The 62384-nt window shown below is 41.1% G+C and overlaps 1 pseudogene; it reads left to right on the top strand.

Annotated features, from left to right (window-relative positions):
- Window positions 1–47767: 47767 nt before the first annotated feature.
- Window positions 47768–60664, top strand: LOC114302117 (polyubiquitin-like; annotated as a pseudogene).
- The last annotated feature ends 1720 nt before the right edge of the window (window positions 60665–62384 follow it).

The raw sequence follows: 62384 nt of genomic DNA on the forward strand, positions 1-62384 counted from the left end.
GAAGAGGAAGGAATTCCTCGGATTTTACAAAATTTGACCAATTGAGAGAAAGAGAGGCATGCTAAGCCATTAATGAATGAGATCATGTTTATTAACGTGAGTACTGAGAAGGATCTTGGCTTGATCCAGATTGGCTCCACATTGTCTTCCGCGCGAGCGATTTGTCGCTTTCTTAAAAGTTTTCAAAAAAAAATGTTTTGCGCAGTCCTGCGAAGACCTGTGTGGGATCGCTCTTGAGATCGTGCGACCTAGGATTGCTCTCAACCTCGAGACTCGACCCCTCACTTTCAAACCTTGGACTTAAATTCAGAATGTTCAATGGTCAACCATCAAAGGAGGCCTGTGTGGCCAGATTCGAGGCAGCCCTCGAACAAGAGGCACCAAAGTCAGATCAAGAAGATTAGATGTCGTCAAATGAAGCTTGCAAAGCTAGATCAAAAGCGCCCCTCGAACTAGGGGCAAAAATGTCAAAAGTGCTCGAAGGGCCTAAGATGGATCGTTCTGCAAATCAACAAAGAGTGGCAAGAATGCCAGATCCTGGAACGGAAGAAAATGGATTCAGATGACTTCGAGATCTCAAAAACCATCTGGCATGGACAAAGCTACACTTTTACCCTTAAGAGGCTCACTGGGCCGAAAACCCGGAAGGACGACCTAGGCAAAAGTTAGAGCAAAGAGAAAAATGTAAAAGAAAAGGACAAAAAAGAAGCAAAAAATGAAGAAAATGGAAAGAAAAGATGAAAAAGAAAAGAAATGAAAAGAATTGAAAAGAACAAAGCTCGCAAGGTTGAAAACCCAGAAGGGCGGCCTTGGCAAAAGTTAGAGCACAAAAGGAGAGGTTGATACCCAAGTGTACCTTAATCGGAACTACGTAAGGCTTGATTCTCAGGTTTGGGATACGGAGGCAACTTCATCCTGAAGTCCAGCCACCAACACTTTCAAAGTGACTGTGTCCATATATTGGTTTTGGCCATCTTCGTCTTCTCTTTATCCGAAATTTTGGCTGCTATCACCACTAATGAGGACTGTTTATAGTATGCTGCGGCGTTATCCAGACAATAGGCAACTTTCTGTTGCCATGAGTCGCCATTCAAACAAGGGGCAACTTTCCGTTGCCATGCAACTCTCTTCGGGCAAGGGGCAATTTCCCTTCGGATCCAAGGTTGGGCATCTCGAGAGTAAGTTTCATGCTCGTTGAGCACTGGCTGTTTGCCAAAACGGTTTTTGAGAATTTTTACCGAAATTGACTATTTTCTCGAAAATTATTCCATCTTTTCCAAAACTGGACCATTTTCTTGGACCCAAAAAAGGAAAATTTTCAGTGCTCATAGCCTGACTTACATGATTTTCAAATCAAAAATCGAACAAGTATGTTAATCTAACTCTCATTTTGGTCAAAATTGTTTTAATAGAAAACCAAAGCAAAAAATAGTCAAAATAATGAACTAATGGGCACAGTTGAGTCAAACTTCCTGTCTTTCCCCCATCGCTAGCATACTCTCCAGAAAGGGCACAATTGGAGCTGTCTGTAAAGGGCTGAAAGCTCTCTCACCCTCCGAGCAACGAGGTATCAAGCCAAGTGCGAAGCACGACTCGGAATGGATTAAGATACTCCATTCCCTCATCCGGAGCATCGACTAGACGTCGCCGGAAGAAGTAGCTGCGAGCTAACAGTGTTGGGCATGAACCCACAAGCTCTTGTTTATCCATCAAAGCACCCAGGGGAAGGATAAAAAAAAATGAGAGATTGAAGAACAGAGAGATGTCTGTTGAGAGAAAAAGTGAGAAAATGGCTCTTTTAGAAAAACAGAGCCTGAGGGCCGAGCGACGTGAGAATCACAAATAAGAAAATGTGGGAATAATACCCGGAGAAACTGGCTCCTCGCGAACTGAGAGGTCTCTGGTCTTTGTAACACGTCTGTCTGTCGTGTCTTTTGTCTTGTTTACTTCAACTTTTGTTTTGAGTCTTTTTTCGAGTGTTACCTAATGTGTTTAGGTCGTGTACCTTTTGTTGAGTCGTAGTATGCTGTGTTCAGTTGTAGACTAAATACCCGGTTGAGAACCCTTTTCTCATTTTCAAAACATCATTTTGTGCTCAGAGTGCTGTACCATTCTCCACATTTGTGCAAAGCAAGACTAGTTCTTTCAACGACCGTAGGGTTTTGGCCCAGGTCATGTCAGAATAATAAAACTTGGACCTATCTGAAGCTTTTTTTGGGGTTCTGGGCCACGAAGCAAAAGAAGAAAAGGAAAATTTAGAGCATCTGAGTGTGTTTCAATTTCTGCCAATTCCACCTTTGTATTCCGTCTTTTCAGATTGGACTGTTTGTTCAGGATTCGCTGTGTGCAGAATGAACCAAGCGCTGTGTTATGGGCTATATGTTCAGAACGAGCAGCATTGTTGTATGAGTTGTTTTGTCGTTGGCCGGTTCATTACCTGGTTATTATGATGCAAGCGTTCCAATTTTCAAACAACAGATCAATCTCACTTACATTGTTATGCAATGTGATGCAATGCGATGCGATATGATATACAAATGTAACACTTTTCAGACAAAAACTTATTTCATTTCATCTTCTTTTCAAGTACATAGCTTTGAAGAAAATAAAACCTGTCTGCGGCAGTACAGTATGCTCAAGCTACCAACAAAAAGAAAAGTAAAACAAAAAGAAGAAAGGCAACAAAAGTCTGGATCAATGTCAACTAGTCTCAGGCCTAAGGGTTGTAGACACCCCATTTTTGACCGACCTTAAGACTCAGACGTCACCAATTGAGCGCTTGGTGATGTTGCATAATGTGCTCGTTCAGAAGCTTCAGAGTCACGGCCGTGAGCCCTGCCTCCGGACTTCCGAACCCTCTTCTGTGCCTTGTCTCGGTTTGCGAACCAGACTCGGTTTTCTTTGTTTCTTTTCCTGAGGGGAGGGAGAGGTCCAGTAGACCATCTCTCAATGTCCGTAGGCTACATTTTGTGGTCGTAGGCCATTTTGCCCATTTCGGAGTCCGGTTTCCGGTTTTCGGAGCCGTCAGGCCGTGTGCCTCGGTTCGGGACCGCTTAACCATCTCCTATTGCTCCGATTTTTGGCACACTTCTTATTTTCTTCCTTTTGAGGGACACTGGGGTCTGAGAAACCCACTTCGTGGCCGAATGCCACTTTCGGTGCTTAACAGCCCATTTTCGGGACCTCGAACTGCGCGTTTTGGTCCCCGAGCATTCGTTTTGCAACGGTTTTCGTTCATTTTTGGCAGGTACATCTGTTTTATCACCGGGGAGGTCACTGAAGAGTGGGAGGCCAGCAATTGTTGCAGCAGCCAGTTATACATCCTCCGACGCCCTCCGGCGCCCGTTTTTCGCACTTCCGGGCTAATGTTGAATACCTTGGGCCCATTTTCTCCAACTTTCAACCACATATCTGTGATCTACACATCTGGGAGGCCCCTAAAAGTTGGTGGCCGGCCATTAAGGTCACCTGACCCTTTTAACCCCTCTTTCCGGGCTAATGTTGAACCCCTTGGACCCACTTTCTCGGAATTTTAACCACATGGTTGTGTTGTACACACATAGGGGTACCTCTCCAGTAGCTGGCCGGCCAGAAAATCACATTGACCCTTTTGACCCCTAGCCGGCCGGCTAGGTGGTGTGGCCGGCCGGCCACCTCCAGCAAAAGTGATAGGCCGGCCTGCTTCCTTGCACTGTGCACTTTACAGCTGTGGGGCAATATCCCCCAGATATTTTCTGTATCCGGGGGATATTTTGTGGGGGAGTTTTACTCTCCTTTTCCCCCACCTTTACACCCCTCCTTTGGCCTATTTAGCAAGCAAACCTTGTTCTTTGTTGGGGTTAGAAAATTTACTCTTCAAGCTTCCATAGCCAACTCCATCTTCTTCCTTCTCAATTCTTCAAAAAACCCTAAGTCACTAACCATCATTCCTTCTACACCACCAAGCTCTACCACCACCATCTCATTTCCAGCAACAAGGAAGGATTCTTGAAGGCTAAAGAAGCTGCAAATCCATCCAAGAAGCAACAAAAGTTTGAATCTTCAAGGGTAAGTAACACTTTTACCCTTTTGAACCTTTTTCTTGATCTATTTCTAAGCCCCACTTCTTTTGGGTTTCAAGCTCCGGCCCTAACTGAAAAGGGCCATCTTTTGAGCTCATCTTCACTTTTCATTAAGGGCTCAACCCTGTTTGAGCCCTCCATCACACACTTGCTTCATTGATCCTCTTGTATGTCATAGTTTTGCATGCTATTTTTGGCCCATGAGAAATTTATTTTCGAGCATGTTGTAAACTGATATTAGGCTTATTTTGAGCCCCTCTTCAACATTGAAGAAGGGCTCAACACCATTTGGGACTTCCATGATATACCTACCTTTATACTCCTCTTTTCTTCCCCATTCTTGCATGCAATGGAAGCCTACCATGCTTTCGGTTTTGGCCATTTTACAGTTCTGAAAAAGTGTTTATTTTAGTCCATTCTTCATGTTTTGTTTAGGGTCTTTCATGGTTTGAGACCTCCATAAACCACTTCATGTTATATCTCACTTTCGGTTCGTTTTCTTTCATGTTTAGTTAGCCTACCATGCTTTTGTTTTCAGCCATTTTACAGGCCTAGAGATAGTCTTATTTTGGCCTATACTTCATGTTTAATTCACACTTTTTTTCTGTTTGGTGATTATTTGGTATACTTCATGTTTTAGCACCTTTTGAGCCTCATTTTGCATCACATTTTTAGCATATTTGTATACTGATTTTGAGGCTTCCATATACTGTAAATGTTCATATTTTTGGTCCATCTTCAGTGTTGTAGAAGGAAATTTTTTGTTTTGGGTTTTGCTTATGCCACTTGCTTCATTACCCCTCTTTTGGCCCCTTTTCTTGCATGCCATTTTTACCATACCTATGCTTGCTGTTTGGCCATGTTTATAACTGTGAAAGTGCATATTTTGGGACTGTCTAGCTTCTGTCTTTGCATTGCATGTCCATATTGTGCATGTTTAGCATAGCTATAGGCCATTTCGGGTGCCTAATGTTGCATTTCGGGACGTTTCCTTGCATTTCATGTCATTTCGTTTCATTTCGGGACTGTTTTCCCCCATATTTTGTTTCTGAAATTCCATTAGCATGCTTGCATATCATTTCCATGTCATTTCATGGCATTTTATCATTGCCTCGGTTTGCGTGCCCGTGTGCACGCATTTCAAGGCATTCCATTTTCATCCATCGGCATCCTATGTGAGTGTGGCTGAGGCTCACTCATGTTGGTATAAGCCCATTTGTCATTTCCATGTCATTTCATCGCATTTTATCATTGCCTCGGTTTGCGTGCCCGTGTGCACGCATTTCGAGGCACTCCATTTTCATCCATCGGCATCCTATGTGAGTGCGGCTGAGGCTCACTCATGTTGGTATAAGCCCATTTGTCATTTCCTTATCATTTCATCATATCATATCATCGCCTCGGTTTGCGTGCCCGCGTGCACGCATTTCGAGACACATATCATCGCCTCGGTTTGCGTGCCCGCGTGCACGCATTTCGAGACACATATCATCGCCTCGGTTTGCGTGCCCGCATGCACGCATTTCGAGACGCATATCATCGCCTCGGTTTGCGTGCCCGCGTGCACGCATTTCGAGACACATATCACCGCCTCGGTTTGCGTGCCCGTGTGCACGCATTTCGAGGCACCTCATTTTTAGCATTCTGTCATTTTCTCGGTTCGCGTGCCCGCGTGCACGCATTTCGAGGCATGTCATTCTACAGCATTCTGTATGTTAGGATTGTATCATTAGTTGCATTTCATGCATATCATGCATGTTGCATCGTGTTCGGAATAGGAGTTAGTCCGGGCACGGGAAACGAGGTACATTTCGTACTCCGAGTGACGGAATGTGTCTCAATTCCCCAGTCGCCGACACTCCGGATTATCCATGATGGAGTTAGGTTTTAGCTGTAGTTTCATCTGCATTCATCCTATATTGAGTTGTGCATTTCGATTCCTCGGCCATCATGCCTCGATATGCGTGATTGGTGGCACGAGGATCGAGACATGCATATATCTGTGCAAATACATTGCTATGCCCCTTTTCTGCTCTCTGTTGCAGCAAAACGAGGAATCAGCAACTTTCTGGAACTTAGCGCGCATTTCAAGAACAGGTGTAAGCAGAGGCTAATTGGGGCATTCCGGTGGATTTCCGCGCAAGACAATCCGAACATGCATCATCCATCAGAAGCAAGGCAGTCCCTGGCTTGTACGCCAGTTTTATTTGCTTTCTTAGTTAATTTGTTAATTAATTAGAAATCTGTAATATTTCGGAACTGTAATATTCTTTTATTCGGGACTGTAATACTTGGACTGTATATTTATTTGGACCCTCCGAGTGAGGGCATAACTGTAATAAGTGTGGGTGAGTGTGATGTATGTCTTCCAACCCCACGTCTTTCTTCCCTTTTATTTATCCGCTTATGATGGTTAGATTAGGGCATATTTCAATTAGCATACAGTATGACAGCATGTTTGCATCATTCATCTGTACTGCATGCACTGGGCTCGGCACATCATACTAACTGCATTGTACTTTCAATTACAAAGTTGAATACATGATAGTTGTAACATTTCATATGTCATCTTAGAATAGCCGAGCCTGCTATAGTTGCATTTTGTATGTGTTGCATTAGGCATTTCTGTATACTTAGGATTCATGCATGATTTCTAACAAGTGTCTATTTTGGCTTGGAGTACTCGGTAAGCTTTATGCTTTAGCATCCTTGCATGCGTGTGAGTGCTACCATGAATAGCATGCTTACCATGAGGCTAATTGCTTATATGATATATCTGTCTGAATGTCTGTGGGTGGAGGTTGGGTTATCTGAATTGGAATAATTCATGAAATGTTTTGTTCCAATTCCGACGATCCAGTCTATACTTATTTGCTGTACTCATCACATAGTAACCTAGGCTAAAAAACCGGAATAAGAACTCACAATGTTTTCAAAAATTGATATCATGGTTAGTAGAGGCCGGTCTATGACCGGGCGAGCGGGGGTGCTCACGAAGTGACCTTCCCCAATCGTACCCAAGTTCCCGAGCCGAGGCAACTTTGGTGATGACGGACACGTGGCCTTTTGGCACCGAGTCAGGGTTTCCTAAATTTCCCAAAATAAAATATTTAGGTGGCGACTCTGTATCTGGCAAAGCAGTCCATGTTTGGCACTTCTTTCAAAAATCAGTTTTCTCAAAAACGATTTGCCGGATTTGGACTCTTTGGTTCAAGATTAAGAACCGTGACAACAAATCGAGTCCGAACTGTATCGAGGTCCCCCGCGGGCTTGTTACAAGGGTCTGTCCTCATCCTCTTCTTGGACGAAGGTCTAGGAGCGTCATCGCCAGCTCCACCATCTGAGCTCGAGCCCGAGTCATCTCTGGTCTCCTCCTCAGACGACTCTGCCTCTGCCACTGACTTTGCCTCAGACTCATCAGCGTCAGGGATCGGTGCCCGAGAGCTGCTCCTGACATGAGTGCGTCCCGCTTTGGTGCGGGGATATACTATGCCTCCTCGCCCTCCTCCTCAAGAAGGAACAGAAGGTCCTGCTGGAGCACCTCCTGCAATCAGAATCTGGAATGGGGCCTGAAAAGCACAAATGACAAACGCATCAGTAGGCTAAGTAAAGCATATTATGAATGCTGTGAGAAGTGTATCAGTACAGAATGTAGTGTGTGAGTACAGTGTAAGAATACTGTGAGCAGTATATGAATACAGAATGCAGTGACTGAGTGCAGTGTATGAATGCCGTGAGTAATGCTGTGAACAGTCTGTGGGTTACAGTGTATCGAATGCCGTGAGGGCCGTATATCAAGTACTGTGTTGATGGTGCGATGCATCAGATTGTGCAAAGTTTGAGATGATGGTCGAAAGAACGTACTGGGATATTGTAAATGGCCGGCAAGTCGAGGCTCCGCTACAACATCCCCATCATGGAGGCGGTCAACTCCAGGGACTGGCGAGTATACTCGGATGAAGCCTGCAAAAGTGTTAGAAGTATCATTATTCTGCAGAATGTCAAGAGAAATTAAATGAAATGACTGTACAAAATGCAGTAGTACATATCGGGGACAAGTCGTAGAACCCGACTAACTCGTGATCAGCCGGAGGGGGAGCGATGGGGATCTGATAAGTCTCCCCACCCTCCCCTCTGCATGTCATCATCGTAGGCAACGTTGGCCACCCAGCTCCCCGCCCTCTCCGGGACCCACTCCTACCACGGGCCCGAGCCATCCTCGGTGCTCCTGCTCCTGCTCTTCCTGCCGGCGCTGCTGGCCTCTCCCTCTCAGCTTGGCGAGCACTACCCAGAGGCCGCATGATATAGGTCTGGACGTACTCTACATAGTCGCCCTCACCTCTAAAACCCCCCGAGTCCCAACCGATCATGTAAATGGACATCTCCCATAGGGTGTATCTCTCTGTCTGCCTCATAGTCATAGAAGGCAGCTCCGAAACTGTCTGCTCTGGCACGCCTAAGGTCTACCGCAAGAAGCGCTCGCCCAAGTACCAGGCTCGACAAACAAGGCCCTCTAGCAAAATCCTGAATCGGGAGGTCTCCTGATCGCCCTCATACCGCTCCCGTACTGCAATGGGCAATGAGGCCCATGGCTGCTAGGTGATCTGCAAACAAAATACAATTTGTTATCTACTGCTATTGAAAACGCAATGCAAAGCGAAGCTTAAATGAATTGTAATGTTTGACATACCTCTACCGCGGTGATGGTATCAAAATAACAGCAGAAGAATCTGAAAGACTCTTGTGGTCTCCGCTCACACCTCACGTCGAAGCGGTGGGAGAATGGGATCATGGGAGGCATCTCCTCCTCTGGCACTGGGGCAAGCCTCGGGAAGTAGGCATAGACCTATAACTGCAGAGCAAATATTAGTATGCTTATCAGATAAAGCAGAATGTAGAATAAAGCAGAAATCGCAGAACCGTGTATTGTGCAGAATGCACAGTGTGCGCAGTGTACAGTCAGTAAGTAAGGCAGATTGCATGTTCACAGTGTGTACAGTTTACAGTCAATTGGCAGCAGATTGTGCAGTATATGAAGTGTGTTGTGCAATGTGTGCAGTGTGTAAAGCAATTGTATGTGTGCCGTGGGTGCAGTATATGACCAGTGTGACGAAGACCGCAGCGTGTACAGTACACAGAGTATAAAGAATGTAAAGTAGAAATGTAAAACAGAAGAAGAAGACGTACCTCCCAAGCCTGCCAGTAGCCTCCGAGCAGTTGTCCGCTAAGGCGAGAGGATCAACTCATATAGCCGTAGAGTGTGGCCAAGCCTGTGCCACCCCAGTCATAGCCACGGATCTTGGTCATGTCAACCAGTGCACTCAACAGGCAAAGGGGCACAGTGTTCGCTCGGTCGGCGAAGAGAGTAGTCCCCAGCAGGAACATGAGGAAGCCGCGTGCATACTACTCCACCTCCTCCTGAGCCATAGGTGCTTGGATCCTGAAGTGGTCCTCGAACCACGAGTATCGTACAAATCCCGGACGAGCAAGAGGCGGTAGGTCGCCGACCAAGTACATCTGAGCGGCCTTCCACTCGTCCATATCTATATCGAAGGGGATCGGATCACCCCCTACTCCAATGCCTATGAGCATGGAGAAGTCGAAGGGAGTCATTGCCATGTCTCCCGTGGCCAAAAGATGGAAAGAGTAGGTGGTGTCCCACCACCTCTCCACCAGAGCAGCAAGGAGAGGCCTACTCGCAGTCAGGCGTGAGAGCCCCATGCAGAAAGTGCCGAAGCTAGCCTGGTCAACGATACGACGAACTGCCTCAGGAAGCTCCATGTACCACCCCCGGGCCATGACATTCCCATACCCTCGGAAGGCATGGGAATCCCCCTGTGGTCAAAATAAACATTTGCGAAGCAGTGTTACAAATACAGCATTGAAAGCACTCAGAATTGATGAAAATACAGCGTGTGTGCGCATGTTCAGATTCAAACAGATATCGGGTACAGGTGTGCTCACAGTGATCTACGGCATGGGATGTATCAGTGTGTCTGAGTGGTTCAGTGGAAAATATAGTGTGTGTGCACGATTTTAGATTCAAGCAAATACCGAGTATAGGTGTGCTCGCAGTAGACTACAACATGTGGTATATCGGTATATCCGGGCTAAGCAATTAAAGAACAAGATCGACTATTGCAGTTGTGTTTTACATTGCGGAAAATGAAACGGGGAAGAGTATACCTCGGAAGCACCATAAGACAGATGTGACTTTGGCTCATGCAGTAGAACCTCTGGTGGTACGCCCCTGGCAAAACTCCTGAACTGGCGAAGTCCGTCAGGAGGCAACACGTGAATCGCCGGCCTATAGGTCGCCGGGTCGAACGGTCAAACGCTTAAAGGCAAGAGCTCGGCCTTGGGGTCCATCTCCTGCTCCGAAGGAGTCTCGCCCTGTGGAAGATCGTCTGCCATGCCGAGAACGGTGTGAAAATGGCCAGAAGTGTAAAAATCGGGCAAAAATGTGAAGAGTCAACCGAAAAGTCAACCTCGGGAGGGTGAAAAATGGACGGAAAGCTCGGAGTGCGGAAAAAGCACGAGAATCAAGGTAAACTCGAGAGAAACATACCCCGAGTGGTGGAAATCGAGAAAGAGACACCGAAAACAAGTTTTGTTTGGTTCAAAATGTCCAAAACGTGAAGGTATTCGCGAATCGAACGACGAAACGGGCTCAAAAATCGAGAAAAATGGTGGATCGAAGGTTGGAAAATAATCCACAGAGAGAGGGAATAGATTTTTGACCAAGTGGCAAGTGAGAAAATAGGGCTAGAAGCCCTATATTTAAAGACCCGTGCCGAATTGACAAAACTGCCCCGACACAGGCATTTTTGGCCAGTCGGCTACATTGTTGGCCGGTCTGCCAAATATTTGGCCGATGACCTTGTTTTTAGGCCGGTGGATGGCCGGTGACCTCCCCCGATGGCCGGTGAATCTCCTACACCCTTGTTTGGGTCAGATATGTGATTTGGGACATTCTTTGCTCAAGACAATGCAAGGAACTGCATTTTGAAGCTTAACCGGTCTCTGTGCTGTGTCTTCTGTGCGTAGCACTCGAATACGTGCAAGGTGTATCCTTTTCGTATCCTTTTTGTATCTTGCAAAGGTTCGGAAACTACTTCAAATACGTTGCATTGTTATGCATGTCTGCATGCGTTGTAGCTCATACCATCCCTTGCATTGTTATGCATGTCTACATGCGTTGTAACGCGCACAACTTGCATTGATATGCACTTCTCATTTGCATTGTCATGCATTTCAAAAGACGCACGTTGTCGCGCATTCAAGTTCATTTGCATTGTCATGCATTTCAAAAGACGCGCGTTGCCGCACATTCAAGTTCATTTGCATTGTCATGCATATTTCATCCACATTTCAGTACATGCATTGTCATGCATTTCAATCCATGCATTGTCATGCGTGTCTCATTTCGCATTGTTATGCATTTCAATTACACGCATTGTCATGCATATTTCCTACCACGCACTATCATGTGCACCTCATTTGCATTGTCGTGCATCCCAATAGTATGCTTTGTCATGCATTTCAATTACATGCATTGTCATGCGTGTCTCATTTTGCATTATCGTGCATTTCAATTCCATGCATTGTCATGCGTGTCTCATTTTGCATTGTCATGCATTTCCTTACTTTGCATTGTCATGCATTTCTCTCATCGTGCATTGTTATGTACACGCATTTGCATTGTCATGCATTTCCTTATCATGCATTGTCACGCATCTCCTTACTTTGCATTGTTATGCATTTCAGTACATGCATTGTCATGCATTCCTTTATCACGCCTTGTCATGCATTTCCTTATCATGCATTGTCATGCATCTCCTTACTTTGCATTGTTATGCATTTTAGTATATGCATTGTCATGCATTTTCCTACCTCGCATTGTCATACACGTTTCATTTGCATTGTTCCTCTTATACACATTGCATTCGTTGTCGCATATTGCTTTACTTATATGTGTTCAAGTTTCTTTTGTGCACATTGCATGCGTTGTCGCGTATTGCTTTACGTATATGTGTTCAAGTTCCTCATTATACACATTGCTCACATTGTCGCGTGTGCTTTACTTATATGTGTTCAAGCTACTTTTTTTTCACACATTGTACATGTTGTCGAATGTGCTTTACTTACATGTGTACATTTCAGCCTTGCTATATACATTGCATGCGTTTCTGCGTGTGCTTTACTTATATGTGTTTATGCATCCCCCCAGGTGGTTACACATTGTACACGTTCTCGTGTGTACTTTACTTATATGTGTTCATACCTTGCTTGTTTTGCACATTGCATACGTTTCCGCGTGTGCTTTACTTACATGTGTTCAGCCATATTTTCAGGAGGTTACGCACTGCTTACGATAGCGCGCATGCTTTACTTACATGTGTTCATTCCTGCCATACACATTGCATGTGTTGTCGTGTATTGCTTTACTTATATGTGTTCAAGTCCCTCATTATACACATTGCATGTATTGTCGCGTATTGCTTTACTTATATATGTTCAAGTTTCTTTTATACACATTGCATGCATTGTCGCGTATTGCTTTACTTATATGTGTTCAAGTTCCTTTATTTTCACACATTGTACATGTCATCGCATGTGCTTTACTTACATGTGTACATTTCATCCTTGCTATACACATTGCATGCGTTTCCGCGCGTGTTTTACTTACATGTGTACATTTTATTCCTTACTTTACACATTGCATGCGTTGTCGCGCATGCTTTACTTACATGTGTTCATGCTTATCTTCACAATTGCCTCACACATTGTACATGTTGTCGCATGTGCTTTACTTATATATGTATACTCTTCCTCACCTCCACACATTGTACACGTTGTCACGTGTACTTTACTTATATGTGTTTGTGCCTTCATAGCATTGTTATGCTTGTTTCAAATTGCATTGTCATGCACACACTTGGGTTGCATTGTTATGCACCCCTCTCACCCGCATTGTCATGCACCCCTTCGCTTGCATTGTCATGCACCTTTCAATTGCATTGTTATGCATGTTTCTAACAATATTGTACCTGTTAAGTTCTCTTTCTTTTTCAGGCACAATATTGTATGTACGGTTCATTTGAGGCTGGCACGACCAGATGAACCGGACAGGAACGATATTGTATGTAGGGTTCATTCAAAGCTGGCACGACCAGACGAACCACACAGGTATTGTATTCTCCGCGTCAAACGTAGCGAGAATTACATAATTCTCTTACATCCTTTCTGCATTGTAATGTAGTTTGGTTTTTGGCTTGCATAAAACTGTTGCATTTATTGTATGTATTTGCTTCGTTACAGCTCTCTTTGCATGATCATAAGTTATGCTCGGCTTTGTGCATTGTCGTGCATTTTGCCCTTGCCTTCGAGCACATATCTTTGTTTGCAGCTTGTATGCTTTGTCTAAGTCTTCGGCCTTGTCAAAAATGGGTCGTCTCTGGGCTTTGACACTCACTCCCGTCATTGTTAGGACTTTCGAGTTCTTTCAAAGAGGGGCAACTGTAGACACTCCATTTTTGACCGTCCTCAAGACATGGACGTCATCGTTTGAACACTCGATGTTTATCCATGTTTGTGTTCGTCCTGAGTTCTCGGAGGTCTCGGCCACGCGCCTTGCCTCAAGACCTCTCGACTTGCCTGTTTTGTGTTTGGTTTTACACTAAACACTTTATGGCCGATCGGCACTCTTTATGGTCTGCCGACCATTGTTTTGGTCAATTTGTCATTTTTGGCTGGCCGATCATTGTTCATCTACTTTTGGCAGATATTTTACGCCAGCTGTGATAGCTGGCATCCACTTTGCACCCTCTCCATACACGTGTATGGGGGATTTCACTCTTGCTTAGCTTGTTTTGTAAGCTTTGCAAGAGTGAATCTCTATAAAGGGAGGGCTTCTCCTCCCTCCTCAAGGGTTCCAAAATGTTCCAGAGAGGGTCTGAGATTAGGGTTTAGGATTCGTATCTCTCTATCTCTATATCTCCCTCTATTTCACTCATGTGTGTATATGGTGTTTTTGTTCATAGTTTTGCATACAAACACCTAGTGCTACACTTTCCTTTAGCTACTGAGGTTCTAAGGAGTTATTTTCAGAGTTCTTGAGTTGATCTAAGCATGGAGAGGCTGCTGGAGCATTGTTCTTGAAAGAGGTCATCAAGGGTAAGAACTTCACCCTTTTATTTCCCATTTTTACATAGGCTTTTAGCCATCCTTGCATCTGTTTTTAGGCATAGTGTATAACTAGTAAAAGTTCTATTTTTACTTGCTTTTGATAGTTGTTTAATGTCTCTTTGCGGTTTGGGGTTATTTGACCCCTTTTAGGCCTTGTTTGGCCTCATTTTTGTGCACTTTTGGTGAGCTCCGGGACCAACTTGTGTTGGCCTCCTCACCACTGAAATCCAGAGGGATTTCAGTGGTGGGGATGGTGCTTTGACGTCCTAAGAAGGAGAGGGCCATCCCCTCTCCTTGTTGTCTTCAATACTTGCCATTTTAGCCTCATGTGTGAGCATCTTTCTTGAGTTCATGTTGGCCATGTCATAAGTAGTATTTGTACTTATTTTTCCATGATACAGCACTGTTTTTAGTTGGTTTAGACACACTATGCATGCTTTGCATACTTGTCTTGTGATGTCATGAAATTGCCTTAACATGCTTTGTGCTTTGAGCCTTGTTTTTAGCATGATTTTGGCTTAGCTTTGTGAAGCTTTTATGCATGTTTTGATGTGCTTGAGGTCTGATTTTGGTCATTTGGGTCATCCATGACTTGCTTTGTATAGCTACCATGCAATCCCCCTTTGTAGGCCTTGAGTATTGGATCCTCTAGCATGCTTTACTTGCACCATTTCAGTGGTTTGGAACCACTTATCATGTCATTTCAGTCCATATAGCATGCTTGTATACTTGTATTTATGGGTCCTTTGATGCTTGAAAAGGTTTATGTTTTATGCTCCATGTTTGGACCATTATGTATGCTTCCATGTGTAGGCCATTTAGATGCCATCTAAGTGTGTTTTGGGCTTTGTCTCGACCTACATTGGGACTGTTTTGAGTCCCCTCGACCGTTTGGGACTCGCCTTGCATAGCCATGGTTTGATCCCTTAGGATAGCTTTGAGCTTTGGACCTTGGTTGCATGCTTTGATTGCTTTGTTTAGTTGGTTTGGCACCATCCGTAACATGATTTCCAGAGTTTGCCATGCTTGTCATTGGTCCATGATCATCTCCTTTTAAGTGTGCTTAAAAGTCCCCTCTTTGTGCTTAAGTGTTGGACCATGTTCGCATGCATGTTTGTATGTAAATTTGCCTTCATTTCCATAGCGTTTTGGCTACTTATTTAGACATGGCTGAGGCTTGTCCATATTAGTTTAAGTCCACCACTTGCATGTTGTTCAAATGTTGTTACATTGCTTCATGCTTGCATGTTTTGTTGCATAGTGTTTTCCATGCTCATTGCTTGCATTATTGATACATGCTTATCTATATTGCATTTTGTTGCATCGCTTGAGCTATATGGCATGTTGTTGCATGCTTAGGCTGTAATGCATTTGGCATGCATTCTCTCTTTTAGTTGCCTAACATGTTGTTGCATGTTTTGCCATTGATATGTTGTTAAATGCTTGCATGTGTGCATGTTTGCCCTCATGTTCATATTGCATGCTTAGCTTGAATGCTTAGGTTGCATTTTGCATGCATGCCTTGCCTCTTGAATTGATTGTGATAGAGGTTGGGCCTATTGTTCGTTTTGGTTTGTATTTCATTTGACACCAAAATGCACAACTTGACTTCTTGGGCCATTAGGCATCGAAATGCTTGATTGGTGGCCCGAGGGTCGAGGGCCATCCTCCTTTGAGTCATGAACATGATAAGGAGTGTTGTGGTGCAAACATTTGCTTTGAAATGCATTGCCATACCTTGTTTTCCCTCTGCTGCTGTCAAAACAGGATTCTGCAGGAAGATATGGTCGACTGACCATATTTAGTGCCGGCCGACTAAAAATATTTGGCCGAGAGCCATACCAATGGTCGATGACCAGTTTCCCCTGGCCGGTGGTGTTTCCTCTTGGTCGGTGACCTTCCACAGTGATCAGGAAGTGATTCTGGAGCATCATTGAGACTTGCACAATTTTCAGAGGCATAAAACAGTGAAAACAGAGGCAGCTTGTGCATGGTGGTGGATTTCCGAGCGAGGCCGAGCACGCATGCATTGGACCCTCTTCCCAAGGCTATTTTGCCGCTTTATTAGCTTAGTTAATTGGATTAACTATTTAAGTGGTCTGTAATTAATTAATTAGCATGTTAGTTAGTTAATTTGTATTATTCTTTCGGTACCTCCGACAGAGGGCAAATTGTGTAATAAGTGTGGGTGCATGTGTGCATGTCTTCCAACCCTCACTTCTTTCTCCCTTTTACTTGCCTGCTTTTGATAGTTAGTATTAGGGCATATTTCAATTAGCATCCTTATGCTATGCATGTGTGCATTCATTCATTTGTATTGCATGCACTGGGCTCGGTGCATCATGCTAACTGCATTGTATTTCAATTCCAATTTGAATACATGTTATCTGTTACATTTCACATGCCATCCATATATTAGCCAAGCCTATTCTAGCTGCATTTTGCTTGCGATGCGTTAGCCATCTTAACATGGACTTGGATCATACATTTGATTACTAACATGTTCTTTGTTTTGGCTTGGAGTACACTGTGAGTGTTTTATGCTTTAGCATCTCGCATGTATGTGAACGTTAACATGAAAGCATGCTTGCCATGAGGCTAACTGCTTAGTTGATTTACTGCCTGAATGCCTGTGGGTGAAGGTTGGATTGTTTGAATTGTAATAATTCATTGAAATTCGTATTTTAGCCTACTTACAAGTAGCAAACCTCAAATCATTTCCAAACAACGGATATACGATGCATTGTTCCAAAATAGGCGATCTAGTCTATACATTTGTGTTGTGCGCATCACATAGTAAGACTAGCTAATTAATCGGAATAAGAACGCATAATGTTTTCAAAACTAGATATCATGGTTAGTAGAGGTCGATCTTTGATTGGGCGAACGGGGGTGCTCATTGCTAACCTTCCCCAATCGTACCCAAGTTCCTGAGCCGAGGCAACTTTGGTGATGACGGACACGTGGCCCTAGGCAAACGAGTCAGGGTTTCCTAAATCCCCCCATAAAAAAAATTAAGGTGGCGACTCTGTATTTAGCAAAGCAGTCCATGTTTGGCACTTCTTTCTCAAAAATCTATTTTCCAAAACGATTCGTCGGATTTGAACACTTTGGTGATTTATCAATCTTGTATTGCACATTGCAAGATCAGATTAAGAACCGACACAAAACGAGTCCAAACTGTGGAAGAGCACAGGACCCGAGGGCGGGTCCACAGTTTCTGGCGACTCTGCTGAGGACTTTAGAGAGCTTGACTTGGACTCATGTTATCTTGTTTTGATTACACTTATGTGTTTCTTTGCATTGCATTTGCATTGGTGCGCCTAGGACGCCGTGTTTGCTATCTGCTATTCCTGAACGGTTTGCCAGAGGCTTGCTTTGTTAAAGCGTGCCATAAGGCGGACCGGTTACGGGCTCTGCCATGATGGGAACACAAACCCCGGTTGTTACCAGGGCACCATTTTGACCATTCGACCTAGTGCATGTTCGGGATCCAAAGTGACCATTCCAAAGCTAGGATAGGTTGCTACCCGATTATAGGTTGTTTGAAACCGCTGCGTGCGTAGTGAAACCCTAGCTCCTGACAAAATAGGACAGGGAAACCCTACCCTAATATAGGGGTGTTTTGGCTCCCTTTTACTTGCTATATGCTTTTAGAGTGTATCTCTACTGGGAATGCGCAAATCAGTTTGTAAATCTGAGTACCAGGCCTGTGGACACCAGTATTGGTATTCTGAGAATCAGTTATATCCGCAGGTATCAGATTCAGTTTTGGGGCAGTGATTTTGGGGAACAGTGATCAGTAGTAGAGTACGGTTATTCTACTACGCTTGTGTCTGTTCTGATTAGGGCTGAAATGTTGTGTGTTTTCTCTTTCAGTTCAGAGATTTAGTACAAAATAGCCAGTGTTCTCCTTTGCTGAGGCATGATAGATATCTGATCCATCAATCAACCGGTTGCGTCAGTCACCGTTCAAGTTTAGCAGACTTATGATGACACAAAATGCAGAGGAGATTGTGGTTATGGCAGCCGTGTTGGACAGAGGAACCATCTTGCGAGATGAGACCAATGTCGAAATACCACATCCGCCCAGGTCGCCTGCTGCACGCCCGATCTGGGAACCCCAGATGTTTCAAGCTCGTGAACCCACCACATTTGAGTTAATGGAAATGATCGACGACCTCCAGAGATCTGTGGCCGATCTGGCCTATAGGATGTTGGCTCCACCACCAGCCACGTCATACGCCAGAAACTTCATGCTGCAGGAGCCCCTGCTACTAGGGCGAATTGTGATCGAGCTCAGCCAACCTGAGCTTGTTTCAAGCTATAGTAATGACGTGTCAACGAAAATCGGGTTTCGCTCAGATATAGCAACCCAAGCCCTCGATCAAGCTAAGGCTAGAGGCAAGAATAAGATGAAGGCAGATGCTGATCCCATTGAATAACTACTGTGGGCAGTAGAGGCTTTGAAAGCCGGGGGGTTCAGTAAACAGCAAGTATTCGCAGTTATGACTAAGACTGTGGATAATGCTTTCCCCACTCCAACCGAGGGCAATTCAAGCCAGGCAAAAAATCGGGATAGGCCCCGTCATGCCAGAACAGTTCTTTCCGCTCCTAACTCTGCACCCACAAAAGATCAGAAAGCCAAGGCAGTGCCTGCCGACCCTTTCGCTAGTGCATCTAGCAAGAATCCTCAGACTTCAAAGTACTTACCCCGAGGGCACAGAGTTTTTCATGCTCTCTACATGCCTTTGTCTAAGGCACTTCAAATCATGGTGAAAATGGGTCATCTCAAACCTCTTGAGCCTCGGCCTCTCTCCAGTCATCTTCCAGCCGACCGTGATGCTACTCAATACTGCGCGTATCATCAGCAGACCGGTCACAGCATAGACAACTATTTTCGTCTCTGCTACGAAGTGCAAGATTTGATGGATTTCAGTAAACAGCAACTATTTTCGTCTCTGCCACTAAGCTCAGCAAAGTCTGTCACCGCCGGGTTGTTGGATTTCGAGGATAGCGCGAGTATGTGATCAGGGGTTGGACCACCTGCAGGCGGCGCTCGGTGTATTTTAGATGTGGCGTTTGGCACACACTATGTTGAGCATTTGCGAATGCATTTTTTGTAATTTTTGGCTTGGGTGTCGAGTCAATTCTCTGTTTTTGTTTTGAGTCTGTCTCCTTGTCTTGAGTTAGTATTTTTTCTTAAGGGTCTGTCTTGTTGTATCGAGTCAGTCCCATTGTATAGAATGTCTGGTGATTCCGGGGTTTTACCTCGAACACCATTTTTTTGTTTTGTAATTATCCTTTTTGCTTTCTTTTGAGTCTGTCTCTGCTGTGAAGCCAGTTGCAACCAAGAAATCCGAATGAAACAGCTGTGGCTGTCATGTTTTTTATGCTTATTGCTACTTCAAGCCTGTTGTGCCAGCAAGTTTAGAATGAAACGGCGGAGCATCTCACTTACTCTTCTGCACCTCGAACTCATTGCATTGTCCTAAGTTTTTCAAAAACTTTTTTCAACACTGTGGTGATGAACACGAAGAGAAAGGAATTCCTCGGGTTTTCCAAAATTTGACCAATTGAGAGAAAGAGAGGCATGCTAAGCCATTAATGAATGAGATCATGTTTGTTAACGTGAGTACTGAGAAGGATCCTGGCTTGATCAAGATTGGCTCCACATTGTCTTCCGCGCGAGCGATTTGTCGCTTTCTTAAAAGCTTTCAAAAAAAATGTTTGGCGTAGCCCTGCGAAGCCCTGTGTGGGATCGCTCTTAAGATCGTGCAGCCTAGGATTGCTCTCAACCTCAAGACTCGACCCCACATTTTCAAACCTTGGATTTAAATTTAGAATGTTCAATGGTCAACCATCAAAGGAGGCCTGTGTGGCCAGATTCGAGGCAGCCCTCGAACAAGAGGCACCAAAGTCAGATCAAGAAGATCAGATGTCGTCAAATGAAGCTTGCGAAGCTAGATCAAAAGCGCCCCTCGAACTAGGGGCAAAAATGTCAAAAGTGCTCGAAGGGCCGAAGATGGATCGTTTTGCAAATCAACAAAGAGTGACAAGAATGCCAATTCCCAGAACGGAAGAAAATGGATTCAGATGACTTCGAGATCTCAAAAACCATCTGGCATGGACAAAGCTACACTTTTACCCTTAAGAGGCTCACTGGGCCGAAAACCCGGAAGGACGACCCAGGCAAAAGTTAGAGCAAAGAGAAAAATGTAAAAGAAAAGGACAAAAAAGAAGCAAAAAATGAAGAAAATGAAAAGAAAAGATGAAAAAGAAAAGAAATGAAAAGAATTGAAAAGAAGAAAAGAACAAAGCTCGCAAGGTTGAAAACCCAGAAGGGCGGCCTTGGCAAAAGTTAGAGCACAAAAGGAGAGGTTAATACCCGAGTGTACCTTAATCGGAACTATGTACGGCTTGATTCCCATGTTTGGGATACGTAGGCAACTTCATCCTGAAGTCCAGCCACCAACACTTTCAAAGTGACTGTGTCCATATATTGGTTTTGGCCATCTTCGTCTTCTCTTTATCCGAAAGTTTGGTTGCTATCACCACTAATGAGGACTGTTTATAGTATGCTGCGGCGTTATCCAGACAATAGGTAACTTTCTGTTGCCATGAGTCGCCATTCAAACAAGGGACAACTTTCCGTTGCCATGCAACTCTCTTCGGGCAAGGGGCAATTTCCCTTCGGATCCAAGGTTGGGCATCTCGAGAGTAAGTTTCATGCTTGTTTTTTTGAGAATTTTTATCGAAGTTGACTATTTTCTCGAAAATTATTCCATCTTTTCCAAAACTGGACCATTTTCTTGGACCCCAAAAAAGAAAATTTTCAGTGCTCATAGCCTGACTTACATGATTTTCAAATCAAAAATCGAACAAGTATGTTAATCTAACTCTCATTTTGGTCAAATTCTTTTAGTAGAAAACCAAAACAAAAAATGGTCAAAATAATGAACTAAGAGCATAGTTGAGTCAAGCTTCCTGTCTTTCCCCCATCGCCAGCATACTTGCCAGAAAGGGCACAACTGGAGCTGTCTGCAAAGGGCTAAAAGCTCTCTCACCCTCCGAGCAACGAGGTATCAAGCCAAGTGCGAAGCACGACTCGGAATGGATTAAGATACTCCATTCCCTCATCCGGAGCATCGACCAGACGTCGCCGGAAGAAACCCACAACCTCTTGTTTATCCATCAAACCACCCAGGAGAGGGATAAAAAAAAAGAGAGATTGAAGAATAGAGAGATGTGTGTTGAGAGAAAAAGTGAGAAAAGGGCTTTTTTAGAATAACAAAGCCTGAGGATCGAGCAATATGAGAATCACAAATTAGAAAGGGTGGGAATAATACCCGGAGAAACTGGCTCCTCGCGAACTGAGAGGTCTCTTGTGTTTGTAACACGTCTGTGTGTCGTGTCTTTTGTTTTGTTTACTTCAACTTTTGTTTTGAGTCTTTTTTCGAGTGTTACTCGATGTGTTTAGGTCATGTACCTTTTGTTGAGTCGTAGTATGCTGTGTTCAGTTGTAGACTCAATACTCGGTTGAGAACCCTTTCTCATTTTCAAAACATCGTTTTGTGCTCAGAGTGCTGTGCCATTCTCCACATTTGTGCAAAGCAAGACTAGTTCTTTCAACGATCGCAGGGTTTTGACCCAGGTCATGTCAGAATAGCAAAACCTGGACCTATCTGAAGCTTTTTTTTTGGGTTCTGGGCCACGAAGCAAAAGAAGAAAAGGAAAATTTGGAGCATCTGAGTGTGTTTCAATTTCTGCCAATTCCACTTTTGTATTCCGTCTTTTCAGATTGGACTGTTTGTTCAGGATTCGCCGTGTGCAGAATGAACCAAGCGCTGTGTTATGGGCTATATGTTCAGAACGAGCAGTATTGTTGTATGAGTTATTTTGTCGTTGGCCGGTTCATTACCTGGTTATTATGATGCAAGTGTTCCAATTTTCAAACAACAGATCAATCTCACTTACATTATTATGCAATGTGATGCAACGCGATCCGATATGATGTACAAATGCAACACTTTTCAGACAAAAAGCTTGTTTCATTTCATCATCTTTTCAAGTACATAGCTTTGAAGAAAATAAAACCTACCTACGGCAGTACAGTGTGCTCAAGCTACCAGCAAAAAGAAAAGTAAAACAAAAAGAAGAAAGGCAACAAAAGCCTGGATCATTGTCAACTGGTCTCAGGCCTGAGAGTCTGTCCTCGTCCTCTTCCTGGACGAAGGTCCAAGAGCGTCATCGCCAGCTCCACCATCTGAGCCCGAGCCCGAGTCATCTCCGGTCTCCTCCTCGGACGACTCTGCCTCCGCCGCCGACTTTGCCTCAGACTCATCATCGTCAGGGATCAGTGCCCGAGAGCTGCTCCTGACATGAATGCGTCCCGCTTTGGTACGGGGATATACTGTGCCTCCTCGCCCTCCTCCTCGAGCAGGAACAGAAGGACCTGCTGGAGCACCTCCTGCAATCAGAATCTGGAATGGGGCCTGAAAAGCACAAATGACAAACGCATCAGTAGGCTAAGTAAAGCAGATTATGAATGCTTTGAGCAGTGTATCAGTACAGAATGCAATGTGTGAGTACAGTGTAAGAATACTGTGAGCAGTATATGAATACAGAATGCAGTGACTGAGTGCAGTGTATGAATACCGTGAGTAATGCTGTGAACAGTCTGTGGGTTACAGTGTATCGAATACCGTGAGGGCCGTATATCAAGTACTGTGTTGATGGTGCGATGCATCAGATTGTGCAAAGTTTGAGATGATGGTCGAAAGAACGTACTGGGATGCTGTAAATGGCCAGCAGGTCGAGGCTCCGCTGCAGCATACCCATCGTGGAGGCGGTCAACTCCAGGGATTGGCGAGTATACTCGGATGAAGCCTGCAAAAGTGTTAGAAGTATCATTATTCTGCAGAATATCAAGAGAAATGAAATGAAATGACTGTACAAAATGCAGTAGTACATACCGGGGGCAAGTCGTAGAACCCGACTAACTTATGATCAGCCGGAGGGGGAGCGATGGGGATCTGATACGTCTCCCCACCCTGCCATCTGCATGTCATCATTGTAGGCAGTGCTGGCCACCCAGCTCCCCGCCTCTTCGGGACCTACTCCTACCACGGGCCCAAGCCATCCTCGGTGCTCCTGCTCCTGCTCTAGCTGCCAGCGCTGCTGGCCTCTCCCTCTCAACTCGGCGAGCACTACCCAGAGGCCGCATGATATAGGTCTAGACGTACTCTACATAGTTGCCCTCACCTCTAAAGCCCCCCGAGTCCCAACAGATCGTATAAATGGCCATCTCCCGTGCGGTGTATCTCTCTGTCTGCCTCATAGTCATAGGAGGCAGCTCCGAAATTGTCTGCTCTGGCACGCCTAAGGTCTACCGCAAGAAGTGCTCACCCAGGTACCAGGCCCGATAGACCTGGCCCTTTACCAAAATCCTGAATCGGGAGGTCTCCTGAGCGCCCTCATACCGCTCCCGTACTGTAATGGGCAATGAGGCACATGGCTGCTAGGTGATCTGCAAACAAAATACAGTTTGTTATCTACTGCTATTGAAAATGCAATGCAAAGCGAAGCTAAAGTGAATTGTAATGTTTGACATACCTCTGCCGCGGTGATGGTATCGAAATAACGGCGGAAGAATATGAAAGACTCTTGTGGTCTCCGCTCACACCTCACGTCGAAGCGGTGGGAGAATGGGATCATGGGAGGCATCTCCTCCTCTGGCACTGGGGTAAGCCTCGGGAAGTAGGCATAGACCCATAACTACAGAGCAAATATCAGTATGTTTATCAGATAAAGCAGAATACAGAATAAAGCAGAAATCGCAGAACTGTGTATTGTGCAGAATGTGCAGTGTACGCAATGTACAGTCAGTAAGGCAGATTGCATGTTTACAGTGTGTGCAGTCTACAGTCAGTTGGCAACAGATTGTGCAGTATATGAAGTGTGTTGTGCAATGTGTGCAGTGTGCAAAGCAATTGTATGTGTGTCGTGGGTGCAGTATATGACCAGTGTGACGAAGGTCGCGGCGTGTACAGTATACAGAGTATAGAGAATGTAAAGCAGAAATATAAAACAGAAGAAGAAGACGTACCTCCCAAGCCCGTCAGTAGCCCCCGAGCAGCTGTCCGCTGAGGCGAGAGGATGAACTCATATAGCCGTAGAGTGTGGCCAAGCCTGTGCCACCCTAGTCGTAGCCACGGATCCTGGTCACGTCAACCAGTGCACTCAACAGGCAAAGGGGCACAGTGTTCGCCCAGTCGGCGAAGAGAGTAGTCCCCAGCAGGAACATGAGGAAGCTGCATGCATACTGCTCCACCTCCTCCTGAGCCATAGACGCCTGGATCCTAAAGTGGTCCTCGAACCACAAGTATCGTATAAATCTCGGACGAGCAAGAGGCGGTAGGTCGCCGTGCAAGTACATCTGAACAGCCTCCCACTCTTCCATATCTGTGTTGAAGGGGATCGAATCACCCCCTACTCCAATGCCTTTGAGCATGAAGAAGTCGAAGGGAGTCATCGTCATGTGTCCCGTGGCCGATATATGGAAAGAGTCAGTGGTGTCCCACCACCTCTCCACCGGAGCAGCAAGGAGAGGCCTACTCGCAGTTAGGTATGAGAGCCCCATGCAGAAAGTGTCGAAGTCGGCCTGGTCAACGATACGGCGAACTGCCTCAGGAAGCTCCATGTACCACCCCCGGGCCATGACATTCCCATACCCTCAGAAGGCATGGGAATCCCCCTGTGGTCAAAACAATCATTTGCGAAGCAGTGTTACAAATGCAGCATTTAAAGCACTAAGAATTGATGAAAATACAGTGTGTGTGCGCATGTTCAGATTTAAACAGATATCGGGTGTAGGTGTGCTCACAGTGATCTACGGCATGGGATGTATCAGTGTGTCTGAGAGGTTCAGTGGAAAATGTAGTGTGTGTGCACGTGTTTGATTCAAACAAATACCGAGTATAGGTGTGCTCGCAGTAGACTACAACATGTGGTATATCGGTGTATCCGGGCTAAGCAATTAAAGAACAAGATCGACTATTGCAGTTGTGTTTTACATTGCGGAAAATGAAACGGGGAAGAGTATACCTCAGAAGCACTGTAAGACAAATGTGACTTTGGCTCACGCAGTAGAAGCTCTGGTGGTACGTCCCTGGCAAAACTCCTGAACTGGCGAAGTCCGTCAGGAGGCAACACGTGAATCGCCGGCCTGTAGGTCACCAGGTCGAACGCTCAAAGGCAAAAGTTCGGCCTCGGGGTCCATCTCCTGCTCCGAAGGAGTCCTTCCCTGTGGAAGATCGTCTGTCATGCCGAGAATGGTGTGAAAATGGCCGGAAGTGTAAAAATCGGGCGAAAATGTGAAGAGTCAACCGAAAAGTCAACCCCGGGAGGGTGAAAAATGGACGGAAAGCTCGGAGTGCGGAAAAAGCACGAGAATCAAGGTAAACTCGAGAGAAACAAACCCCGAGTGGTGAAAATCGAGAAAGAGACACCGAAAACAAGTTTTGTTTGGTTCAAAATGTCCGAAACATGAAGGTATTCGCGAATCGAACGACGAAACGACCTCAAAAACCGAGAAAAATGGTGGATCAAAGATTGGAAAATAATCTAGAGAGAGGGGAGAGATTTTTGACCAAGAGGCAAGTGAGAAAATAGGGCTAGAAGCCCTATATTTAAAGACTCGTGCCGAATTGACAAAACTGCCCCAACACAGGCATTTTTGGCCGATCGGCCAAATATTTGGCCGATGACCTTGTTTTTTGGCCGGTGGATGGCCGGTGACCTCCCCCGATGGCCGGTAAATCTCCTACACCCTTGTTTGGGTCAAATATGTGATTTGGGACATTCTTTGCTCAAGACAGTTCAAAGAACTGCATTTTGAAGCTTAACTGGTCTCTGTGTCGTGTCTTCTGTGTCTAGCACTCGAATACGTGCAAGGTGTATCCTTTTCGTATCCTTTTTGCATCTTGAAAAGGTTCAGAAACTACTTCAAATACGTTGCATTATTATGCATGTCTGCATGCGTTGTAGCGCACACCATCCCTTGCATTGTTATGCATGTCTACATGCGTTATAACGCGCACAACTTGCATTGATATGCACTTCTCATTTGCATTGTCATGCATTTCAAAAGACGCGCGTTGTCACGCATTCAAGTTCATTTGCATTGTCATGCATCTTTCATCCATATTTCAGTACATGCATTGTCATGCGTGTCTCATTTCGCATTGTTATGCATTTCAATTACACGCATTGTAATGCATATTTCCTGCCACACGCTGCCATCTGCACCTCATTTGCATTGTCGTGCATCCCAATAGTATGCTTTGTCATGCATTTCAATTACATGCGTTGTCATGCAATTCATGCATTGTCATGCGTGTCTCATTTTGCATTATCGTGCATTTCAATTCCATGCATTGTCATTCATTCCAGTTCATGCATTGTCATGCATGTCTCATTTTGCATTGTCATGCATTTCCTTACTTTGCATTGTCATGCATTTCTCTCATCGTGCATTGTTATGTACACCGCATTTGCATTGTCATGCACTTCCTTATCATGCATTGTCACACATCTCCTTACTTTGCATTGTTATGCATTTCAGTACATGCATTGTCATGCATTCCTTTATCATGCCTCGTCATGCATTTCCTTATCATGCATTGTCATGCATCTCCTTACTTTGCATTGTTATGCATTTCAGTATATGCATTGTCATGCATTTTCCTACCTCGCATTGTCATACACGTTTCATTTACATTGTTCCTATTATACACATTGCATTCGTTGTCGCGTATTGCTTTATTTATATGTGTTCAAGTTTCTTTTGTACACATTGCATGCGTTGTCGCGTATTGCTTTACTTATATGTGTTCAAGTTCCTCATTATACACATTGCTCACGTTGTCGCGTGTGCTTTACTTATATGTGTTCAAGTTCCTTTATTTTCACACATTGTACATGTTGCCGCATGTGCTTTACTTACATGTGTACATTTCAGCCCTGCTATACACATTACATGCGTTTCTGCGTGTGCTTTACTTATATGTGTTTATGCATCCCCCCAGGTGGTTACACATTGTACACATCCTCGCGTGTACTTTACTTACATGTGTTCATACCTTGCTTGCTTTACACATTGCATGCGTTTTCGCGTGTGCTTTACTTACATGTGTTCATGCATATTTTCAGGAGGTTACGCATTGCTTGCATTAGCGCGCATGCTTTAGTTACATGTGTTCATTCTTGCCATACACATTGCATGCGTTGTCACGTATTCCTTTACTTATATGTGTTCAAGTCCCTCATTATACACATTGCATGCATTGTCACGTATTGCTTTATTTATATATGTTCAAGTTTCTTTTATACACATTGCATGCATTGTCGCGTATTGCTTTACTTATATGTGTTCAAGTTCCTCATTATACGCATTGCTCACGTTGTCGCGTGTGCTTTACTTATATGTGTTCAAGTTCCTTTATTTTCACACATTGTACATGTTGTCGCATGTGCTTTACTTACATGTGTACATTTCATCCCTGCTATACACATTGCATGCATTTTCGTGCGTGTTTTACTTACATGTGTACATTTTATTCCTTACTTTACACATTGCATGCGTTGTCGCGCATGCTTTACTTACATGTGTTCATGCTTATCTTCATAATTGCCTCACACATTGTACATGTTGTCGCATGTGCTTTACTTACATGTGTATACTCTTCCTCACCTCCACACATTGTACGCGTTGTCGTGTGTACTTTACTTATATGTGTTTGTGCCTTCATAGCGTTGTTATGCTTGTTTCAAATTGCCTTGTCATGCACACACTTGGGTTGCGTTGTTATGCACCCCTCTCACCCGCATTGTCATGCACCCCTTCGCTTGCATTGTCATGCACCTCTCAATTGCATTGTTATGCATGTTTCTAACAATATTATACCTGTTAAGTTCTCTTTCTTTTTCAGGCACAATATTGTATGTATGGTTCATTTGAGGCTGGCACGACCAGACGAACCGGACAGGACCGATACTGTATGTAGGGTTCATTCGAAGCTGGCACGACCAGACGAACTGCACAGGTATTGTATTCTCCGCGTCAAACGTAGCGAGAATCACATAATTCTCTTACATCCTTTCTGCATTGTAATGTAGTTTGGTTTTTGGTTTGCTTAAAACTGTTGGATTTATTGTATGTATTTGCTTCGTTACAGCTCTCTTTGCATGATCATAAGTTATGATCGGCTTTGTGCATTGTCTTGCATTTTGCCCTTGCCTTCGGGCGCATATCTTTGTTTGCAGCTTGTATGCTTTGTCTAAGTCTTCGGCCTTATCAAAAATGGGTTGTCTCTGGGCTTTGACACTCACTCCCGTCATTGTTAGGACTTTCGTGTTCTTTCAAAGAGGGGCACCTGTAGACACCCCATTTTTGACCGTCCACAAGACTTGGACGTCATCGTTTGAACACTCGATGATTATCCATGTTTGTGTTCGTCCTAAGTTCTCGGAGGTCTCGGCCACGCGCATTGCCTCAAGACCTCTCGACTTGCCTGTTTTGTGTTTGGTTTTGCACCAAACACTTTTGTTTTTGCTTCTGAGGGCGGGAAATGGCTTCTTGGCCATCCCCACACCTCACTAGCCATGGCTTGAGGCCACCGGCCCTGTTTTGTTGCTACCGGCCATTGGTTATGGCCGGTCGGCACTCTTTATGGTCGGCCGACCATTGTTTTGGTCAATTTGTCATTTTTGGGCCGACCACTGTTCATCTGCTTTTGGCAAAGATTTTACGCCAGCTGTGAGAGCTGGCATCCACTTTTCACCCCCTCTATACACGTGTATGAGCGATTTCACTCTTGCTTAGCTTGTTTTGTAAGCTTTGCAAGAGTGAATCTCTATAAAGGGAGGGCTTCTCCTCCCTCCTCAAGGGTTCCAAAAAGTTCCAGAGAGGGTCTGAGATTAGGGTTTAGGATTCGTATCTCTCTATCTCTATATCTCCCTCTATTTCACTCATGTGTGTATATGGTGTTTTTGTTCATAGTTTTGCATACAAACACCTAGTGCTACACTTTCCTTTAGCTACTGAGGTACTAAGGAGTTATTTTCAGAGTTCTTGAGTTGATCTAAGCATGGAGAGGCTGCTGGAGCATTGTTCATGAAAGAGGTCATCAAGGGTAAGAACTTCACCCTTTTATTTCCCATTTTTGCATAGCCTTTTAGCCATCCTTGCTTCTGTTTTTAGGCTTAGTGTATAACTAGTAAAAGTTCTATTTTTACTTGCTTTTGATAGTTGTTTAATGTCTCTTTGCTGTTTGGGGTTGTTTGACCCCTCTTAGGCCTTGTTTGGCCTCATTTTTGTGCACTTTTGGTGAGCTTTGAGACCACCTTGTGTTGGCCTCCTCACCACTGAAATCCAGAGGGATTTCAGTGGTGGGAAGGTGCTTTGAGGTCCTAAGAAGGAGGGTCATCCCCTCTCCTTGTTGTCTTCAATACTTGCCATTTTAGCCTCATGTGTGAGCACCTTTCTTGAGTTCATGTTGGCCATATCTTAAGTAGTATTCATGCTTATTTTTCCATGATATAGCACTATTTTTAGTTGGTTTAGACACACCATGCATGCTTTGCATACTTGTCTTGTAATGCCATGAAATTGCCTTAACATGCTTTGTGCTTTGAGCCTTGTTTTTAGCATGATTTTGGCTTAGCTTTGTAAAGCTTTTATACATGTTTTGATGTGCTTGAGATCTGATTTTGGTCATTTGGATCATCCATGACTTGTTTTGTATAGCTACCATGCAATCCCCCTTTGTAGGCCTTGAGTATTGGATCCTCTAGCATGCTTTACTTGCACCATTTCAGTGGCTTGGAACCACTTATCATGTCATTTCAGTCCATATAGCATGCTTGTATACTTGCATTTATGGCTCCTTTGATGCTTCAAAAGGTTTATGTTTTATGCTCCATGTTTGGACCATTATGTATGCTTCCATGTGTAGGCCATTTAGATGTCATCTAAGTGTGTTTTGGGCTTTGTCTCGACCTACATTGGGACTGTTTTGAGTCCCCTCGACCCTTTGGAACTCGCCTTGCATAGCCATGGTTTGATCCCTTAGGATAGCTTTGAGTTTTGGACCATGGTTGCATGCTTTGATTGCTTTGTTTAGTTGGTTTGGCACCATCCTTAACATGATTTCCAGAGTTTGCCATGCTTGTCATTGGTCCATGATCATCTCCTTTTAAGTGTGCTTAAAAGTCCCCTCTTTGTGCTTAAGTGTTGGACCATGTTTGCATGCATGTTTGTATGTAAATTTGCCTTCATTTCCATAGCGTTTTGGCTACTTATTTAGACATGGCTGAGGCTTGTCCATATTAGTTTAAGTCCACCACTTGCATGTTGTTCAAATGTTGTTACATTGCTTCATGTTTGCATGTTTTGTTGCATAGTGTTTTGCATGCTCATTGCTTACATTATTGATACATGCTTAGCTATATTGCATTTTGTTGCATTGCATGAGCTATATGGCATGTTGTTGCATGCTTAGGCTGTAATGCATTTGGCATGCATTCTCTCTTTTAGTCGCCTAACATGTTGTTGCATGTTTTGCCATTGATATCTTGTTACATGCTTGCATGTGTGCATGTTTGCCCTCATGTTCATATTGCATGCTTAGCTTGCATGCTTAACTTGCATTTTGCTTGCATGCCTTGCCTCTTGAATTGATTGTGATAGAGGTTGGGCCTATTGTTCGTTTTGGTTTGCATTTTATTTGACACCAAAATGCACAACTTGACTTCTTAGGCCATCATGCATCGAAATGCTTGATTGGTGGCCCGAGGGTCGAGGGCCATCCTCCTTTGAGTCATGAGTATGATAAGGAGTGTGGTGGTGCAAACATTTGCTTTGAAATGCATTGCCATGCCTTGTTTGCCCTCTGCTGCTATCAAAACAGGATTCTGTAGGAAGATATGGTCGACCGACCATATTTAATGCCGGCCGACTAAAAATATTTGGCCGAGCGCCATACCAATGGTCGATGACCAGTTTCCCCTGGCCGGTGGTGTTTCCTCTTGGTCGGTGACCTTCCACAGTGATCAGGAAGTGATTCTAGAGCATCATTGAGACTTGCACAATTTTCAAAGGCATAAAACAATGAAAACAGAGGCAGCTTGTGCATGGTGGTGGATTTCCGAGCGGAGCCGAGCACACATGCATTGGACCGTTTTCCCGAGGCTGTTTTGCCGCTTTATTAGCTTAGTTAATTGGCTTAACTATTTAAGTGGTCTGTAATTAATTAATTAGCATGTTAGTTAGTTAATTTGTATTATTCTTTCGGTCCCTCCGAGAGAGGGCAAATTGTGTAATAAGTGTGGGTACGTGTATGCATGTCTTCCAACCCCCACTTCTTTCTCTCTTTTACTTACATGCTTTTGATGGTTAGTGTTAGGGCATATTTCAATTAGCATCCTTATGCTATGCATGTGTGCATTCATTCATTTGTATTGCATGCACTGGGCTCGGCGCATCATGCTAACTGCATTGTATTTCAATTCCAATTTGAACACATGTTATCTGTTGCATTTCACATGTCATCCATAGATTAGCCGAGCCTATTCTAGCTACATTTTGCCTGCGATGCATTAGCCATCTTAACATGGGCTTGGATCATATATTTGATTACTAACATGTTCTTTGTTTTGGCTTGGAGTACACTGTGAGTGTTTTATGCTTTAGCATCTCGCATGTATGTGAACGTTAACATGACAGCATGCTTGCCATGAGGCTAACTGCTTAGTTGATTTACTACTTGAATGCTTGTGGGTGAAGGTTGGATTGTTTGAATTGTAATAATTCATTGAAATCCGTATTTTACCCTACTTACAAGTAGCAAACCTCAAATCATTTCCAAACAACGGATATACGATGCTTTGTTCCAAATTAGGCGATCTAGTCTATACATTTGTGTTGTGCGCATCACATAGTAAGACTAGCTAATTAATCGGAATAAGAACGCATAATGTTTTCAAAACTAGATATCATGGTTAGTAGAGGCCGATCTTTGATCGAGCGAGCGGGGGTGCTCATAGCTGACCTTCCCCAATCGTACCCAAGTTCCCGAGCCGAGGCAACTTTAGTGATGACAGACACGTGGCATTAGGCAAACGAGTCAGGGTTTCCTAAATCCCCCCATAAAAAAATATTTAGGTGGCAACTCTATATCTGGCAAGACAGTCTATGTTTGGCACTTCTTTCTCAAAAATCTGTTTTCCAAAACGATTCCCCAGATTTGGACTCTTTGGTGATTTATCAGTCTTGCATTGCACATTGCAAGATCAGATTAAGAACCGACACAAAACGAGTCCGAACTGTGGAAGAGCACAGGGCCTGAGGACGCGTCCACACCTCCATATTTTCTTTTTTTCTTTGGTTCAAAACCTATTTCAAAAGATTAATTATTCAAGGCATGGGAAAGAGACCTATGCTCAATGGCTTAATCTATATGGAGGTTCATCGTCAAGGCATAGGCTCTCTTTCATGCTACAAATTGCTTCTTGTTTGATATTGCTTCTCGTTTAGTGGACTGAACCATCACCTTGGACAAATTGATTAAAGAATGGCAAAGACTAATAAAATTGACCTAAAATCAATGAAACCAACATAAAGAAGATGAATAAAATTGGTTAGACTCGGGCGGATGTTATGCCGAGTCCATCGCTTCGAGAATTGTCACTTATTAATCCATGATATTTTGACGAAACTTGAAGCGTGTCTGTCTCCCTCTTTAAGCCTTCATGATAAGAGGGAGGGGTGGTTTTTCATTACATTTATTCAATTTTGTCCAAACGTGTTCGAAATCATCAAGCCATCAAATTGTGCTTGTTGGTGGTTTCGGACTCGAAATCGTCCTTCTCTTGAGTTTCCTATGATAGAGAGGAACAGAAGGGATAAACAGGGCCTAGAAAGGCCCTGTCTGCACTAACCTCATCTCATAGCACAAAACATTTTTTTGGCATAAAATTAGAGTCGGCTGGCACTTTTTTGGCCTAGCCAGATCTTATTTAAGGCCGAACGGCTCCCAATGTTTGGCAAGCAATGAGCTTTTGGCAGAAACAGAGGGCAGTTGTTGAAGGTGAGGCAGAGAAATCTGGGCAGACAGAGCAGCTTCTAGATGTTATGCATGCGATCATTGTGCCTCATTGTTGCTTATATTTTGTAATTATTATTGTTATAAATAATTATTGTTATAATTTATTATTATTGTTATAATTAGTTATTGTTGTAGTTATTATTGTTGTTTATTTGTAATTGCACAGCTAGTTAACTTAGATTGCTAGTTTATTGCTCATTCAAATATCATTGTCGTAATAAATTAGATAGCTAGCTTAGTGTTCCTTGAATTCGTAATAAGTAGTTAATTAATTTAGCGAATTAGTATTTATTCGAATTTGTTATAGTTAGCTATTAATCTGGACATTTGGACACTTATTCGAACCCTCTTGTACGAGGGCAAAATATGTAATAGTTGTGTATGTCTTCCAACCCCCATTTCTTTCTCCCTTTTATTTACCCGCTTATAGTGGTAGCATCATATTTACTTAGCATTTTCCATGACGTGCATCCATTTGTCTTACACGTATAAGGGTTCGGCTCATCATTCTAACCAATGTAAATTTCAAAATTCTTTCCTCGAATACGTGCTTCATCGCATGCTTTGAATTGGTTCATATGCCATGCTAGTAGCCGAACTTGTTATTTATATAATGTGTGTGTCACATTAGTCATATTGCATTGTTTAGAAGCATGCATTTTTTCTCATTATTTTGCTTTATTTGGCTTGCCTTGGAGCATTAGGTGAGCATTTATTACTTTAGCATATTACATTGTGTATTAGTGTTGCCATATCGACCATATTCCATGAGGCTAAATGCTTAAGTGATATACCTATTTGAATGCCTGTGGATGGAGGCCTTTAGCTTAAATTGGGATAAATTGATTAATGCACAAAACGAGCTCGCTTTTTCCAAGTGACATGTATTCAAAACACTTTTTCAAAACAAACATAAAATCAATGCATTCCAAATTTTGCGAATTGGTCTAAACTTGTGTGCATCACCTAGTAAAAATAGCATAATAACTGGAACAAGAGCATATAATATAAATAAGAATCACATCATGATTAATAGTGGTTGATCTTTGATCGGGTGAGTAGGGTCTCAATTCATGACCTTCCCCTTTCATACCTAAGTTCCTGAGCCGAGACACTTTGGTGATGATGGACTAATGGCCTTTGGCACGAGTCACAGGTTTCCTAAATTTCCCAAAAATATTTAGGTGGCAACTCTGTAATCTGGCAAAACAACCTATTTTGGGCATTTTATTCAAACACCGATTTTCCAAAAGATTTGCTAGATTTTGACTCATTTGTGTTTCTCTATTTCACATTGCACTTGTGAAATCAGATTCAAGAACCATAGGAGTCCAAACTGTAGGCTAATCGTATCCGAAAGAAGCACGAAAAGCAAGCTACAGTTTCTGGAGACACTATTGGGGAATTAGAGAACTGGACTTGAACTTCATGATGTGTCGTTTTATCTACATGTATAAGTTCTTTGCATAGCATTTGCATTATTACTATAAGTCACTGTGTTTTCCTTCTACTATTCCTGGACAGTTTGTCGGAGGCTTGCCCAAAAGCTTGCCAAAAGGCTGACTGATCATGGGCTCTACCATGTTAGAAACACATCCCTTGGATCTGGACTACCGTTATACCGTTTGATCCTCCTTTCATTTCTCGGTGTTAGGTGATCGAGGTATATTAGGTGATCTTGCTGAGGTACCCTTTTGACCAATCAACCTAGCTGCATATAGTAATGCTATAGTGACTGTTCCAACTAAAGACAAGATACTCTCCCGTATGCAGGATGATGTGAAACCACTTGTTTGAGTAGTAAAGTTGTAGATCACTTCAAAGCTAGGATAGGGAAATCCTAAATCTCTTATAGGGGTGTTTTGAATGCTTTTGTACAAAATGTGAAATCTTTGGCAATGTGTGATGCAATCTTGGGAGAGTCTTAATCTTGAGGCGATTCCTTTCAACCTTCAGGATCATATCAGAATCAGAATTTGGGTCGAAATCCAACAGTTTGTGTTTGATATAGGTGAATTTTCCAGAGAACAAGAACCAGGGCCAAAAAAATTGTATCTTGCTTTGCTTTGACTAGCAGACCCGGTATCTCGATCTGACGTGGCATTTGTTTTTAATGTTAGGTTTGACTAAGCCAAAGAAGGAGCTGTACCCAACTCAACAAAGGCCCAGTCCATCCAATTCTAGGAAAAAAACCTACTCAACAAAAACCTAGTCCATCTGATTCCCAAAAGAAAAGATTCATCCAATACCAAAAGACCCATTTTAAAAAGGCCAATCCATTCGAACTCGTCTAGACTAATCCAGCTCAGATACATCAAGTATAACCGGGTCAAAATCCTTGTTAGTCAGCTCTCAGCTTACACCTATCCATTTCCCTGATTGTCAACTCAGCAGACCTGTGATGACACAGAGTCCAGAAGAAGTTGGGGCCATGATAACAGCCCCAAACCAGGGAATTACCATACAGGATGAGACCAATGCTGAAATGCAATGCCCATCTAGGGCATCTACCACACATCCAGTCTCGGACCCCCAGTCAAACTTTGACCCATCTCCTCCAGTTGAAGATTTACAAGGACCAAATCCTCGAGAAAGGATGGCTCAAGCTTGAGTTTTCAAACCCCTGGTGCAACCTAATGAGGGCCTTTTTCCTCTTGATATTAATGATCTCGACCCGATCTTGTTAAAAATTGCTAACCTTGATAAGCAATTCAAAAAGGCACAGGGAATTAGCTCCATACCCGACATTGAGGATGGGTACACCGAGGCTACTGTACGGCTCCTTGACAGATTCAAAATGCCACTCATTAACCGTTTCGACGGGTCTGGAGATCCTATGGTATATATCCGGCTTTTTCTTAAATGTCCTAAAACCGATGGGTCTGACTAAGCCTTAGAAACCCTCTTTGTATGGAAGAACCTTGTCAAGTATAGCAGCTACGTGGTACGCCAGGTTGGAGAATAAAGTGAAACAGAACTGAGAAGATTTTGTTGAGGCATTTGGCAATTAGTATTCTTACAATACCCAAATTGAAATGACCACCCAAGAGCTTGAAGCAACCCATTAGAATCCTATTGAACCTTTTGTGGAATTTGTTGCAAGGTAGAGAGCAAAGGCAGCACAAATGACAGATCGACCTTCTGAGAGAGACCAAGTGTGGATAGTGGTGCAGAACCTTGAGCCAAATATGTTACAAAAGTTAATAGTCGCTCCATTGTTCACTTTCAAAAATTTGCATGAGTTAGGGATTCAGATTGAGAGTGCATTCAACAAAGGGATTATTCCTAGAACAAGCGAACCAACAAGGAGGGTGTTTTCCGAGAGTACCAATGCTAGCAGTAGTACTATTCCCAAACCCATTGAAATCAATACCATCGCTACCAACCCACAAATAGCCGGCCTAACTCGAGCTCAAGGCAGAACTTTCACCCCCCTCCACATAAGCCTAATTAGCGCACTAAAAGTCCTAATGGAAAGAGGGTATCTCAAACCCCTCTATCCCTAACCTCTTCGACCCACTCCCTACTAGACATAACCCCATCAAATACTGTGTGTACCATCAACAGCGCGGTCATGGCACCGATTGTTGCTACCGCCTTCATCATGAGGTTCAAAATCTCATCAACAACCAGACAATAGCTCCGACTCTGTGACAAGGCTGAAGCAAGTAGCAAAAATGGGTCTGGGGTGACTATTGATCCTTGTGCATATCTTCGATGGGTTGTTGAAGCTCTGAGGAGTAAAGACCTGAACAAACGGTAAGACCTTGCAATTGTTGAAAGGGTTGTGGATGAAACTTTCGCCACTCAACACCCCAATGCTCAAATGGGAGTTACTATGGATGAATTCAATGAGAAAAGCCAGGTTGATGGTACTTTGAATCACAGGCTGGCAAACAAGGGAAGGCTAAACAAAGAGGAGAGATGATTTACCAGAAACACCTATCTTAATTCTAGTCCCAAGCCCATAAATACCCAGCCAACACCAGCCAACTCATTTGCTAATGTTTCTAAAACTGATGCTTCCTCCTCCCAAAAATGAGCCTTCACCCATCTCCATATGAGCCCAACCCTCACCTTGAAGGTACTGATGGAGAAAGGGTATCTCAAACCGCTCAATCCTCGACCTCTCCCTAAACCTCTCCCACCTAGACATGACCCTACCCAATATTGCATTTTCCATCAGCAGTATGATCACCATACTGACTGTTGTTTTCTCCGTCGCCATGAAATTGAAGACTTGATTGATAATAAGGTCATCACCCCACCTGCAAATCCCAAGACGGCAATAGACCATTCCATAACATAAATCCCATCCACAGTTTGCCAACAAACAACCTTGACCCTTGCTAGCACGATTGAGGAGATGTGTAGGGACTACCGGGGTAATCTGGGAGACTCAGTTTGAAAGCTTGAAATCAGTCCTACTGGGTGTAGAAGTCAATATTGCTAAAATGAAGGCTGGTTTAAACTCTCCCATGGGCTACTTGAAGTTGTTTTGCATTCCGTAGATGGACTTGGAAAGTGAAAACCCCTTATGTCTCAGAGGTGATAATTTTGTTTTGGGTTATGTCTCGTAAATAGTTGAGTTGTGAGTTTTATTTTCTTTGTCTTTTCTTGTGTTGTTGCGTCAGTTGAGTCTTTTCCCATGAGTCACTCTCATGTACCCTCAGGCCTTCGTTGTTTTCAATAAGAAAGTGGGAGTCAAGTTTATAATCATTTTGTCGTGCCTATAGTAATGCATGTGTGACCTTTTAAAAAATAGAAAAGCTTTAACAAAATTTTTTTTTTTTAATGAGATTTCATTAATAAGTGCAAGTGTTGAGAAGGATCCCATAAATGGTTTGAGTGGATTCTGACTTATTGGCGTGAAGTCCTTCATGATCTCAAAAGTTTAAGCTGCTTCTTCAACTGTTTCTTCTACAAAACTTGCGAAGATATATTCAGAATTATGCGTGGAATTCTGCATTGTCCTGGGGATGCTCTTCACCTTTAGGCAATCATTTTGGCAAGCACAAGATGGCTTTCAGACCTCACAATCATAGAATTTCGCCCCATGGTGTTTTCATTATTTTAGCAAGAAATGGATAAGCGAAGCCAAAAAGAAAAAAGAAAAAGAAGAAAAAGATAAAAGAAAATAAAAAAGAAAAAGAAAGGGAAAGAAAAGAAAAAAGAAAAAAGAAAATGGAAAAAAAGTCAACCATCAAGCTAGGGGTACTCATTGGAATGAAGTCCAATCAATTGTGAGGAAGGGAATTGTTGTCTGAATCCGGGGAAGCTAATGCGAGGAAGTACCACATTGCAACAAGAACCAACTCTGAAAATGGAGCAAAAGAAAAGAAGAAGACATGCATAAGAGAATGAAGAACCAAACTCAAATAAAGGTGAAGCCAATTCCCGTGTCAGGGCAAGGATGACTATTGATCAAATTCACTACAAGTGTTGTAACGCTATCCTTGAGAGGCCTGCCAGGCCGAAAACCCGAAAGGGCGACCTAGACAAAAGTTAGAGCATGAAAAATGAGAAATCAAACAAATAAAGCTCGCAAGGTTGAAAACCCCGAAGGGGCAACTTTGGCAAAAGTTAGAGTGCAAAAGTTAGAGCGCAAAAGGAGAGTGTCAAAACCCGAGTGAACCTTAGCCATGAACTACATTGACTTGATTCCCATTCTTCGGATACGTAGGCAACTTCATCCTAAAATTCAGTCTCAACCATATCCATCTTGTTCGTCTTAACCCAATCATCTTGCCCGATTCACGTCGTCAGGTTCACATCAATCCATGAGCTACACCAACTGCTACACATATCATACTTGCGTTGGATAAGAAAGAACTAGCCTGAATCAACAAGTGGAGAAATTTTCAATACTTGAACTTATCAATAGAATCTCTATCTTAAGCAAAAAAAAGAATCAAAACTCGGGTTTTGCGAAATTGAGTTCTAAAGGGAACACAAGTAATACTAGGGGCGCTATGAATGATTAGTTACCTTGAGTTTTTTTTTTTCTTTTGGGTCAATTGTGAATTTAGTTGTGTCGTGCCTGGTGTCTGTCTCGATCTGCACTCTTCATCGAGTCACCCTAGTGTGTCTGTCGCTCAAGTTCCATAGAGTGGCATGGTCAAAATTCCATACACGAATGTTCGCTCCAAACTCAAAAACAAGTCCATGTATGGAATTCATAAACAAACTGAGAGTGCCCATACAAGGGGCATTGCATTCATGAACATTGCAAAGTGTATATGAGGAATCATCACTACTTTGGAGAAGACAGGAGTAAGTTCTAAACATGTCAAGACAGAAGAGGAGCATGAGTCTGATCAGTTGGCAACTGTTCCAGGATCTGATGATCTCTATCATACGTGCCTGTATGATGTTAAAAAGGTGGCCAGTGACTAGACACTAGGGGCAATTTTTAGTACATCTAATCGGGTCATCCATCGAACAAGGGGCATAAACCCAACTGGTAGCCATTAACTCGACACTAGGGGCAATTTTCAGTATATTTGACCGGGCCATCCATTGAACAAGGGGTATAAACTTGACCAGTGGCTGGACACTAGGGGTAATTTTCGGTGCATCTGATCGGGTCATCATTTGAACAAGGGGCATGAACCTAACCTTTCTCTCACTCTGCTTAGAGCCATTTATCGGGCTCTTTCTCCTGAATTTGGGTGAGCTCACCCCTGTGATGATTCTGATATGATTCAGCTTTTGAAAGTTATCCCCAACCTTTTCAAAACTCTCTTGGGATTACCATCTTACCTGTGATTAATCTATGTGCTTTATGCATGCATGCTCATACACTCTGGTTGATTTGAACTGTGTAATTGGTTACTCTTGCTCTTGACTTTGTTCTGTACTGAACAGAGTTTTGTTGAGTTGCCTCCCTTTGTATTACATTTCAATAAGTTGTGGCAAGTTGCCCTACACTCATTTCATAAGCTACATGATGCACTACTCTATGTACTACTCATTTCCCTTTACACACCATACATCATTCAAATTGTATCGCACTGTTTTGTGCACCTTGTATCACACTTTTTTGTGCACCTTGCATCACACTATTTTGTGCATTCAACTTGTATTGCACTATTTTGTGCATTCACCCCATATCGTACTATTTTGTGCACATTGAGTTTGCACTGTTTTGTGCACTTTGGATCGCACTATTTTGTGCACCTTGCATTACACTGTTTTGTGCATTCACCTTATATCGCACTGTTTTATGGATTCACTGTGCATCGCATTATTTTGTGCACCTTGTATCGCACTGTTTTGTACACCCTATATCACACTATCCTATACACTTGCATCGCACTGTTTTGTGCACTTGTATAGCACTATTTTATACACCCATATCACACTATTTTGTGCACCTTTTTATCTCACTGTTTTGTGCACTTTGTATCACACTGTTTTGTACATTCATCTTATATTGCACTGTTTTGTGCACTTTGTATCACACTATTTTGTGCATTCATCTTGTGTTGCACTATTTTGTGCACCTTGTATCGCATTGTTTTGTACACTTCACCTCGTACTATTTTGTGCCCCTTTTTATCACGCTGTTTTGTGCACTTTGTATCGCACTGTTTTGTGCATTCATCTTGTATCACACAGTTTTGTACACTTTGTATCACACTGTTTTGTGCACCCTATATCGCACTGTCTTGTGCACCTACATAACACTGTTTTGTGCATTCATCTTATATTGCACTATTTTGTGCACCCATATTGCACTATCTTGTGCACCTTAAGTTAGCACTATCTTGTGCATTCATTCACCCCGCACTATTTTGTGCACCTCGCCCGCACTGTCTTGTGCACTCACTAGGTCTAGGAGACCTTAAATCCTCTAGAGGTGCAATTCCTTTGGTGTTTGTCGTGCCCAAACGGATTCAGGTGGTCTGGTATAGTCATCTGACTGTGTTTGTAGTGAGTTCCTAGGATACCAATTGAGACGGTGAAAACTAGAGTTCGAATGGCGAGGACTAGAATACAAAGGTTTGGAATTTCTGTGACTGAAGTCTAGTTTAAATACCTAGGGGTGTATCCTCAGCTTGAAATCTATATGGCAACCCCATAGGTTGAGGTAGCTTGTATGCGCCTCAATTCTGGATACTAAACTAACCTAGTCTGTCACCCTATTGGAGAATAGGAAAAGTTACAAACATAGCCAGGGATAAAAGTTGAACAGGAAGAGGAAGATCCCCAACAATTGACACATTTTCTGTGTTAGACATGGTCTGTTTTGTGTCCATGCCTTTTCCAGGTAAGACGTAGTTCATCCTACGCCCCTTATTCACTTCATCTATTGCATTCATTGCATTATACTTTGTCTTGTTGTGTTCAGTACTTAGGATCATTATCTTTCCCTTGTAGATTATTCCTCACTTATATCATACCACCCAATTACTTGTACTCATTCTCTTTCTATGAAAAACATAGTTTTACATGTGCTCGCACCCCTTTCATGTTAAAACATGATTCTGTTATGTGTAAGCACTCATGCTGCGTTGAGGCCAGTGTTGAGGATGTAGGCACTTGGCCTATGTTAGGCGTCGTTTGGTTATCCCCATTCCTTTATGATATTTGTGTGTTTTTCACTGTTTGTGGTTTGATTATTTTGTTACATTGTGTATCATTTGCATCTTGCCCCTGAACTACGCTGGTTTGATTCCTTGCAAATAGATACGTAGGCAATCCTCGAGTTCAACCAACTGCATCTACATTTTGTTTGTTTGCCCAAGTCTTAAGGCCTTGTCAAAATGGGTCGTCTTTTGGCTTTGACATTCACTCACGTCATTTCATGACGTCGAGCTCTGTTAAAGAGGGGCAACAATAGACACCCCATTTTTTACCACCCTTAAAACTTGGGCGCTTTAGTCCAAACACTTAATGATGAAAGTTACATTGTGCAATCTTTTAAATTCTCAATGAAGAAATTTGGATTCAAGCTCTAATCCCAAACCTTGTACTCCATTTTAGGCAAAACTATTTTAAACCTTAAAACCCTCTTTTTCAAAATATTTTTCCAAATGTTTTTATGATGTTTCGAGGCTCGCATTTCGTTTAAAACATTGCACTTTTTGGTAAACCGAGTAAGGACAACATGGAAATAAACGAAAGGGAGGTGAACTCTTTGAAACATATGTAAAACATCTTATTTATAGATTTGGAGTTGAAGGAAATAGGAGGAAAGTGAAGAAAACTAATTTAGGAAGAAGTTGAGCATCAAACCGTTGAGAAAAAATAAACAACCTTCACTAAATTAGACATATCTCTTTGCACTCTTAGAATTTAGATATGAGGCCACGACCATTGGAAATTAGACTTTCGGGGCTTCAATTTAGACTCACGAATCACCTAAAACCAAGTTCGGATGAGGGAGATATACCCGTTTGCAGTCGGGCCTGAAATGTAGATTTTTGGAGCTGGCTGGGTCCATTTAGATCTGGCCGTGGCTTATTTAGAGCCAACTAGCTTTCAATGAAAATTTTCCCAAAATGCCTTTTTAGACATGGCCTTTCATTTTTTGGTTCGGCTGTGTGTTTTGGGGGCCGGCCGGCTCTCAATGGCACCAAATAGACAACAGGCGGGAATTGGACAGCTATTTTTTTTTTAAAGATATTTTTAGCCAAATTGGCTCAAATTCTATAAATAAACCCCCTGCATTTAGAATTTAACAATAGCAAATTTTCCAAAAGCTTTGAAGATCTAAAAACACCTTATTCCATCTTCCTTCCTACTTTGACGTTCAAACCTTCTTTAGCTATACACACACCATTAGAGTTTGACCTTGAAGCTTTTTGTTGAAATTTCAAACCATAATGCATAAACTTGAGGGTGTTTGGAATCAAGTTTGATTAACAACCATACATACTCTTCAAAGTGGTATACTTCTTACCCATCTTTTTCCTTTGTTTTTACTAAGTATCTTCTTCATTTTCCTTGAGTTTGTGCACTATTGGAGGTTACTTAAAATGGCTGAAATATGTGATTTAATTCACAAAAAGTGAAGGGGTTAGATACCCCTCCTTAAACTTGCTTGTCTAGTTTGTTCTCTCTTATTTTGGTTCACTTTCTTCACCTTTTTGAAGTAGTTTTAGCCACTGTTTTAGGACTATTTTTGGACTGTTTTAGGGCTGAAATATGTGATTAAAAGTTGCAAAATTCCATAGCTTTTTCTCTATTCTTTTTACTTACTTTCTCTTGCTTTTACCACCATTTTCTTGGCTTACAAAACTGATTTTCAGAGTTTAAAAAGACTGAAAAACATGGTTTAGAAGTCCAAAAAGTGGGGGGTTAGCCACCCCTCCTTGGTCTTGCTTACTAGTTTGATGTCTCCTTGTTCTTACCTATCTTTTATGCTCTTTAAACAAACTTTAGCTACTATTGTATATTAGGGGCTGTTTAAGGGTTGTCCTAATTTATTAAATTAGTTTATGCTTTGAATATTTGCTTATTGTATTGTACGTCCTCATAGCTTCGGTTGTTTAGGCCTTAGACGCCGAGTTGTTTGAGTTGATAGCTTTATTTGTTTAATTTCAATGCTGAAGAGTCACATTCTAACAATTGATCCCGCAATCTTTTCTATAACCTCCCTCTTTTCTTCTTTTCTTTGTTCGAAAGCTATTTCAAAAGATTGATGGTCATTCAAGGCATGGGAAAGAGACCTATGCTCAATGGTTTAATCTCTACGGAGGTTCATTGTCAAGGCATCGGATCTCTTTCATGCAACGAATCGCTTCTCGTTTGATATTACTTCTCGTTTAGTGGACTGAACCATCACCTTGGACAAATTGATTAAAGAATGGCAAGGACTAATAAAATTGACCTAAAATCAATGAAACCAACATAAATAAGACGAATAAAATTGGATGGATTCGGCCGAACGTTATGCCGGGTCCATCGCTTCGAGAATTGTCACTTATCAATCCATGATATTTTGATGAAACTTGAAGCGTGTCTATCTCCCTCTTTGAGCCTTCATGATAAGAGGGAGGGGTGATTTTCCATTACATTTATTCAATTTTGTCCAAACGTGTTCAAAATCATCAAGCCATCAAATTGTGCTTAATGGTGGTTTTAGGCTCGAAATCGTCCTTCTCTTGACAGCGAGGGGCCAAAGGGACAAATAGGGCCTAGAAAGGCTCTGTCTGCACTGACCTGGCCTCAGTGCACAAAACATTTTTTTGGCATAAAATTAGAGCCAACTGACACTTTTTTTGGCCCGAACGGATCTCATTTAAGGTCGGCTGACTCCCAATGTTTGCCATGCAGTGAGCTTTTGGCAGAAACAAAAGGCAATGGCTGAGGGTGAGGCAGAGAAATCTGGGCAGGTAGAGCAGCTTCTCGATACTTTGCATGCGATCATTGTGCCTCATTATTGCTTGTATTTTGTAATTATTATTGTTATACATAATTATTGTTGTAATTAATTATTATTATTATTATTAGTTATTGTTGTAGTTATTATTGCTGTTTATTTGTAATTGCACAGCTAGTTAACTTAGATTGCTAGTTTATTGCTCATTCAAATATCCTTGCTGCAATAAATTAGATGGGTAGCTTAGTGTTCCTTGAATTCGTAATAAGTAGTTAATTAATTTAGCTAATTAGTATTTATTTGAATTTGTAATAGTTAGCTATTAATCCGGACATTTGGACACTTATTCGGACCCTCTTGTACGAGGGCAAAATATGTAATCATTGTGTATGTCTTCCAACCCCCATTTCTTTCTCCCTTATATTTACCCACTTACGATGGCAGCATCATATTTACTTAGCATTTTCCATGACGTGCATCCATTTGTCTTACACGCATAAGGGCTGGGCTCGTCATTCTAACCAATGTCAATTTCAAAATTCTTTGCTCGAATACATGATTCATTGCATGCTTTGAATTGGTTCATATGCCATGTTAGTAGGCGAACTCGTTAATTTACATAATGTGTGTGTCGCATTAGTCATATTGCATTGTTTAGGAGCATGCATTTATTCTCATTATTTTGCTTTATTTGGCTTGCCTTGGAGTACTAGGTGAGCATTTATTGCTTTGGCATATTGCATTGCGTGTTAGTGTTGCCATATCAACCATATTCTATGAGGCTAAGTGCTTAAATGATATACCTATTTGAATGCCTGTGGATGAAGGCCTTCGTTTAAATTGGGATAAATTGATTAATGTACAAAACAAGCTCGCTTTTCCAAGTGACATGTATTCAAAACACTTTTTCAAAACAAACATAAAATCAATGCATTCCAAATTTTTCAAATTGTCTATACTTGTGTGCATCACCTAGCAAAAATAGCATAATAACCGGAATAAGAACATATAATGTAAATAAGAATCACATCATGATTAGTAGAGGCCGATTTAATCAAGCGAGTGGGATGCTCAATTCATGACTTTCCCCTCTCGTACCTAAGTTCCTGAGCTGAGACACTTTGGTGATGACGGACTAGTAATGGCCTTTGGCACGAGTCACGAGTTTCCTAAATTTCTCAAAAATATTTAGGTGGCGACTCTGTAATCTGGCAAAATAGTCTATTTTTGGCATTTGATTCAAATATCGATTTTCCAAAAGATTTGCCGGATTTTGACTCATTTGTGTTTCTTTATTTCACGTTGCACTTGTGAATTCAGATTCAAGAACCACGAGAGTCCGAACTGTAGGGCTAAGTAAGCTACACTAACACACTGACATTGCATTCAACCAACATGGAAACCAACAATGTTATACCCAAACTGAAAATAATGACATTGTAATCACACATCACCTACAAACTATATACACCAAAAACCTTGGAACTTCTGACCACATTCCAACAAAACAACACAACCAACACCACATACAGCAATAACATCACATAACACCATCGCAAAAACACATAATAACCCAAACAACAAAATAATTTCAATTACAGCATGTTACACTAGCAGAACTAATACCCCCAAAATTGAAGGACACCACATGACAGTAACCCAAACCAATTCTAAATCCACATTAACTAATGACACATAACGATAGTATAGACGTTTAACTAAAATTATGTAAGTACCATTAACGCTAAACCCAATCTACAACACCACTCACACAACTCAAAACATCAGACAAAATGAATAAAACAACATCACGAGCACATACATGCCACCATGGGTTTGAAACACAATCATCGACTAATGTGGAAGGTAATAAATCAACCCGTCGGCAAGACGTCATCAACAACAACTATAACGACGAATTGACTTAGTGTCGGACCCTAATTGGCACTAAAAATGTACATGAAAGGATTTTTGTGTTCATAGGATTTAGGATGAAACACCAATGTTAAATTGGCCAATGCAGACTGTGAAATTAACGTTACCAAAATCGAATGATGCAAAAAATGGAGCAAACTTCGTGGAACCTTCCATTTTCATTTTTTTCGTTTTTATCAGGATGGTGGGAAACCCAAAAAACCTACAATACGCTTTTTGGACAAATTTGTAAATTCCACATTACACAAACCTACATATACCCCTAATATTGGTACAACAGGTGTGTAATTGTTGTACAATTATGTCATTAACATTGAAATGAGACCTATGGATTCATCAGATAAAAAACAAGACTAAATGGTTGAAAAGATTTAAACTTGAGATTTATTGGTGTTTTATCCTTTTTTTGTTTTCTTTTCTTTCTTTTTTTTTTGTAATTTTCCAATTATTTATTATTAATAATTAATAATTAATTATTATTTTTTAGAAAAAGAAAGAAAGAACTAGAAGTTTTTGGAGAATGAGGGAAAGGAATGGAGAGGGCGAGAGTTCCTTGTGTGTCATACAGCCACCACCACTAAGGAATGGGGAGGGCGAGAGCTCCAAGGGAAAACCTATCGTTCCAACCTAAGTATTATTAGTTGAAACAGTGGGTCTTACTACTTATTTTTCTCTTTTAAGGAGACAATTAGACACTTATCTAAACATAAATAGTGCGGAGCAATGCTCTTGAAGCAATGAATAATTTCTCCTTCCTTTCACAAACGATCACTATTTTCTCGTAAATTTCAGATTACTCATCTTTTCCTTCATCACCAAGTCAATTCAATCTTTCTACCTCTCTAACTATATAATGTCGCACACCTCTCACCCTCTTTCATCATATACAATTCTCAATTCTTCTATCAAATCTCTCTCACTCACTCACTCACTCACTCCCTCCTTCAAATCTTTTTCTCTAAAAGGTTATTCATATTCTCGATTCTAGTTATCTGATATCAATGTATTTGATTATTTTCTTGTGTTTCTCTAATAGATTTGAACAATTTACGATTTGAATTTTTGAATTTTTTTTTTGTGTTGAATAAATGCAGATCTTTGTGAAAATTCTAACAGACAAGACCATTACTCTCAAGGTCGAGAGTTCTGATACGATCGACAACGTTAAAGCGAAGATTCAGGACAATAAAAGAATTTCTTTGGATCAGCAGCGTCTAATCTTATCGGAAAATACCTCAAAGACGACCGTACCCTCCTCGACTAAAGCATCCACAAAGAGTCAACTCTTCATCTCATCCTTCGTCTTCGCGGTGGTACGCAAATCTTTGCCAAAACCCTAACTGGCAAGACGATTACACTCGAAGTTGAGAGCTTCAACATGATCAACAATGTGAAGGCCAAAATCCAAGGCAATGAAGGAATTCCACGAGATCAACAGACGTTGCTCTTCACTAGAAAACAGCTTGAGGACGGCCGTACTCTCGCTGATTACAACATCTAGAAGTCTCCACGCTCCACCTTATGCTTCACCTTCACGGTGGTATACAGATCTTCATCAAAACCCTAACTGGCAAGACAATTGCGCTCAAAGTCGAAAGCTCCGAGACGATTGACAATGTTAAGGCCAAAATTTGTTGGAAAATTAGTTTTTATAAGGCTTATTTTAGGTCAACTTTGAGCCCAAAATTGAGTGGGCCCCAAATGTCTTTTGAGGTGGGTCCAAAGAGGTGACGTGTTCCTTGCCGCATGGCAAGTCACACGGTGAAGACGGTTCATCAAAACCATTTATGAGTGAATGGTAAGTTGACGTCGTTTTCGGGTTCGTGAAATTGATAATTAAAGAAGTAAATGTGGGTTTCCTCGAAATGAGTTGTCCCACATTGAAACATTAAGAGAGCTTTTGTATGTATATAAGCTCTAGATTACAACACTTAGGTTGGTCTCCAAGGGGCACCCCAAGTTTGTAGAAAGGACAAAGTGAACCTTAGCCCAAACCACCACACACGCGCCTGCACCGCCGCCCGGCCGGCCGAGTACGGGTGTGGGTCGGGTCGGTTCTAACATTAATTTTTTGGACAAAATTTATTTGAATTTTTTCAAAATTCTTGCAAGAAATAATTTGAATTTCAAAATGAAAATTTGAATTCAAATTTTTGTCGAAAAAATTGTGCCTCTTCCTTTTATTCCATATCAAATTATAACAAATTTTTGCACCTAGACAGATTCAAACTATTGAGCAGTTATCTGTCCAAAACTGCCAGCAAATCTGTTATAGTTTGAAACCATATCTGTTTATTTTCAAAAGTGCACCTGTTCATGTTGATTTCATACATGTTCGGGCAGTTTGTGTTGCCTATAATTTCAGATCATTCCAGCAGTGTTTAGGAATCCAAAAACAGTCTGAAAATTCCCTTTTTCTTACTGTCTAGAATTTATCTGTTTGCATTAGTCTTCATATTATTTTAGGAGAAAAAATTTAGAGAGTTTAGAACACAAGTTTTGTTCGTCGAACAAATTGTTTGGAGTGCTACTACAATTTGTGAAGATCATTGTATTCTGGGAGATAGACGCCACTTATCCGTAAGCACCATAACGGGGCGAATCTGTCTTAAGGACAGAGTCTCACACACCCGACTTGATCTTTTATTTTTCATTTGGTTCGGTAAAATAAATTCGGTGCGTAATTTATTTTATTTGTTTGATTTAGTTTCAATTTATTTATTGTACGCAGAAGATTGTTTCAACAATCTTAAGACAGATCAGAATTATTCTGTTTGCAAAAATTTTCGTTTGTTTCCCTTTCTCTTTCTTCTTCTTACAGAAATTATTTTCTGTAATTTTACAAAAAATAATATTCTGGTTGGAAAACAAATAGTAGCAATATACTGTTTGATAAATAGTAGTAATATACTGTCTATTTTCTTTGACAACTAGTAGTATTATACTGTTACTACTGGTGTCATTAACAATTCAGAATATTTATTTGTGGAATTTTATCATAAATTAATTTTGATTTTCATAAATTATTTCTGAGTGTTCATTAATTAAAATTCTGTTTTAGTATTTTAATTATTGAAGCGTTACAGAAATTTAATTTTCTGTGTGGAATTAATTTGGTTAAATAAAATTTTATTTTATTTTCAAATTAATTGGAAATAAAAGTTACATTTCTTGTTTCTTTTATTTTTTCAGAATTTAATTCTATGGTTTTGGTTTAATTTGTTTAAATAAAATTTTATTTTATTTTCAAATTAATTGGAAATAAAAGTTACAATTCTTGTTTCTTTTATTTTATAGAATTTAAAATTCTGTGTTTATGGTTTAATTTTCTGTGTAGTATAAAATTCTAATTATAATTTTGTTTTATAATTTAGAATTTATGGCTACTGAAACTGGTCAAACTAATGTTCAAACTAGTACTGGTATGGTGATTGCCATTGCGTCAATCCCTCCTCCTATTGTGACTATACCAGTCAATCATGGTGAAAAACCAGAGAACTTCTTAGGAATTGTTTTTAAAAGATGGCAGAAGAAAAAGCTATCTAAATGAGGGGAAAGTAAGAAGTACAACGTTAATGGCATGTGTTACATTTGTGACAAAGAGGGATATCGGGCTAAAGATTGCCGTTACAAACGTAAAGGCAAAGGAAGATCAAGTAAGAAGGTTGCTAAAGTCAAAATGACCAAAATGAATAAAATTTCCAATGGTGTAGATGTCATAAATCTTTTTGCAGTTGTTTTTGAGGCAAACTTTGTCAGAAATCCTAAAGAGTTGTGGGTGGACACTAGTGCTACTCGTCACATCTATGCCGACAAAAAGATATTCACATCTTATTTAGTGGTGGACAATGGTGAACAACGTTTTATAGGCAACTCTTTCACTTCTAAAGTTGAAGGACAAGGAAAGATTAATTTGAAAATGACATCCGAAAAGGAACTCACTCTTAACACTGTGCTGCATGTACCGGACATTCGCAAGAATCTTGTTTCTGAATCTTTGTTGAGCAAAAATGGGTTTAGGCTGGTTTTTGAAGGTGACAAGTTTGTAATTACCAAAAACGGGATGTATGTAGGGAAAAGTTACATGTCTTATGGCCTTTTCAATATGAATGTAATGACTGTTGTACCCTCTGTCATTAATAAAAATGCATCTTCTTATTACTTGCTTGAGTCTTCAAATTTATGGCATGGTAGACTTGGACATGTTAATTATGAATCTTTGCGAAGATTAATTAATATAGAATGTTTACCTAAATTTGACATTGATTCAAATCATAAATGTCAAGTTTACGTTGAGGCAAAATTATCCAAAACTCCTTTTCATTCAATTGATAGAAGTACGGAACCACTTGAATTAATTCATATAGTGACATTTGTGATTTTAAATCAATTCAAACTAGAGGTGGGAAAAAGTATTTTATCACTTTTATAGATGACTATACTAGATATAGTTATGTTTATTTAATTCGAACCAAGGATGAAGTTTTGGAAACTTTCATTCAATATAAGAAAGAAGTTGAAAATCAACTTGGTAAGAAAATTAAGAAACTGAGAAGTGATAGAGGTGGTGAATATGAATCACCTTTTGGTGAGTTTTGTAAAGAACATGGAATAATTCATCAAACCACCGCTCCTTACTCACCTCTGCAAAATGGAATTACTGAAAGGAAAAATAGGACTTTAAAAGAAATGATGAATGCCTTGTTAATAAATTCTAGATTACCTCAAAACTTGTGGGGGGAAACAATACTTTCTGCTAATTATACCCCTAAACAAAGTGAATCAAACACCTTATGAAATGTGGCATGGGAGAGTACCATCCTACAAATACTTAAAAGTGTGGGGGTGTATGGCTAAAGTGGCTATTCCTAGTCCTAAAAAGACTAAGATAGGTCCTAAAATAGTTGATTGCATTTTCATAGGTTATGCCAAGAATAGTAGTGCATATCGGTTTTTGATTCATAAATCAGAACATTTCGAAATGCATGTAAATACTGTTAGGTTTTTATTCTTGGCAACCCCGTTTGACAAAACTCCTTTCGGTTGTACTTATTTTTGCACTTTTTATTTCAGTGAGGCTATGAGTGTCTAGATGCGAATTCAACTCGAATTGTGCCTTGTAGAGAAGTTTGTGATGTTAATACTTTCAAAATTGCCACTTCGCTAATTATGACGAGGATCGAGCTCCCCAGAGAGCTCGCGGGGTCCAGGGGGCAACGTCCCTTGGCGGGTCCGGGGCAGCAAAATGCAAAAATGCATTCAAAGTTGCTTTTCCGCTTGAGAGAACATTCCCCCGCTCGAGCAGAGATTGGTGAGTTCCAGAAGTATGCGTGTCTGCAAAAATACTGTGATCCGTGTTTTGACGCTTGAGCGTTGAAATCCCCGCTCGAGCGCACACCCTGGTTTGGAACACGTCATATAGTGTCCCTGCTCGAGCGTCCATTCCCACGCTCGAGCGGACCTCGCGATTTCAGATTCTATAAATTCGCTTGTTACTCCAAATCTAAGGTTACGTCTCTAGATCTTCTTCTTGGGTTCTAGGGTTTATATCTGGGGCTATTTTGCTAGTTTTCTTTGATGTTTCATTGAGTATTCAACTCATGGTTTAAGGAGGATACATCAAAGGATTGTTTGTTCATACTAAACAAAAGAGAGAGTTATTCTTCGGTGGGTTCTGAAGAATTTGAGCCTGAAGCTTTGGTGGATTCTGGAGTAGCTCATCGTCAAGAAAATTCCGAGGTGAAGACGGGGTTGGAAGAGGCACATATGGGTTGGTTCAATTCGGGCATGGATTCACTAGGTAATTGAGAGTATACTTGTGTAATTCCTTTATATCTTCTTAGTGGATTGTTTTAAGGCTGTTGCCCGTGGTTTTTTATCACAATTAGAGGTGCTCCAATTGTGGTTTTTCCACATTAAAATCGTTATGTCGTTTTGTCTTGATTGTTTGATTGGGATTGTTTTATTGTTTAAAATCAATACATAATCACAAATCAATATCTAGGGAATTTCTAGATTTTTCAAATACTATTATTGAATCTCAGAATGCATCTTTCTTTGAACATGTATTTCCAAATAAGACTGGACAAGAGACTAGTAACAATAAAAGATATCATGATGCTATTACTAGTCAGGATCAAAAATATGATCAAGAAGAAGAGCAAGAGTTAGATCAAAATGAGGAAGAGGAATCTAGGCGTAGTAAACGTGCTAGAACCTCAAAATCTTTTGGTCCAGATTTTCTAATATTTTTGTTATAAAATGAGCCTTTAACTTTTAAAGAGTCTATGTCCAGTCCTAAGGCTCCTCTATGGAAAGAAGTTATCAATAGTGAAGTTGAATCCATCTTGCAAAATCACACTTGGGAATTGGTGGATTTGCCACCAGGTTATAAACCTCTTGGGTACAAGTGGATTTTCAAAAGAAAAATAAAAGCGGATGGATCAATTGACAAATACAAGGCAAGACTTGTGGTCAAAGGATTTAGACAAAAAGGAGGTCTTGATAACTTTGACACATACTCACCGATTACTAGAATAACATCCATGAGAATGCTAATTGTTATTGCATCGTTGTACAATCTAAAAATTCATCAAATGGATGTGAAAACTGCTTTCTTAAATGGTGAGTTAGATGAAAAAATTTACATGGAACAACTAGAAGGTTTTTCTATTCCAGGAAAATAAAAGAAAGTGTGTAAATTGGTGTAGCAAGTCCGCCGGGGGGGGGCCTCATGCTGCAGTTCGGACTCGATTTGTGTCACGGTTCTTAATCTGAACCAAAGAGTCCAAATCTGGCAAATCGTTTTGAGAAACAGATTTTTGAAAAAGTAGTGCCAAACATGGACTGCTTTGCCAGATACAGAGTCGCCACCTAAATATTTTTTAAATGGGAAATTTAGGAAACCCTGACTCGGTGCCGAAGGCCACATGTCCGTCATCACCGGAGTTGTCTCGGCTCGGGAGCTTGGGTACGATCGGGGAAGGTCAGCTATGAGCACCCCCTTTCGCCCGGTCTGAAGACCGGCCTCTACTAACCGTGATATCCGTTTTTGAAAACTTTATGTGTTCCTAACCCAATTATTAACCTAGAATTACTATGTTGTGCGCGCAGCAAACAAGTATAGACCAAATCGCCCAAATTGGAACAAAAACATTTCATGTTTGTTTTGAAATTGGTTTGCTACTCGCAAGTAGGCTAAAATGCTGGTTTTGCCGCCCTCAAGTGGGCTTTTGGGAAAAGATGATTCTGCCACTATCCAGTGGGCTTAAAAATCCATGTTTTTAATGCATTATCCCAATTTAAGCAATTTGGCCTCCACCCACAGGCATTCAAGCAGTTTATCTCATGTAAGCACTTAGCCGCATGGTAAGCATATTATCATGGCAACACTCACACGCATGCGGGATGCTAAAGCATAACTACTTACATTGTACTCCGTGCCAAAACAGTAAACTAGTTAGCAAACATGCGTGTCCTAGTTCATGTTAAAATGACTAATGCAACACATACAAGATGCAATTTAAGTAGGCTCGGCTAACTTAAGCATGGCATGTGATATGCAACCAATTGATTCATGTATTCAATTTTGAAATTTGAAAATACGAATGCGGTTAGTATGATGTACCGAGCCTGGTGCATGTCAACAAATACATGAATGCACGCATGCATATCATAAGGTATGCTAATTTCAAAAATGCCCTAATCTACCATCATAAGCAGGTAAATAAAAGGGAAGAAAGAAATGGGGATTGGAAGACATACACACACTCACCCACACTTATTACATATTTACCCTCACTCAGAGGGTTCGAATTAATATTACAGTCCCAAAATAAAGAACAAATAAAATTATTACAAAATTTCCTAATTAATTAAAAGAAAGGAAGCAAAAGAAAGAAGAGGGTGGCCACAGCCTCTGCCTCGGGGTGCGCAGATGATGCATGCTCGAATCCGTCCTGCCCGGAAAACCCGTACTATACTCCTGTTGTCTCTGTTTGTACTGCCTTGTCTTTCTGAAAATTGCCAAAGTACTGGAGCAAGCTCCTTGTATCCTGCAGAGCACCACCGGCCAGACAGAATTGCCACCGGCACTTCTCAATTACCATCGGCACTTTATTGGATCCATCGGCACTCCAAATAGTGCCGGTCGGCACTAAATTCTGCCGGTCGGCAGAAACTTCCTGCAGAAGACGATTTGACAGCAAACAGAGAACAGACAGTGCATGGCATGGAATTTTTAGACACATGTGAGCATGGTCATACTTCTTATCATATTTTGAACTCAAAGAAGCGTGACTTCCGATCCTTGAACCATCAATGGTACATGGCGGGTCAAAGGATCGAATTTGCCATTTGATATGAAGATGTATGCAACGAACAACATGAAAAACCGAGGCCTTATCAAGTTGGAGTCAAAGGTCCCGATGACCGGGAATCGAGGCACATTACATCACTTGAAGTATGAATGGTCCTTGATTCCCACACTTGGTTTGACACCCCAAACCAAGTAAATGCAATGCATGTAATGCTCACAAGCCTCAAATGTATCATGCCACTAAGATGTAAAGCACAACAAGCATTATGCAACCAACATAACAAATATACAATGCCAAGCATACAAGATATAGACATGATGCAAACATGGACCAAATTGGCCATGGGATTGATGTGCTACAAAGCTTAATGGAACACCTATGCAACAAACATGGAGCAAGCATGCAAGAGGGCTTAAAATGACAAAGGGGCAGGCCCTCATCCTTCTCAAAACAGTGGCCAAAAGTGCTCAAAATGATGAACAATCAACTCATGTTAACAAGCAAACTTATGGTCCCAAAGTTAAGGCACAAAAGGAGACAACTCCCCTCCACCAACATGACCTCTCATGGCATGATCAAAACAAGTAAAAACAGAGTTTTTGCATGCAAAATAGGACCCCAAAAACTCTTAATATAGCAGCTAAAGTATCTCCCATGAAGCATATGCACTAAGGCTCATTCCTAGGCATAAGAGGACACATCCTCAAGGTATGAAAGGGGCCATGCGTGCACACATGCAAGCGTGATTCTTGGACTAAAATGTGGTCCTTAGATGATGTCAAATCATGAAGATAATCACAAACATACATGTTAGAGGTCAACATGCTCAAAGCTTTTAAGCTAAAATACAAAGCAACCCTAACAAACATGTCAAGCATGACTAAATGGATAACCAATAAACCTTAAGCATGGAAAAACATCACTAAAAACTTCATGGAACTAAACCAACTCTCACAAGAATCATGGCCTAATCATGGGATGTGCTTCTAAGCAAGATGGAGCAATACAAAGCAAGTATTACAAGCATACAAGGGGGCCCAAATCCGACCAAAAACAGAGGTTATATATGACCTAAGATGCCTAAAAAAATACTGAAATGAAGCCAAGAAACAATAAGCACACATGCTATCCCTTTAAGCCCAAAAAGCAAGGAAACAAAACCAAAAAGGGAGAGGGGTGTCCCTCCCCTATGCAAGACTTCAAACCAACCTTTTTGACACTAAAATACACTGACTTTTAGTGATGAAAAGATCAAAATGCTGAAGTGAACAAAACCTTATCAAAGAGGCACCAAAATAGACCAAACAAGGCCTATGAGGGTGAGTTTGCACTCAAACCACAAAAGGACCTTAATGAAAGTGCTAGAGCAGGAAAATTTAAGCCTTTTTCATGTTATACACAAGAGCTAAAACAGTAAACAAAATAGGTAGAAAACCAATGCAAGTTTGGGGAATAAAAAGGAAGATGCTCACCCTTGAAGAACCCTTGAAGAACAAAGAGTCTAACCTCCTTCTTTAGATCAAAACCAGTCCAAAACTCAAGAAACAACTCCTCCAAGTCCCTCAATCTCGGCGTAAGGTGTAATGGTGTGTGTAATGGTGCAAAAGTAAGGTAAAACACACCTTTTGAGCCAAGAAACACACATAAGAAGGGAGAGGGAGAGAGGTATAGAGATAATATGTATCTATATCTCTAGAGGCTGGTTTTTGCTTCTGTTTTTCTAACCTAGAACCAAGAGGAAAGCCCCTCTCTTATAGAAATCCCTCTTGCAAAACTTATACAACAAGCTTGGCTAGAGGGAAATCCCTCCATACACGTGTATGGAGGGGGAAGGAGTTGGTGCCAGCTATCACAGCTGGCACAAAATATCTCCATAAAGTGGATGAACAGTGGTCGGCTGCCCAAAAATGTCATTTCGACAAAAAACAGTGCCGACCGGCAAAAAATTATGCCGACCGGCAATAAAGTATGCCGACCGGCAAATAAAAGTGCCGATGGAAGAAAGAGGCCAGCCGGCGGCCTCCAGCCACTGCCGGTGGTGTGTGGGGCTGGTCTACAAGCCCTATCCTGTCCTCCCAAGGTAAAACACAAGTGTTCGGTGCAAAACCGGACACTAAACGGTCAAGTTCGGAGATCCTGAGACAAGGCGCGCGAGCCGAGACCTCCGGGAACTCCAAACGAACACAAACATGGAAGATCACCGTGTGTTCAAACAGTGACGTCCAAGTCTTGAGGACGGTCAAAAATGGGGTGTCTACAATTGGTTAAATCTTTATATGGTTTAAAACAATCGCCAAAACAATGGCATGAGAAATTTGACAAGGCAATGATGTCAAATGGATTTAAAATTAATGAGTGTGACAAAGGTGTTTATATTAAAAACACAGAGAAATGTTATGTCATTGTATGTCTTTATGTGGATGATATGCTCATCATAAGTAGTAATAATGATATGATTAAAACTACCAAGAAAATGTTGAATAAACATTTTGACATGAAGGGCATGGGGATTGCTGAAATTGCTGATGTAATTCTGGGTATGAAAATTACCAAAACATCAGAAGGTTATGCTTTGTCACAATCTCATTATATAGAGAAAATATTTGACAAATTCAACAAAGATGATGATCATCTTGCTAGAACACCTGTGGATGTTAATTTGTTTCTTTCTAAGAATGTATAGGAAAGTATTTCTCAATTAGAGTATGCCCAAATTATTGGAAGCTTAATGTACTTGATGAACTGCACTCGCTCAGATATAGCTTATGCCGTAAAAAAATTAAATAGATATATGAGTAATCCAAGTGTAGAACACTGGAAAGCAAGTATAAGGGTTCTAAGATATCTCTAATTTACTCGTAACATTGGGCTTAATTATGCTAGATATCAAGCAGTGCTTGAAGGGTATTGTGATGCAAATTAGATAGTGGATATTAGAGACTCGAAATCCACCAGTGGGTATGTCTTTACTATTGGTGGGGCGGCTATATCTTGGAAATCTTTCAAACAGACTTGCATTGCTAGGTCTATTATGGAATCAGAATTCATATCTATAGACAAAGCTAGGGAAGAAGCAGAATGGCTTCGCCACTTCCTTGAAGATATTCCAATGTGGCCAAAACCGGTGCTTGCTATGTGCATACATTGTGATAGTCAATCAGCAATAGGCAGAGCACAGAGTCATATGTATAACGGTAAGTCACGACACATTCATCATCAACATAACACCATGAGACAACTACTCTCTAATGGAATCATTTCCATTGAATATGTGAAGTATAAAGACAACATGGCGGATCCACTAATCAAAGGGTTAGCAAGAGAGTTAGTTGAGAATTCATCGAGGGGAATGAGACTTAAGCCTATTAAATAAGAGTTACCACAATGGCAACCCAACCTAGTTGACTGAAGATCCCAAGATCTAGGTTCAAAGGGACAACCGAGTTGTGTATGACTCAGAAGGATCACTGGGGAGTCAAACTCCTACCCATTTCTACGATGAAATAGTGATGTCTGCAGCGTTTTAGGTTAAGTAATACTTTTAATGATTCTTATGTCTAGGTAAACCTAGTAGAGTATGGCATGATACTCTTCATAAGAATCACCTATGTGAGTGTGAACTAAACCGGTTCTATGAGATTTGTGAAGGTTACAATTCTCTAGAGCACTCATGAAAGACCAGGTTGTTCAGGGCCAAAATGAACACAATAGTGAGAACTAAACTGTGTCTGGTAATATACTATGTGAGTTCAATTGTCTTGGTTTACACAAACGGCTGAACAGTTCAAGACATCATATTCACTGGTTAGCTAGTAAATCCGATAGTGTCTCACAAGGGAAGGTTCAAAGCCAAAAACTACCTATCATTTGCAGAATATTTTCAATTTCTGTACTCTCTGTATTTAGATCATGTTGTTGCATTTTCTCTCCGTCAAATTCCATTCATATGGGGGATTGTTGGAAAATTAGTTTTTATAAGGCTTTTTTTGGGCCAACTTTGAGCCCAAAATTGAGTGGGCCCCAAACATCTTTTAGGGTGTCCGAAGAGGTGACGTGTTCCTTGCCGCGTGGCAAGTCACATGGTGAAGACGGTTTGTCAAAACCATTTATAAGTGAATGGTAAGTTGACGTCCTTTTCAGGTTCGTGGAATGGATAATTAAAGAAGTAAATATGGGTTTCCTTAAAATAGGTTGTCCCACATTGAAACTTTAAGAGAGATTTTGTATGTATATAAGCTCTAGATTACAACACTTGGGTTGGGCCCCAAAGGGCACCCCAAGTTTGTAGAAGGGAGGAGTTATGAACAAAGTGAACCTTAGCCCAAACCACCACACACGCGAGCGCGCGCCGCCGCCGTCCGTTCGGCTGGTCGCGGGTGTGGGTGTGGGTCGAATTGGTTCTAACATTAATTTTTTAGACAAAATTTATTTGATTTTTTTCAAAATTCTTGTAGGAAATAATTTGAATTTCAAAATGAAAATTTGAATTCAAATTTTGTCGAAAAAATTGTGCCTCTTCCTTTTATTCCATATCAAATTATAACAAATTTTTGCACCTAGATAGATTCAAACTGTTGAGCAGTTATCTGTCCAAAACTGCCAGCAAATCTGTTACAGTTTGAAACCGTATCTGTTCATTTCAAAAATGCACCTGTTCAGGTTGATTTCATACCTGTTCAGGTAGTTTGTGTTGTCTATAAATTCAGGTCATTCCAGTAGTGTTTAGGAATCCAAAAACAGTCTGAAAATTCCCTTTTTATTGCTGTCCAGATTTTATCTGTTTGTATTATTCTTTATATTATTTTAGGAAAAAAAATTTAGAGAGTTTAGAACAAAGGTTTTGTTCGCCAAACAAAGTTTTTGGAGTGTTACTACAATTTGTGAAGATCATTGTATCCTAAGAGATAGACGCCACTTATCTGTAAGCACCATAGCGGGGTGAATCTGTCTTAAGGACAGAGTGTCACACACTTGACTTGATCTTTTATTTTTCATTTGGTTCAGTAAAATAAATTCGGTGCGTAATTTATTTTATTTGTGTAATTTAGTTTCAATTTATTTATTGTACACAGAAGATTGTTCCAACAAAATCCAAGACAAGAAAGGATTTCCACCTGATCAACAGACGTTGATCTTTGGTGAAAAGCAATTAGAAGATGGACGAACTCTGACAGATTTCAACATCCAGAAGGAATCGACTCTTCACCTCGTGCTTTATCTCCATGGAGGTATGTAAATCTTTGTCAAGACGCTCACAGGAGAAACAATCACTGTGGCAGTTGAGAGCTCGAACACAATCGATAATGTCAAGGCCAAAATTCAAGATAAGAAAGACATTCTTCCAGATGAGCAGAGGTTGATTTTTACCAGTAAACTTATAATAACCAGAAGGAATCAACATTGCATTTGGTTCTGCGATTGAGAGGTGGAATGCAGATTTTTGTGAAGACTTTGACCGCAAAAACTATTACTCTGGAGGTGGAGAGTTTAGATACGATTGATAATGTGAAAGCTAAAATTTAGGATGAAGAGGGGATCCTACCAGATCAACAGAGGTTGATCTTCGCGGGAAACCAGCTTGAAGATGGGCGCACTCTTGCTGATTATAATATTTAGAAGGAGTCCACTCTCCACCTTGTTCGTCGTCTCTGTGGTGGTGATCTTTGAAGCCTTTATGGGTCTTTTGGTTGGTAATTTCTATGGTATGATGTATTTTTAGTAAATGATAGTTTTTTGTGAGTCTGGATGTGTTGAAGTTTCTATGATGTTTGATACATTTTGTGTGCGTAGTTTGGATCTTTCTAAATAAATCTTGGAGAAAATATTATTTCACCCTCTAAATTTTTACGCATTTTTTAATTTGACTTTCAGACTTCGATTGATATCAATTTTACAACCAAACTTTGAAAATTTTGATCAATTTGGCCCCTACCGTCACATTTCGTCTACAATTGAACGAAATGTGCTGACGTCGGGGGTAAATTGATTTTTAAAGTATAGTTTGGAATTTAAATTGATTTTTAATTTAGGGGACAAATTGATTTTTAAGATATAGTTTAGCGGGTAAAATGAAATTTCAAATGAACTTTGATGTTATGTCAGCACATTTCCTCCAATTGTAGACGAAATGTAATAGCAGGGGTCAAATTGATCAAAATTTCAAAAGTTTTGATGTAAAATTAATATAAATCGAAGTCTAAAGGTCAAATTGAAAAACACGTGAAAGTTTGGGGTTAAAATGATATTTCCTCTAAATCTTGTTTTGTTTTGTAGTTGTGTTTTTTGCTTTCTATGTGCTTGATGAAGGATCGAGGTACCCATTTGATAAGTTTAGGAGATTTAACAATGATTTTTGGTTTAGTTCTTGTAGTTTGGGAACCTCAATTTCCCAGCAATGAGTAAGCACCCCTATCTAATCAACATAAAATTCGAAATATGTACAAATTTCTATCATCCCCTTTAGGCTGTGCAATGATTACGCACATTGCCCACCCCTCTCTCTCTCTCTCTCTCTCTCTCTCTCTCAAACATGCTTCTCTCAATTCAGTAACATGGTTAGAACTGGGCCCTTCTTTCAATTCAATTTTTACCTTTGTGACGGTAGAGTGTTGCTTTACCATTGTGGTGGTGGAGTATATTGAATGGGAGGAGGAGAATGGGGTAAAGCAACAGCTGGCTCATAAAAATAGTGTGTTTGGTTTGTGTTTCTTAGGTTAAGTTTTTTGAAAATTAAACTTTTTGGTATTTGTGTTTTTTTTTTAGTGAATATTTTTAAAATTTTAAACATTTTTTTTTAAATTTTTTTAGATGTACCTTAGTTAAATGTATTTAAAAAGTAAAAAATTTGTGAAAAAATATTTTTAAAAATTAATAAATACGTAAAAATACAAAAAATGTACTGAAATCTCGTTTTTTTTTTTGTATTTTTGATATTTAGTGAATTTTTAAAAGGTTTTTTTCACAAATTTTTTATTTTTTGGATATATTTATGTTAGGTTTGTCTAAAAAGTAAAAAAAAAAAAAAAAACTTAAAATATTAAAAAAATTCAGTAAAAATAAAAAAATACAGAAACCAAAAAAGTAAAATTTTTTTTAAAATGTTTTTCAAAAAATGGAACCAAGCAAGCTGTAATAACGAAAGTATAAATCATGGTCCTTGGCATTTTTTCTAGCGGGTTTGGTTTTGGGATTCAGGGCTCAGTAGATCCATTGTAAACCCAATTTAAATAGTTCTCTTTTTTGTGTTTGTTGAGACGAATATTCGTGTAAAAAATCTCTTCACCAGATGGTTGCTTCAGAGGCTGTTAATTGCTATTTAGCTAAGCTTTGTTTCTTTTGGCTGCTGTTGGCTTATGCTTTGGCTAAAAATCGAACATTTCAGCTTGAA

Source organism: Camellia sinensis, chromosome 10 (genome assembly GCF_055761805.1).
Source record: "Camellia sinensis isolate YWXY chromosome 10, ASM5576180v1, whole genome shotgun sequence".
Classification (NCBI taxonomy): domain Eukaryota; kingdom Viridiplantae; phylum Streptophyta; class Magnoliopsida; order Ericales; family Theaceae; genus Camellia; species Camellia sinensis.